General features: G+C 44.9%; 2 protein-coding genes across 4 annotated transcripts; one reads left to right on the forward strand and one right to left on the reverse strand.

Moving 5' to 3' along the window:
- Positions 1 to 23,989: 23,989 nt before the first annotated feature.
- LOC109756138 (BTB/POZ domain-containing protein POB1) lies at positions 23,990 to 30,789 on the forward strand. Of its 3 annotated transcripts, none has more exons than XM_040403536.3 (5): positions 23,990 to 24,121; positions 28,520 to 28,635; positions 28,707 to 28,770; positions 29,336 to 29,615; positions 29,730 to 30,789. In XM_040403536.3, exons 2-5 carry the CDS (start codon positions 28,552 to 28,554, stop codon positions 30,559 to 30,561), a joined length of 1,260 nt encoding a protein of 419 aa, XP_040259470.1. In that variant the 5' UTR covers positions 23,990 to 24,121; positions 28,520 to 28,551; the 3' UTR covers positions 30,562 to 30,789. The 3 variants fall into 3 exon arrangements, with proteins under 3 accessions (XP_040259470.1, XP_020170596.1, XP_020170598.1); XM_020315007.4 differs by lacking the exon at positions 23,990 to 24,121 and adding an exon at positions 27,363 to 28,048; XM_020315009.4 differs by lacking the exon at positions 23,990 to 24,121 and adding an exon at positions 27,401 to 28,129.
- Positions 30,790 to 49,146: 18,357 nt separating this feature from the next.
- LOC141042727 (uncharacterized) lies at positions 49,147 to 49,731 on the reverse strand. The gene has a single exon (XM_073511605.1). It carries the CDS (start codon positions 49,729 to 49,731, stop codon positions 49,147 to 49,149), a length of 585 nt encoding a protein of 194 aa, XP_073367706.1.
- Between the last annotated feature and the right edge of the window lie 22,358 nt (positions 49,732 to 72,089).

Raw genomic sequence — 72,089 nt, forward strand, 5'->3', positions numbered from 1 at the left:
GCTTGAGTATGCTTAATGACGGTTGAACTATGTACTTATGGTTGAACTATGCTTATGTACATGTACGCTTATTATCTATGTCTGAGTATGTTAAATATTTCTCCAAATTTTTGTAAAAATTACAACGGGGGACCAATAAACCAGGACGGAGGTAGTACGTCAATCACACATGGTTCCCAAAATTGGAACCATGTGCAATGACTTTCATTTTGCCTGCTACGTCAATCACACATGGTTCGCTCTAGCAAACCGTTGCCCTGCAAATTCTTTGTGGGACAGAAAACCCTCACCACCCAATTCAAAAAAGAAAAAAGAAAACCCTCACCATCCCCACGTCACAAAAACCCTCACCCCGCCCGCCACCCCCTCGGCCCCTCCGGTACGTTCCCCATTCACACCTGCACAAGCTCCTCCGCGTCTATGCCATGGCACCGCCTATCGCAGCGGTAAACACTTAGCTCGACGCCTACCGCCGCCGCCAGGCTGCCGGCAAAGCCCACCGCATTTCGCCACTTCCGCTTGCCGCCGCCTATCGCCATCGACTTTCTCGACGCAGCTCGCGGTCGACCCAGCTCCGCTCGGTTGGGGAATCTGCCGTACTGAGGGTTCTTTCTCATGGACGATAAGGTAACTAATTTAACGAGATATTATCTCATCTCTTATCCCAGTTCATCTTCCTCCTTTAATCACCCGGCGGAAATCGCCATGAATTCATTTTTATTCGAGCTGATTTGAGGGTTTTCTTTCTTTCATAGAATGTACAGTGCGCCGACACTTCAGGACTTGGCGACCGCCGCCAGAGATTCCATCTCATCGTACCAGATAACTTGAGGACGCGCGCAGTATGTTCAATCTCACCCTAAATCGGTTGGCATGGCCTACTTTCCTGAATATATTCTAAATATTGCTACATTTGGATAAAAGGTGCCACATGCACCATATACAACAAAGGGGATTTCCCCCCTCTTTTTTCTATATTAGGCAAATTAATGATGTGTTGTTCTTTCGATTACTCTCATATTTCCATGACATCATGTTTACCCTATCTGTTTAATTATAGACTTTTGCCCTTCGATTTCAACTGTTGTGCAGTTCTTTCAATTTGGGCCCATATTTGCATGTTACCATATTTTCTTTAACAATCCTACCATTTTCTGCAGGACATCCCTCGCTATGCAACAGATTATGTAGTGCACAATTTTTTCCTTTACATACATGAAGGCTCCACGAATGTCATACTGCACACAAACCATGGATTTACAATTGTTGCTACTGTAAGACTTGATGAACGTGGTGACTCCTATTTTGGCACTGGCTTTTGGAATGAAATTGCAAAGTTTTATGTACTGAAAGCTGGCACTAAAATTGCACTACACATAGAAGGGCCTGGTCATGAGATATATGCTAACTTCCCCGACAAAATCATCCGTCCAGACTTTGTTTGAAGTAGTTTTCTTTTCAAATATCTGCATATGTTGACTTACCCAGCAATGTCAAATGAATTGTGTAGTATTTAAGCAACGAATTGTTATTCCCTTTTCTTACTATATTCCTACCTAATAACTTCTAGTTACCAATACACTTTTCTATTGCCCTGTTTTAACTAAATATTCCCTGTACTCCCATTTCTATCAGAATGCGCCGCTGACAAGGAGACTCCGGAGGTGGAGAACGGGGCTACCAACAAGCGGAGGCGGGGCGAGCTAGAACCGCAAGCGACTCTAGCAGGCCTAGACTTAATCAGCAGCCTCCCCGATGATATGTTGAGAGTCATCATCTCCCTCCTCCCAATCAAATATGCGGCACGGACAACCGTCCTTTCTCAACGGGGGTGCCCCTATGAACTCTAGCCCTCTCGACCTCATCGACACCCACGAGCGCTGCCATGGCTATTGCAAAAGCTTGGATGCGTTTTCCAAGATCCTCGGCAGTCACCTTGGCCCAACCAAAGGCCTTAGAATGGGCAAGTTCCGTTCCAACGGCAAGGACTGAGCCAAGCTTGACGACTGGTTCCGATCCCCTGCCCTAGGTCAGCTCGAGGAGCTCACTTTTGATGATGGGCATAAGCGATCACTGCCAACGTCCGCACTCCGCCTTGCGCCCACGCTGCACGTCGCCAAATTCAGGAACTGCCATTTCCCGCCCCTTAATGACGCGCCCGCTCTTATTCTACTACGACTGAAGCACCACGAGCTCGTCGTCGTCTGCCTCTCAAAGGGTGACATGGAGCGCCTGCTCCGTGGCTGTACTGCACTCGAGTACCTTCGCCTTCAGGCGATCAATGGGTTGAGTACCTTCCACATCACCTCCATGACTCTCCGGACTATTTATGTGTGTTGCTGGTGCGGCAGGAAGACATCACAAAAGGTGGACCACGGTATGGTCATCCAGGACACACCTGCACTTGAGAGATTACTTGTAGTTGATCAAGAAGGTCCAAAAAGAATCAATGTCATTTCTGCACCGAAATTGATAGTGGTGGGCTACTTGTTTGACAAATACTCCGAACTTGTTATTGGATCCACACCCGTTCAGGTACAATAGCCGCCTTCTACCTCTCCTTCTACAAATTAACATTATTTCTAATTTTGAAGATGTTTGTTCGTCTCTCATTCAGAAAATGATTCCGACAATCTTGACCCCGAAACTGCGCACAGTGAAGGTATTGGCACTAGAATCTATCGGGCCCGACCTGGAGCAAGTTGTCAGTTTCCTGAGATGCTTTCCGTGCCTAGAGAAGCTATATATCGAGGTGATGTTCCTTTCCTGTTAAATGTTAACCATAAGGGAGTTCAATTTGTGACACCTTTTTCCAAGTTTACAATGACAATGTACTACAATTTCCGAAGGTTCTTTTGGAGGATTTCAGTACATACATGCCCCCCCCCATATTGGTTGCTTGATCCATATGGTTACATTCAATAAGGATTTCTCCTTTGGATTCATCTGTGCTAGTTTTCTTAGGGAACTTTTCATCCACTCCAACCTCTTGTGAAGAAGGCTACATTTTTCTAGAATGTAATCAAATGCCCATGTTAATCATGTCAAATCGAAGATGGCATGTTAGTGCATTTTACAAATCCTGCAAACCAAATAGCTAGGCCTGTAGTAATGTTCAAAACTGCATGTAGGCACTAACACGTTTTCTTCTTTTGCAGATAAGATTAGGCCTAGTGCTGGATAATGTGATACATATAACAATCACGTCGAATGCCTAGATCTGCATCTCTCAGAAATTACTTTGAACTCCTACCGAGGGACCTTACCGGAGATTATATTCGCCAGGTTCTTTGTTCTCAGAGGAAGGGTGCTGAAGGAAATGAGGTTTGCCCTACATTTATTTCGCAAAAATGAATGGTCTGTTGATCAACCCCGGCGCCTGCGGCAGAATGGAGTAGGCTCCAAAAATGCCGAATTTCATTTTGGAACTTCAGATGATAGAGTAATCGGAAGTCATCGGGTCAACCCCATACACGACTTCTCAGTGGCTGACCCCTTTGCAAAAAATTTGAGGTTTCGAAGCCAAACTTAGAAGCGGTGATATTAGTTTGAACCTCTCTGATATCCATGTTCAGCGCATCAGCACGAGCGTTTGCAGCTGATGAGCTGAATTTCATTTCTAAGATCAGTTTGAACCTTGTAATCTTCGAATTTGAGCCATATAACTCTGGAATTTGAACCTTGTAACATTTTGAGCTTTTGTGGTACAATCGTTGAAATGGCATCGTATGAGACTCGTATATTGCTAGCACTATTTTTACCTTAATATGCAATGGTCTTAGATTTTATTAACCATTCTCGAATCAGTTTACCTTGTCGATCTCACAGCACATGATCTGTATAGCTAACTCGATTGCGATCTTTGACATTGTTGCACACAGTTGGTTTCTTCTACTGTGTGCACTGTAGAGCGCAGAATTAATTATCGCACTCGAGTGTCCATCATCACCCTTCTGTGTAACTTTGACCTCATCACCCATGGGTAAACTTATGACCGAAGTAATTCCACACACTTCGTTTTTACAAAGCTTTTTGCCAATAAACACCCATGATTTGTCCCTCTTCTAGCCGACGTGTGGCCAAACTAGCTGGGCGGGAAGCTTGCGCGGTAAACAGCGCGGTAGCGCGGGAACAGGCTCACCGACGATACATTAGGCGCCTCTTCGAGCCCACGCCTGGGGTGCGGTGTTTTCAAGTGTGCACTGGATTCTGGAATCCTCCGCTATGAATGCCGTGACAAGACGTGACGATTACAGGCCGGCCGGCCCCCATTTATTACAGCGGCCATTTAACCTACCCTTGTGCCTCTTCAACCTTTCGATCGCGCCCCACCATTGCAAGAAGCACACCCACCACGAGAAATTCTTAGAGGGTATCCTGCACGGCTCCAATGGTGCTCCGAGCAGCTGCCGACGACGAGCAGTAGTTCACCGTGCGTGCCGTGGTGGACACCCATAGAAGGTTCATGGACCTCTCGGTGGTGTACACCAATGACCTAGTCTGGGCAGAGCACTCCATCCACATCATGGAGTTGTTGCTTGCCGAGGAGAAGTACAAGGTGGTCAGGCTCATGCCGGGTCTCGTCCCAAGGTCGCCGTTGCCAAGATGTGTGTGCGCCACCATGTCCTCGTCTACCACTACTGCCTGGCCACAAGGCTTTGCGAGCGTTTCACCAGGTTTTTCAACAGCCCCCACTACATGTTCGCTACGGTGGATATCACCAACGATGTAAAGGCGCTCGAGAATTCGGGCATCGCCCGCCAGAATCTTGTCGATATCCAGGGCTAATACAAGATGAGGGGCAGCAAGGAGCATGAGAAAGACTCACTAGTTCACCTCGCCAATGCCATCATCGACCCCTACTACAGAGACATGAAGGATTCATGCAACAAGGACAAGTGTGCCTAGCACTCGGGCTGGATGGAGAAACTCGACAAAGCTAACGCCGTGTACGCGGCCAAGGAGGCGTACACGAGCTACGACATGTACAGGTGGATCGTTGACATGAGGAAGTCCCTCCTTCCCCAAAATGGCCAGGGATCCAGCCGGAAGCAGTGCAATGGCAAGCGTCATCACAACAATAAGTAGATGATTAGATCCTCGTTTCTTCTACTTTAGTATGCATGTAATTGCTTTCTTTGGTGCGTGGAAATGTTATGTGTGTAGTCACTTGTGTAATTGTATGCTTAATTTGGTTATGCAATGTTGTGTTTTTAAGTATATATGTTGATGCTCTGTAGAAAGATCGTAGATGTTGTGCGGACAAAAAAATTCACATCGCACACGGACTAAACAATGGACCCATCGGTGATGATTTCATCAATCACTCACAATTGTATACCAGCAATCGTTTGCTCACAACACATACGTCTTACTAGACCATGCTGGCGCGGTTGCCGCGCCCACCCATTTTATAGATCTATGGAAGAGCGAACATGTGTTTCTTATAGCTATGCAAGGAAAGATTTTAGGTTGCACTTCAAGATCTTTGTCATCTAACTTGTTAAAACTGTCAGAAGTAATTTCTTCACAAAGAAATTTCATATGATGACCCTACTGAATAAATGAGAAAAAATTAGTAAGGTCAGAGGTCAAACCTGCAGGTTTCATGAAGATAGAAAAAAGGAGATCCACGCCAAGATTTTGACTCTGAGAATCCGACTAAACAAAATATCCTGCATGTTTATTTACAAAAGCGTTATATTATATACATCACACGATAACAGAAAAAAATCACAGGCAAAAAAATAGATGGAGAAATACATGTAGAGCAATGTGAAAAGTACGATTCTAATCTGGATATTAGTATGACTTAATTTTTCTGCATTCCATAGTTGCCAAAACAATAGCTTGACCTCTATTTACTGTTACCTTGCGAAGTTTTTTTAGAGGAAAAGGGCTCTCGAAAGCCCCAGCTCCATTTGCATTACACAAAAGAAACCACCAGACAGCGTAACGGTTCTGTTACAAGCACGCGGGGAAAACAGCCAACATGCTGCCCCAGCAACCTTGCAAAGTTTCTGGATAGCGTATAGTCATCGGCAAAATGTATATTTTGCATCCGATGAGTGCAAGAGAAACCTGACCTTTTAGATCCTGGTTTGGTGTGTCAAAGCAAGCCAGATCATAACTAGAGTTGCGCTCCTACATTGGCGAGTAGCACAGGTGCTTTCGATTCACTCCATGATGGATGCAGATCGAGGCAGACCGGGGAGAGCAACGAAAATGCCCCAAAAAAGGAGGAAAGTGGAGAGGATGCTCACTGTTTTGCCGTCGTCCCGCCGTCTGCTTCGTCCCAAGGATACATTCATGATGGCGGATGAACCCCAATCACCCACGACGCAACCCTTCGAATCACTTTCCTTGATCGGCCGCCGGCAGGCGAACAAACCATTCTCCTGCATGGGTGCCCTCGTCGCTGCCAGAGCTAAAATGAGGCACGGTTAATGAAAGGTCTGGGCTGAACATTTCACAGCACGTTGGCCCGATTAACCAGAAGAAGCACAGGTCGGTCTCCAGAGCAGTAGCCCGAAGACATTGGGCCCACGAGAGCAAGCGGGCTTACACGGTAAAATGGGCTGAACGACGTGCCGTGAGGCGATCAGTGTAATCCAGAGGGTTGAGACAACAGATCGAACAGTTTAGGGCATGAAATCGATGTGGGAGCTCATAGCTAGCTCAGTTTTACTGTTTAGTAATTAGAAGCAATCGTCTGCGTTATTATCGGTCTTCGCACACATTTTTGATTACATACCTGTTTGCCGCGTATCACACACATCTTGTTATATTGAACCGTTTCTGTTCTCATGTCTCAGTGCAAACAGTTCATCCGAGTAAACCGCATGCCGTATATCGCACACACCTTGATCTGGCTGACCGTTTCTTTTGTGTTGCCTAATCACAAACAGTTCATCCGAGTGAACCGTATGCTATGTATCGCACACGCCTTCATCTGGCTGCCCGTTTCTTTTGTTCCTCCTCATCGCAAACAGTTAATTGAACTGAGCCGTATGCTCTTCATCGCATACGCAACTAAAACCTGAACCGTGTTTGATGCATCCGTCATCGCAAACGTTTTATACATTTCTGACAGTTTTCATACAGCACCGTTTGTGAATATTGCATCACACACAGTTTCTCGAAGGGTCTCTGATCGTAGTGTCGCGTTAGCAGCATCCTGCAGTAGTGTTATGCTTCCATTAACTTGAGAATTTGTTTCGGTGGTGACTAAAAATTGCTTTGGTTTAATATAAATTTATGTCCCACATAAAGAGATATTTTGTCTTGGAAGTATTGATATCTTGTTTCCATTGACTAGAATTGTATCCAACCTAATATTATTTTCATCAAATATAAAAATAATTCTACTTATTTCTAATCCATAAACTTCTTCTTTCCATTGACTATAAAATTGCTTTCAGCCAAATAGTAATCTACTTCCATTAAATTATTAATAACCCCACTTGTTCCGGGAGCAGCTCTTTTAATTTAATAGACTAGAGAGTTGCTTCCAACCAAATAGTAATTTGCTTCCATCAAAAGAGAATTATAGTTGCACTTATAGAAGGATCGATACAGCCGACTAGAGGGGGGATTGGTGAATAAAGGACTACAAGTTTTAAGCTTAATTGCCATTATTTTAGGGAAATATGAATAAAGTAGGTTCTCTAGGTATACAACTAGATGGACAAAAACTAATTAGCAAGTCCACAAACATATAAAGCAAAGTAAAGTTATGGGAAAGGATGAACCACAAGTGAGTTCCGGACATGAATTTTATACCCAATTTTACACTCCTTTGGGGAGTGCTAATCTTCGTTAGAGTGGTGCCAAAACCAAAGCTCGACAACGCGGCCAAATGGCTCACCGTATTATCCTTTCGAGTCACCCTGAATAGATGAACCTCGATTCAATTAGGGTTGGTCTTGAAGGCGACCACCACATGTTTACATATGTCTCTAGAGCACACCACACGCAAGGAAGTCTCTGTAGGAACCTCCGGCCGCCAAGGAGCCCAAGCACCAAGAGTAATAAGTGTTGATGTAGAAATATAGCGGGGAATATGAATCGGTTGGATCAAGGTGTAGATCTGTCCTTTCTCTCTCTATCCCCAAAGGATCAAAGTGTTTGAATGGAGGAATCACTGGTACAGCGAGGTGCTATACAAATGGTTTTTAACCCCTTTTCGCGATGGCATTTGGAACCATCGCCAAGTGAGTGTGGGCGATAGGGGGTCCTTCCCACATGATCCAGAAACTGTCGGGGATAGGGATCCAAGATGCATATACAGTACTCCTACTCGTTTGTGCTCGCATTGCCATCGCAGTCGGTATACTGTGGTGCTACATTTACTATGCACGGCCCATCACAAACGGTTCACTATTATAGAACGTGTATGATAAGCAGACAATCACACATTCGCTTTTCCCAAACCATATGCGATAACTAATTAAGAAGATTAGCTAATCGTCGTACGAGTGTCGGACAGGATTACGAAACGTCGGACCGTCATAACATCATCGTACACGACAACTATCGCACATGCTATTATGTGGTGCAACGTTTACGATGCATGCTTCATTAGAAACAATTCATGGTTGCAAATCGTGTATGATAAGGCAACTATCACAAATGTTTAGTTTGCCCGCACAGTTTGTGATATTGTCTGACATCGCACACGCTTTGCAAACGGCAACTGTGTGCATGCTTGCACACGTTTCCTCTCTGTAAACCGTGTCGGATTATGGTGTATATCGCAAACGTTTGTGTTTTACCAACCGTGTGTGTCGTAACGACCTGGAGAGCATAATTTCACTATAATTTAATTGCTGTTATTTCAAATTGTACCGGATTTGAATTTGAATGTATGTCATAGCTTTATTCATATCCATCAGGTTCAAACAACCAATGCATTATTCGATTCATAGGTACATATGTTCAAGAATTAGATAAGAACCAAATAAAGAATGATGAACCACAGTTGTATACTTGTACTATTAAAGACGGTAAAGAAAGAGGTGAAATACATTCTGGTTGCTGAACAAGGTGAAGCGGAATGCCCATATTGTGCCTGCTACCTCTTGAGCACTACGTTGGTTTTCCCTTGAAGAGGAAAGGGTGATGCAGTAAAGCAGCGTAAGTATTTCCCTCAGTTTTTGAGAACCAAGCTATCAATCCAGTAGGAGGCCACGCACGAGTCCCTCGCACCTACACAAACAAATAAAATCCTCGCAACCAACGCGATAAAGGGGTTGTCAATCCCTTCACGGTCACTTACGAAAGCGAGATCTGACAGATATGATAAGATAATTTTTTTGGTATTTTTACGATAAAGATGCAAAGTAAAGGAAGTAAAATAAAAACGGCGCCAGAAATAGCTAAGTGTTGGAAGATTAATATGATGGAAAATAGACCCGGGGGCCATAGGTTTCACTAGTGGCTTCTCTCGAGAGCATAAGTATTACGGTGGGTAAACAAATTATTGTTGAGCAATTGACAGAATTGAGCATAGTTATGAGAGTATCTAGGTATGATCATGTATATAGGCATCATGTCTGTGACAAGTAGACCGACTCCTGCTTGCATCTACTACTATTACTCCACACATCGACCGCTATCCAGCATGCATCTAGAGTATTAAGTTCAAAAGAACAGAGTAACGCTTTAAGTAAGATGACATGATGTAGAGGGATAAACTCATGCAATATGATATAAACCCCATCTTGTTATCCTCGATGGCAACAATACAATACGTGCCTTGCTGCCCCTACTGTCACTGGGAAAGGACACCGCAAGATTGAACCCAAATTTATTAGCCCTCGAAGCAAAGTACTACTACGCATGCTCCTAGGGGAAGGGTTGGTATGAGTTAACCATCGCGCGATCCCGACCGCCACACAAAGGATGACAATCAATAAATACCTCATGCTCCGACTTTGTTACATAAAGGTTCACCATACGTGCATGCTACGGGAATCACAAACTCCAACACAAGTATTTTTCAATTCCACAATTACTCAACTAGCACAACTATGATATTACCACCTTTATATCTCAAAACAATTATCAAGCATCAAATTTCTCATGAAATTATAATTAAAGAAAATTGCCATGCTGTTTTAAGACTCTCAAAATAATATAAGTGAAGCATGAGAGATCAATAATTTCTATAAAACAAATCCACTGCCGTGCTCTAAAAGATATAAGTGAAGCACTAGAGCAAAACTATATAGCTCAAAAAATATAAGTGAAGCACATAGAGTATTCTAATAATTTCCGAATCATGTGTGTCTCTCTCAAAAGGTGTGTACAGCAAGGATGATTGCGGTAAACTAAAAAAAGACTCAAATAATACAAGACGCTCCAAGCAAAACACATATCATGTGGTGAATAAAAATATAGCTCCAAGTAAAGTTGCTGATGGAAGTAGACGAAAGAGGGGATGCCTTCCGGGGCATCCCCAAGCTTTGGCTTTTAGGTGTCCTTATATTATCTTGGGGTGCCATGGGCATCCCCAAGCTTAGGCTCTTGCCACTCCTTGTTCCATAATCCATCAAATCTTTTACCCAAAACTTGAAAACTTCACAACACAAAACTTAACAGAAAATCTCGTGAGCTCCGTTAGCGAAAGAAAACAAAACACCACTTCAAGGTACTATAATGAACTCATTCTTTATTTATATTGGTGTTAAACCTACTGTATTCCAACTTCTCTATGGTTTATAAACTATTTTATTAGTCATAGATTCATCAAAATAAGCAAACAACACACGAAAAACGGAATCTGTCAAAAACAGAACAGTCTGTAGTAATCTGTAACTAACGCAAACTTCTGGAACTCCAAAAATTCAGCCAAAATAGGACGACCTAGACAATTTGTTTATTTATCAGCAGCAATCGGAATAAATATTTTATCACGTTCTGGTGACTTTGAACAATTATTTTCGTGAACAGAAAGATTCTGGAATTTTTCAGCAAGATCAAATAACTATCATCCAAGAAGATCATATAGGTTAAACTAGGCACAAACACTAATTAAAACATAAAAACACATCTAACCAGAGGCTAGATCAAATATTTATTCCTAAACAGAAGCAAAAAGCAAAAAACTAAAACATAAAATTGGGTTGCCTCCCAACAAGCGCTATCGTTTAACGCCCCTAGCTAGGCATAATAGCAAGGATAGATCTAGGTATTGTCATCTTTGGTAGGCAATCCATAAGTGGCTCTCATAATAGATTCATAAGGTAATTTTATTTTCTTCCTAGGGAAGTGTTCCATGCCTTTCCTTAACGGAAATTGGAATCTAATATTCCCTTCCTTCATATCAATAATTGCACCAATCGTTCTAAGGAAAGGTCTACCAAGAATAATAGGACATGAAGGATTGCAATCTATATCAAGAACAATAAAATCTACGGGCACATAATTCCTATTTGCAACAATAAGAACATCATTAATTCTTCCCATAGGTTTATTAATGGTGGAATCCGCAAGGTGCAAGTTTAAAGAGCAATCATCAAAATCACGGAAACCTAGCAAATCACACAAAGTCTTTGGAATCATGGAAACACTAGCACCCAAATCACACAAAGCATAGCATTCATGATCTTTAATTTTAATTTTAATAGTAGGTTCCCACTCATCATAAAGTTTTCTAGGGATAGAAACTTCCAACTCAAGTTTTTCTTCATAAGATTGCATTAAAGCATCTACGATATGTTTGGTAAAGGCTTTATTTTGACTATAAGCATGTGGAGAATTTAGCATGGATTGCAACAAGGAAATACAATCTATCAAAGAGAAATTATCATAATTAAAATCCTTGAAATCCAAAATAGTGGGTTCATTAATATCTAGAGTTTTGATCTCTTCAATCCCGCTTTTACCAATTTTTGTATCAAGATCTAAAAACTCTGAATTTTTGGAACGCCTTCTAGGTAAAGGTGGATCATATTCAGTCCCATCATTATCAAGATTCATATTGCAAAACAAATATTTAATAGGGGACACATCAATAACTTTTAGGTCTTCATCTTTATTTTCATAGAAACTGAAGAACACGCTTTCACAAAACAATCTTTCTTAGCACGCATCCTAGCGGTTCTTTCTTTGCACTCATCAATGGAAATTCTCATGGAATTGAGAGACTCATTGATATCATGCTTAGGTGGAATAGATCTAAGTTTCAAAGAATCAACATCAAGAGAAATTCTATCAACGTTCCTAGCTAATTCATCAACTTTAAGCAATTTTTCTTCAAGCAAAGCATTGAAATTCTTTTGCGAATTCATAAACTCCTTAACACTAGTCTCAAATTCAGCGGGCATCTTATTAAAATTTCCATAAGAATTGTTGTAGGAATTACCATAATTATTAGAGGAATTACTAGGATACGGCCTAGGATTAAAGTTTCCTCTATACGCATTGTTACCAAAATTATTCCTACCAACAAAATTCACATCCATAGATTCATTATTATTCTCAATCAAAGTAGACAAAGGCATATCATTAGGATCAGAAGAAACACTTTTATTAGCAAATAATTTCATAAGTTCATCCATCTTTCAACTCAAAACATTAATTTCCTCTATCGCATGCACGTTCTCATTAGTAGATCTTTCAGTGTGCCATTGAGAATAATTAACCATAATATTATCTAGGAGTTTAGTAGCTTCTCCTAAATTGATTTCCATAAAAGTGCCTCCCGCGGCCGAATCTAAAAGATTTCTAGAAGCAAAATTCAATCCGGCATAAAAAATTTGTATAATCATCCACAAATTCAAACCATGTGTAGGGCAATTACGTATCATTAATTTCTTCCTCTCCCAAGCTTGTGCAACATGTTCATGATCAAGTTGCTTAAAATTCATGATATCGTTTCTAAGAGAGATGATCTTAGCGGGAGGAAAATACTTAGAGATAAAAGCATCTTTGCACTTATTCCAATAATCAATACTATTTTTAGGCAAAGACGAAAACCAAGCTTTAGCACGATCTCTAAGAGAAAAAGGAAATAGCTTCAATTTAACAATATCATTGTCCACATCTTTCTTCTTTTGCATATCACACAAATCAATGAAGCTATTTAGATGGGTAGCAGCATCTTCACTAGGAAGGCCAGCGAATTGATCTTTCATGACAAGATTCAACAAAGCAGCATTAATTTCACAAGATCCAGTATCGGTAAGAGGAGCAATCGGAGTGCTAAGGAAATCATTGTTGTTGGTATTGGTAAAATCACACAATTTGGTATTATCTTGAGCCATCGTGACAAGCAAGCAATCCAACACACGAGCAAACAAGAAGCACGCGAAAAAAAGGCGAACGGAAAAGAGAGGGCGAATAAAACGGCAAGGGTGAAGTGGGGGAGAGGAAAGTGAGAGGCAAATGGCAAATAATGTAATGCGGGACATAAGGGTTTGTGATGGGTACTTGGTATGTTGACTTTTGCGTAGACTCCCCGGCAACGGTGCTAGAAATGGCTCGTTGTCACGAGTCCAAATCTTGACTTGACCTTGCGTAAGCCTCCCCGGCAACGGCGCCAGAAATCCTTCTTGCTACCTCTTGAGCACTGCGTTGGTTTTCCCTTGAAGAGGAAAGGGTGATGAAGTAAAGCAGCGTAAGTATTTCCCTCAGTTTTTGAGAACCAAGCTATCAATCCAGTAGGAGGCCACGCACGAGTCCCTCACACCTACACAAACAAATAAAATCCTCGCAACCAACGCGATAAAGGGTTTGTCAATCCCTTCACGGTAACTTACGAAAGTGAGATCTGATAGATATGATAAGATAATATTTTTGGTATTTTTATGATAAAGATGCAAAGTAAAGAAAGCAAAATAAAAACAGTGCCAGAAATAGCTAAGTGTTGGAAGATTAGTATGATGGAAAATAGACCCGGGGGCCATAGGTTTCACTAGTGGCTTCTCTCGAGAGCATAAGTATTACGGTGGGTAAACAAATTATTGTTGAGCAATTGACAGAATTGAGCATAGTTATGAGAGTATCTAGGTATGATCATGTATATAGGCATCACGTCTGTGACAAGTAGACCGACTCCTGCCTGCATCTACTACTATTACTCCACACATCGACCGCTATCCAGCATGCACCTGGAGTATTAAGTTCAAAAGAACAGAGTAACGCTTTAAGTAAGATGACATGATGTAGAGGGATAAACTCATGCAATATGATATAAACCCCATCTTGTTATCCTCGATGGCAACAATACAATACGTGCCTTGCTGCCCCTACTGTCACTGGGAAAGGACACCGCAAGATTGAACCCAAAGCTAAGCACTTCTCCCATTGCAAGAAAGATCAATCTAGTAGGCCAAACCAAACTAAAAATTCAAAGAATTCAGAGAAGATTCAAATATTGTTCATAGATAAACTTGATCATAAACCCACAATTCATCGATCTCAACAAACACACCGCAAAAGAGGATTACATCAAATAGATCTCCACAAGAGAGGGGGAGAACATTGTATTGAGATCCAAAAAGAGAGAAGAAGCCATCTAGCTAATAACTATGGACCCGAAGGTCTGAGGTAAACTACTCACACATCATCGGAGAGGCTATGGTGTTGATGTAGAAGCCCTCCGTGATCGATGCCCCCTCCGGCGGAGCTCCGAAAAAGGCCCCAAGATGGGATCTCACGGGTACAGAAGGTTGCGGTGGTGGAATTAGGTTTTTGGCTCCGTATCTGGTAGTTTGGGGATACGTAGGTATATATAGGAGGAAGAAGTACGTCGGTGGAGCAACGTGGGGCCCACGAGGGTGGAGGGCGTGCCTGGGGGGGTAGGCGCGCCCCCTACCTCGTGCCTTCCTGGTTGGTTTCTTGATGTAGGGTCCAAGTCCTCTGGATCACGTTCGTTCCAAAAATCACGTTCCCGAAGGTTTCATTCCGTTTGGACACCGTTTGATATTCTTTTTCTGCGAAACTCTGAAATAGGCAAAAAACAGCAATTCTGGGCTGGGCCTCCGGTTAATAGGTTAGTCCCAAAAATAATATAAAAGTGTATAATAAAGCCCAATAATGTCCAAAACAGAATATAATATAGCATGGAACAGTCAAAAATTATAGATACATTGGAGACGTATCAGTGCCCTCCTCCATGCAGAAGGCACGCACGACTCTAGTCCAACCCCTTGTGATGGCCGACCGCCCATCATTCACGGTCTTCATGAAAACATCTAGATAATCATCGTGTTCTGGTAGAAATACTTTAACCTTTGCATGCCCACCAATCATGTAGTTTGAGAGATAATCTTGAGTAAACTGCTTTGGGAGCCACTTCAAAGGAAAAAAGATTCAGACATTGTCATCTAACACAACTCATTATGGGCAGTAAAAAGAAGGCTGCAGAGTTCTTACTTACCATCTTGTAGTTCGCTGTTGTCTTGGATAAAGTGTAAACAAATAGTTTAATTGCCATCTTTTGACCCATTTTACTAACAATCTTTATCAGCTTCCTCACTTGATGCTGGTTCATCGATATCTCATTGCCCCATACGCAGAAAGGGTCGAAGCGCAGATCTTTACCAATGACATATGTACCTAAAAGCACCAAGTTAATATTAGAAGCTAAACAGCAATTGCACAATGATGTAGTACAACACTCTTTTATAATATCCAATAACATCCAATATACTCACATATTAGATGAATTAACATCTTATATTATGGGCCGGAAGGAGTTTATTGCATTCTTACAAATTATTGGCTGATTAACTGCTGCTGTATCCATGGGTTAGAGTTAGTTTGAGCTAGTTCGGGCTCAAATAGCCCTAAAGTATATCCAAACATGAGGGCTAGCTTGAGCTAGTTGTACCTAACCCACCCAAAAAAATATCCAACCCAAGAGGTACTGATTGGAGCTAGTTCTCCTAGTGCATTTATTGTCAATCTAACCATGTCATCCAAACACCTCTTTGGATGGTGTTAGTTCAGGGTTAGTCATGAGCTAGAAACTAACTCTAACCTCTAGCTAAGTTGAGTATCCAAACAGGGTTGTTGTTGTTGTTCTACGTATATCTGGACATCATCAGAACATTAAGGTAACACTCTTCCTTGTTGCTATGTAGCCTAGGATTGCATATTTAGACATTAAGTACAGTGCATGTTGCTATGTAGCCTCAGATATATTACATATGGCCCTAGTTAACCTAACGATAAATGGGTTACAGATATATTCAGTTAAAAGTCCGATTCACCGATTAGTCCCTTATCAGTCCCCGGCCTATATGGTACCAGCTACCGATATCCTGAACAGTGAGTATATCTAAGCCATGGGATGAAACTAACCTCGATGGAAAACAGCAGTCGTTCCCAAAATTGTCCTGTGTAGGTACATCGAGAGGCATGTTAAGCACAACAGGCTAAACATCAACCAAAATTATCCATGGCAGACAAAATAATCTCCAAAAGATAGCTTCAGTGTGCAGGTTTAAGCATGCTAGTAAAGGAAAACAAGTGGAAGGTGTGTTAACTGCAACAGGCCTAGCATTTAACAACAAGCAAACATAGTCATTCAAACTTGTATTGTGCCGGTCTAAGTACACTGGTTATTGTTAACTAAAAATGGAAAGGCGTGTTAACTACAAGATGCAGCCATCAAATGTAGTCATTCATAGTGGTATTGTTGAAACTGGTATTGATGAAATTGAACTGCACAGTTCATACTAGCACATATAGAACATCACGTTGTAAATAATTGGAATAAACAAGGCATACTACGAACAACCAAAGATAGCATTTGAAACTGGACATATGCTAACTACAAACAATCGAACAATCAAAAAACTTTAAAAGAGGCATATGCTAGCTATAATAGGCTTAACAGCAAGAAAATATATGCATTCCTATTGGTATGTTTAAAACTGGATTGATGAAATGTACTGCACAGTAAATAATTGCACATATAGAGCATCACATTGTGAACAACTGAAATAAACAAGGCATACTACAAACAACCAAATATATATAGCAATTAAAACTGGACATATTCTCACTACACTACAAAAGGGACTCGACAAAACAAATCATGGGTTCCCCCTGTGAAGAGGCATGGCAAAACAAATCATGGGTTTCCTCACTTGTCACAGATGGGCTCATTCTCGTGGGAAGAGCACGGACCCTGGATGCGCTCCATGTTGTCGCAAATGGGCTCCTTCCCCTTGGAAGAGCACGACCGTAGGGTGCCCTCCCTGATGTCACAGACGGACTCTTTCCGCTTGGAAGAGCAGATGGGCTCTTTCCCCTTGGAAGAGCTGGAGAGGGTGCCCTCCTTGTGGTAGTCGTCGATGAGGACTGACTTGGGAGCTGTGGATCCCAAGCCAGCGTCGCAGAACGTGTCCTTGAGAAATGACAAAAGGGGCTCGATGGCGATGTAGGATGGCAAATTCTTGACATCGAGCCAGAGGAGATCGGCGGCGGGGCCATGGATGAGACCGGCGGCGGTTGAACCCGAGGGGTCAAGGGTGGGCCACCTAACCTGTGACATAGCCCGCATCAAGCCATCACTGTCGAGGACCTCGATGTCATAGCCGACGTCCGCGACATACCCGCATACTCTAGCCCGCTGATTGAGTGCCTGCGGCCAGTAATGGTCGTCAGCTTCCTCGGCGACGTCGAGCGAAGAGACCGTGATACACTTCTTTTGGGCCAGTCGCTCCTCGAGCTCCATGGGAAGCATAGCCGGGCTTAGTCTGCGACGCTCTGGAGTGGGGAATGGGGATCTATGGGAAAGGGGGCGTTTGGCAGGCGTCATCTAAGAAACTCAGGGCGGCCTGGGTATGGAGATCGATGGGTAAGCTGCACGGGCACACCGGCAGATGTTGACAATGGAGGCCTTGCCGGGGCGGCGGCAGGGACCTTGCTTGGGTTTCGAGCGAGAGAGGGAGTGTGTGTGTGTGTGTGTGTGTGTGCGTGTGTGTGTGTGTGCGCGTGCGTGTGTGTGCGCGCGCCCGAGGAGGTTTTGGTGTGTGTGTGTGTGGAGGGGGTTGGCGGGGGGGTGTTTGAGGAAATGACGCGGCTACTGAAAATTTTACTACGCGGGAGTGAAATGCCGGGGCTATTGAAAATTTGGATGATGGTGCATCACACATGGTCCGGAGATAACTACCGTGTGTTATGAAACAGAAAAACCCTCGAGGCGGGCGGATATTTTTTAGGGATGCAGGCGGGATTGGGAACAAGAAACATCACACACGGTCGAAACATAATAACTGTGTGTCATCAAACAGAAAAAGGTGCAGCCGGATAGATATTTTTGGGAGGGGAAGCCTCGTGGAGCCCAATGTACTGTGCGGATGTGCTCCACAGGGGCACCGGCGTGGCACATGGTTAGTGTGAGTGAACCGTGTCTGTCGCGTCATCCGACTTGTCTAATGTTCATAAATTTGGCAAAAATGACGCGGGAGAGGGTCAGAACACGAACACACTTCCATGTGGACCAAATTTATGTATGAAAAGGGTGGTTTGATGTTCAAATACCAAATGCAACTTCGATGTGGCACCTATCTCGCAAAGCGCACGATATTGCTTGCCCCCCCCTCATGTCGGCACGAAGGGAATCCTAAGCTATCAATGCATGTCCCCCCAACCAAGGTTCACCTAGCAAAGTGCGAAGTACCAGCCCCCCCCACACACCTACTTTCAGTCGGCGGGCCAGAGAGGCATCTCACCAAGATGGATCGTAAAACGGACCAAGAATAATCCACCTTGGTCGTACAACCTCTCTCTTGTTGTTGGTCAAAGTGATGGACGTTCATGCGACCCCGAAGATGGGCTAGCTCGCCAATAATCACGCAAGTAGCTAGTCCCCGAAGACAACCACTGCAAGCGTGTGGCCCAAACATATGTATGGAGAGGTGTGTTTTGAATACACAATGGAACAACTTTGATGTGGCACCGTGCTTTCGAATCACAAATCCCCACACTGAGTGAGGGTTAGGTTGATGATGAATATGTATGTCACACCACACTTCAAGCCGATGACGGGGATTCATGCATGCACGTGTGCATAGTATGCGCTAAAACTTAATTAGGTCTGAACCTTACCATGACCCATACTACGATAACACGAACCAAAGGAAGAATCCGCCATGGTAACCTATCTTGTTGTCGGTCAAGGTGATCATGGATGTCCACGCGGGCCCACGAATATATAGGCTTGTCGCTGATAACCACGCGAGGGAGTGTACCGTTCAGGACCCACCCCGGTTCGGGTACAATTATTGGATCCACACCCGTTCAAGTACAACAGCCGCCTTCTACATCTCCTTCTAAAAATTAAAATTATTTCTAATTTTGAAGATGTATGTTCGTCTGTCATCCAGAAAATGATTCCGATAAGCTTGACCCCGAAACTGCGCACTGTGAAGGTCTTGGCACTAGAATCTATCGGCCCCAACCTGGAGCAAGTTGTCAGTTTCCTAAGATGCTTTCCGTGCCTGGAGAAGCTATATATCGAGGTGATGTTCCTTTCCTGTTAAATGTTAACCATAAGGGAGTTCAATTTGTGACACCTTTTTCCAAGTTTACAATGACAATGTACTACGATTTCTGAAGGATTCTTTTGGAGGATTTCAATACATACATGCCCCCCCATATTGGTTGCTTGATCCATATGGTTACAATCCATAAGAATTTCTCCTTTGGATTCATCTGTACTAGTTTTCTTAGGGAACTTTTCATCCACTCCAACCTCTTGTGAAGAGGGCTACATTTTTCTAGATTGTAATCAAATGCCCATGTTAATCATGTCAGATCGAAGATGGCATGTTAGTGCATTTTACAAATCATGCAAACCAAATAGGCATGTAGTAGTGTTCAAAACTGCATGTAGGCACTAACACGTTTTCTTCTTTTGCAGATAAGATTAGGCCCAGTGCTGGATAATGTGATACAATATAACAATCACTTTGAATGCCTAGATCTGCATCTCTCAGAAATTACTTTGAACTCCTACCGAAGGACCTTACCGGAGATTATATTCGCCAGGTTCTTTATTGTCAGAGCAAGGGTGCTGAAGGTAATGAGGTTTGCCCTAAATTTATTTCGCAAAAATGAATGGTTTGTTGATCAGCGCTAGAGGCTGTGGCAGAATGGAATAGGCTCCGAAAATGCTGAATTTCATTTTGGAACTTCAGATGACAGAGTAATCGGAAGTCATCGTGTCAACCCCATACATGACTTCTCAGTGGCTGACCCCTTTGCAAAAATTATGAGGTTTTGAAACCAGACTTAGAAGTGGTAATATTAGTTTGAACCTCTCTGATATCCATGTTTAGCGGATCAGCGCGAGCATTTGCCACTGATGAGCTGAATTTCATTTCTAATATCAGTTTGAACCTTGTAATCTTCGAATTTGAGCCATATAACTCCGGAATTTGAACCTTATAATATTTCGAGATTTTGTGGTACAATCGTTGAAATTGCATCGTATGAGACTCGTATATTGGTAGCACTTTTTTGACCTTAATATGCAATGGTCTTAGATTTTATTAACCATTCTCGAATCTGTTTACTTTGTCGATCTCATAGCACACGATCTGTATAGCTAACTCGACTATGATCTTCGACATTATTGCACCCAATTGGTTTCTTCAACCATGTGCCCTGTAGAGCGCAGAATTAATTATACTCAAGTGTCCATCATCACCCTTCTGTGTAACTTTGACCTCATCACCCACGGGTAAACTTATGACCGAAGTCATTCCACACACTTCGTTTTTACAAAGCTTTTTGCCAATAAACGCCCATGATTTGTCCCTCTTCTAGCCGACGCATGGCCAAACTAGCCGGGCGGGAAGCTTGCGTGATAAACTGCGTGGTAGCGCGGGAACAGGCTCACCGACGATACATTTGGCGCCTCTTCGAGCCCACGCGTGGTCAAATGAAACACGTGCGGTGCGGTGTTGTCAAGCATGCATTGGAATCCTCCGCTGTGAACGCCGTGACAAGAGGTGACGATTACAGGCCGGCCGGCCCCCCATTTATTACAACAGCCATTTAACCCTTGTGTCTCTTCAACCTTTCGATCGCGCCCCACCATTGCAAGAAGCACACCTACCATGACAAATTCTTAGACGGTATCCTGCGTAGCTCCAATGGCGCTCTGAGCGGCTGCCGACGACAAGCAGTAGTTCACCATGCATGCCGTGGTGGACACCCACAGAAGGTTCACGGAGCTCTCGTTGGTGTACACCAACAACCCGGTTTGGGTGGAGCACTCCATCCACATCATGGAGTTGTTGCTTGCCGAGGAGAAGTACAAGGTGGTCGGGTTCGACCTCGAGTACACCCGCGCTCGTGTCGGGTCTCGTCCCAGGGTCACTATCGGCCAGAAGTGCGTGCGCAACCACGTCCCGTCTACCACTACTACCTGGCCACAAGGCCTTGCGAGCATTTCGCCAGGTTTGTCAACAGCCCCCACTACATGTTCGCTACAGTGGACATCACCAACGATGTAAAGGTGCTCAAGAATTAGGGCATCGCCTGCCAGAATCTTGTCGACATCGAGGGCCAATACAAGATCTAGGGCAGCAAGGAGCATGAGAAGGACTCACTGGTTCAGCTTGCCGAGGCCATCATCGACCCCTACTACGGAGACATGAAGGATTCCTGCAACAAGGACAAGCATGCATGGCACTCGGCCTAGAAGGAGAAACTCGACAAAGCGCACGTCGTGTACGCGGCCAAGGAGGCGTACACGAGCTACGACATGTATAGGCGGATCGTTGACATGAGGAAGTGCCTCCTTTCCTAAAACGGCCAAGGATCTAGCCGGAAGCAGAGTAATGGCAAGCGTCGTCACAACAATAAGTAGATGATTAGATCCTCGTTTCTCCTAGTTTAGTATGCATGTAATTGCTTACTTTGGTGTGTGGACATGTTATGTGTGTAGTCACTTGTGTAATTGTATGCTTAATTTGGTTTTGCAATGCTGTCTTTTTAAGTATATATGTTGATGCTCTGTAGACAGAGCAAATCACATCGCACACGGACTAAACAATGGAACCCGTTGGTGATGATTTCATCAATCACTCATAATTGTATACCAGCAATCGTTTGCTCACAACACACATGGCTTGTTAACAGGAATCGTCTGTGTTGTTATCGGTCTTCCCACACATTTCCGATTACAGACCTATTTGCCGCGTATCACACACATCTTGTTAAGTTGAACCATTTCTGTTCTGTTGGCTCAACGCAAATAGTTCATCCGAGTGAATTGTATGTCGTATATCGCACACACCTTCATCTGGCCGCCCGTTTCTGTTGTTCCGCCTCATCACAAACAGTTTATCCGAGTGAACTGTATGTCGTATATCGCACACGCCTTCATCTGGCTGCCTGTTTCTTTTATTTTGCCTCATCGCAAATAGTTCATTAAACTGAACCGTATGCCCCTCATCGCACACGCAACTAAAATATAAACCGTGTTTGATGTATCTTCATCGCAAACATTTTGCATCTTTTTGACGGTTATTTTACATCACTGTTTGCGATTAATGCATCGCAGACAGTTTCGTCAAAGGGTCTCTAATCGTAGTGTCGCGTTAGCAGCATCCTACAGTAGTGAATATAAAGTGTTGAGAAAAAGAGGCTTGGGAATGGTGGCTGCTAACAAGGCTTGAAGGTTGCTCGACCCCTCTTGATAGCGCGGTTTTTCTATGATCGAATAAATTGAAACCAAAGCTTCGACTCGCCAGAAGACCACGCCTTTAACTATTCCATAGTGTGTGTGGGGGGTGTCAACCATCTCCTCAATCAATCTCCGAGGAACCAATGACCTGAGGTACACCTTAAACCATCATTAGTTCCATTAATCACATTTCCATCACACCAAAAGTACTATTTAAATATAAAACTTCCAACTTACAACGCTTCAAATGAGCTATATGCAAGAAATACTATTTAAATATAAATCCACTTTCAACTTTCAACCATCATTAGTAGAAGTGTGAAGAAGTGTAAGATATGCGAAAAATACTACTCCCTCCGTCCCAAAATATAAAATGTTTTTGCAAGCTAAAACAGCTTGCAAAAAGGTCTTATATTATGGGGTGGAGGGAGTATTTTTGAAGTAGTGTAATCCACTTTATAAATATGCAAGAAATACTACAATCTTTAGAAATACTATTTCACTATAAATATAAATCCACTTTCAACTTTTTTTCACTTAACAAAAAAATTAGTGATGAGTTGGCTACTAGATCATGGTGGATGATTTGGCCCGTCTCTAACAACCAGGGATGAAATCTCTGCCCTGCATTACTTTTTCTTAAGAAGGAATTTTATTGTTTGTCATATAGCTTTTGCGTACAAATAAAGTTGTAGTTCAATTTTTTTTACCAACGGTGGTGCTAGCCCAGATGGCTAGTGCTGCTAATCTCAATGGCAGAGTCATGAGATCGACTCCAACAGTTGCATCATTTTTGGCAAAAGAAATAGTAAGACGTCCATTGGACCGACCACGTCATATGAAAAAACAGATCACGCGAGAAAGCAAAACGCGTTCAACGCCCACCTACCTCGCACGAACCGCAAATCGCGTGGAAACGGAAACCTGCCGATTAAATAGCTAATTATTGCCCATGACTCTACGCAACCGCGTGATTGTGATCGAAGGGCTCATGGGTCATTTGCCCCATCCCTGAACACGGAGTTCATTTGGCGTTACTTGTGCTCTCGCCTATAGCAATTAATAGCAACCACAATTATAAAAACCATTATGATTATAAGAGATAAGTGTGACAAGCAAACCCATCCGTGATCCCTCAAATAAAGTCAAATCATCCCGGTCGACCTCGTTCTCTTGTCTTCTCGAAGAATCCTCTGCGAGTCGGGATCAACCTCCACGGTCCCATACGCGTGCTTCCTCTTTTAGAGGTGCGGAGTGCATGGCCGGCGGCGAAAACATGACGACTGTGTTGGTGTCGGCGGAGGCGGACATGGACCTAGAGTTATCGTCTCGCGTCGGGGTGCCCAACTTTGAGTTCGCCTTCAATTCGGAGGTCTTCTCCAACATGGTGATGCAGATAGAGGTTGCCACCGGCGGCGACGTCGGTGGAGGGTCCTCTCCTCTCAGGCGATGATAATAAGAAAGGTGCGTGGAGCCCACCCCCTGGGTTCGATATGTTTGGCAATTTGGAATTGCATGCATATTTAATTTGATGCATATGTTAATTTGTGTGGGCATATGGGGTTGTTGCGCTTGATTTGATTTGGGATGGTTGGGTAATTTTGTTTCAGCTCAGGCTGACCCTTCGTTAAGGCCGTTTACCGTGTTAGTGTAACATGGGGGCAATAGAGGGAATCCATAAGTTATGTGCTTGTGCGTGTGTTGATGTGGTGTACACCTATGTTAGTGCGATATTTCCTTTGTTCACCTATGTTATTTTGTTTTGTGTGCATTGAAACATTTAGGCTTTGTTTGGCCGTAGGGGATATAGGACCCGGGGGAGACAATCCACGCTAGGGATTTTTTCCATCACACATGAATCCGTGGTAGAAAACCACGGCCCCGCTTACCACCATTTGGTTCACTCGCGATGGGGGAAAGACGGCGAAAAGTTCGTCTTCAAGCACAGACCGGCGTCAGGGTCACGGGCAGGAGTGCGCTGACTTGTCCAGAGACAACGTGTAAGAGACGAGGAACTCCATCCACGAGTGGAAAGGTGTTTTTTCCTCCCAGGGAATTCACGAGAAAGCGGACGAATTTTCCCGTTCCACCTCTCGACCAAATGGTATGGCGGAAAAAAGGGGAAGGTCTATCACCGGGTGGGAGTTTCCAAGGAATGGATCGGGATCCCATCCCCTGCTGCCAAATGAGGCCTTGAGGTCATTGTTAGCCTGCTTGATAACTACTTTTGTTCAAGTAGTCCAAATACTTGTTGCATAGAGATAAATTTGGCACTAGCACATATGCGATTACATGGCAGATCCATTTGTCAGGGGTTAGTGATTGAGGCAACAGTGAAACACCACACTGCTAGTATAAGTTTTGCACGTGAGATCTTATGTCGATGGGTGATCGTCAAGATTGGAGATTGTGGGGATCCCCTTTTAGAGATTCAGTCGGAGGTCAAACACTTCAGATCACTTGAGAGATTCAACCTTTGTTTATCTAGGTTTGTGTCACCAAGAAGGTGTAACACTCTACATCCTACGTGCTAGTTCTTGCTTCTGAAGACAAGTGTGGTGTGTGTGTGTGTGTGATAACAAGGTTTTCCTCCCCCCTTGGGGCTCCAGTTTGCCCCTTATTTAACATGGGAGCAGCCATAGTATACACTCTTTGGCGCATGTGGTGTGATCGGGGTCAAATGCCCCCTCCTCTCGACCTGCCCGGGCCTAGCCAGCCTAGGCCCGTGTATTTCATTGGAGTTGGTGGTGTTGCCCTTTAGCGATGCAATGCCATCTCTTTGACTGCGTCGCTGAATCCATCCGTCATCAAGGATGGGCTGGAAACATCATATTGTCCTTAATAGAGGAAGTAGTCAGAAGGACTTACCATGCTCGTCTCGCTCGTCAAAAGGCCAATGACGAGGCGAGCGGGGCCAGTGGTGCTGCCTCTCTCGCCTCCTCCCTTTCCACCACGAGGGTTGCTCTTGCAACCTAGGGGATTGCAACGATATACATCAACAAGGGCTCCCTTGGCCTTGGCGCCACCAGGATCGTCTGAGAGGACAAACACGGTTTGAAGTCCCGCAATGCCTTCTCAACCTATGGTATCCACTTGAATGGGTCCGGCCTCTTGAGGAGTTTGAACAAAGGGAGGCCCAACTCCCCGGACTTGGTCGCCATGCAACTTGATAAGTGTTGCATGTGTTTGGGACGCGTCAGAGGGCGGATTTGGTTGATGGCAGTAATCTTCTCAGGGTTAGACTTGATGCTCCTGCTGGACATGAGGAAACTGTGAAGCTTTCAAAGGGTACCTCGAAGACACATTTCTCCGGGTTCAGCTTCATGCACATGCGGCGCAGGTTATCAAAAGTTTCTGATAGGTCGTCGAGTGGCGTGGCCCGGTCCTTTGTCTTCATGATGAGATCGTCAATGTAGGCTCGGCGTTGCGGACGATCTGGGGCTCCAAAGCGATGCGAGCGGCCCGCTGATATGTTGGACGTTCATTCTTCAGACCAAAAGGTATATATAACAAAAAGTACATGCGGGGGTGATGAAAGTTGTCGTTTCGCCGTCCTCCTTAGTCATGCGTATCTAGTGGTAACTAGAATACCCGTCCAGGAATCACAGGAGATCACACCACGCAGTGGAGTCCATGATCTGGTCGATGCGAGGCGATTGAAAGTGATCCTTAGGACACGTTTCTTTTAGCTCGGTGAAGTCCACCCACATCCTCGACTTTCTGTTAACCTTTGGGACGACAACGGGATTGACGAGCCACTCAAGGTGATTCATCTGGCGGATGAAATGGGCCCCTTGGAGATTACTCACCTTGGCACAGATAAATCTTGTTGCTCGGGTGCTTGTCGACGCCCCTTCCATCATACGTGGCGTGCACCTGGGTACACAGATAAGTGGTGATCAATCATCTCCACGGAAACCCCGAGCATATCCGACCAACTAAGCGGTCGGGAGGCTGAAGAAGGTCAATGGGTCTCCGACCACCTAATGGCAACTCCAACGCGCTGACGCATTTTGTCTGTGCATGTCAGTTTAGATCGAAATGGACAGAAAAAAGGGCCCAACGTGCCGACACAAACAAACGTCCGTCCGTTTTTGTCTGCCCGAGACCCATTTCTAGCCCGAATTTAGGTTGGGTTTCCGTCGACACGGGCATGATACGGACGCGCACCACGTCCGCCTTTGTCCTCCTCCTGGCCCGCCCGTCGGTGATGACGCCCGTTCTGATCTGACGCTGCTTCGGTGCCTTAAGGCACCTGCCTTTGGGCCTATGACAGGTGGGCCTAACAGGTGGCTGGCCCACCTGTCATAGACCCAAAGGTAGGTGCCTTTAAGGCACCGAAGCTCAATCCGTTCTGATCAGGTTCGCACCGCGGCATGTTGGGATCCGGCTTGCCTGCTCCCTCCCCGTGCTCCCATCCGTGCTCCCACCTCATCCTACAGCTGTCTTTTTTTCCTTTTTCTTTCTAATCTAATCATCTCTACTCTGATTTTAAGAGGGTGGGGCCGGGTCTTATTTTGTTCCAATCAAATCAAGCCACCTATGCAGAGCACAGAGGGGCGCACGCGCGGGGAGCAGGCAAGTCTCGTCTGGCATGTTGGGGTCGCACGTTGGAGTTGCCGTTCGAGGTCGGTGATGACGCCCGTTCTGGTCAGGTCCCGCCCCGCGACGTCTTCCCAGGTGGGCCCGACGCCTACTGTTGACGAGGGCCTCAACTTCCCGGCAGTCCTCGAGGTCGTTCCTGGTGGAAAGATCCACCGGGCACCACCTGCCGGTGCCGGTGCCCCCCTCGAAAGCGTTGGCTCCCCTCTTACGGTCCAGGACGTCGCGAAGGTCGTCGATGCGGGCGGTCTCGGAGAGACTGGGCCCTGCCCGATGCCCACCCGTTCCGCCAGACGCGGGGCTCCCTTGGGAAGCGCGGGCGCCCCCCGGTGTTGGGCGTTGGCGAGCAATTTCCACCTGCCCCGCGATTTCCTGGATCCACGGGCGCATGGGGGACGACTCCTCCAACGGCACCGGCGGGTGTGGGAGGAGGACGCACATGGTCTGGAGCGCGGCCACCTTGGTGGCCTCGCCAGCGCCCGGCCGACGGCGCGCTGGTTGACGCTCGACGCGCAGGCACGGCTGGGGGGACGCTGAGCCCCCTGCCGCTAGAAGACTGGCTGAGCCGCAACTATGTCCCATGCCGAGTGGTTCCCAGCGTGCTGGCGGCGAAGGCCGCTGCCGCCGCTGTGCCTGCGATCCACGGGAGGGCATGGTTGATGATGATGCAGCAAATATTTGGTCAAGCATTTGGATTTAGCTGTGGTGTTCAAACATATCAATCCCCTGTCCCTGCAGAAGTAGGATACAATCAATCCACTGCAGCTGAGACTAGCCACTGGACAATGGGTGCGAATCACGCGACTCATAAAACTTGAAAAGATGCTATTCCAGCTGACAGTTCTACTACTTGATGTCCTTAAAGGAATTGTAGGTTTTGAAATTCTAATATTCATGTTACAATTCCTGGTCAAGTTTGCAGTAAAGCTTTACAAAAGGCATTGCGTAAGTTCGGTTTGTGTCAAATACTTATCTGACGAAGTTATACGAAATTCCAGTAGGATCCTTGGGATAACATCTATGATCTCTTTCCTCACCGAGCTACAAGCATGTTTGGGTTGCTTGCTGCAGCTAAATTGCCGTTCAACTTTTCAGATATTATTTTTACCATTTACGATATAACTGAAGAGTGATTAAATGAATCTGCACCGTTGAACAGAGTGTTTCAAGTATTTTCACAGAAGAAAATATGTCCAATGGTTTAATTGCGTACCTTTTGCCCTAGTTGTCTTATATTTCACTGATCTTGTTATTTTGCAGCTGATAATGGAGAGATAGACTGTTTCTCAACCATGGCAAGTACACCAATTTTAACAGTGAAGACCCTTCATATCAATTCAGCGATTCTTGCTGCAAGAAGTCGTTTCTTTCTAAAGGTAATTTTATAACCATGTGAAATACATTTGTATAACCAGTTCAAGTTTCTAATAAGCTTCATGTTTCTTAGCTTTTCTCAAATGGCATGAATGAATCTGATCAGACGCATCCAAGAATCAGGATTGCTGATTCAGGTAATGTGATAGCTTAACTGTAACATTCTTCCTCTTATATTTTATCCTTATTTTCAACTGTGGTTGTGTTACTATTTTTAGTCATAAAATTATTTATGGTAAATAAAAGATTATCTTTTATAGTCTCTGCACTTAAATTTACTGGTAGTTCAGCATGCACACTGTATATATTGCATGTACCATGCACTATCTAAATATCCACTGATATGTGTCATCTCTTTTAGTCATCGATTTGGAAATTTGTGGATTAATTAACTCACTCTTAAGCAGGGAATTCTCTCTTAAGTTTATTTTTCATATGCAATTATCAGCGATTGGATCTGATTGTATGGAATGATTGAAATCACTTGGATTCCTCCCAACTCGTATGTTTTCTGTAGTAGTATACATATAAATTTTCTGTGATTGGAAAAAAGGTTAATCTCCCATGGAGCGTTTGTCAATACTGTAAGTCAGTAGTCAACTTCGAAAATTATTTAGGGTGCAAAAAGACTGTCCTTTTTTTTTTGCTTATTTACTGAACTGCTCTCTTATGATTTTTCTGTTTTCATTCTACTTGGAACAGAGGAAAAAGCCTTTATGGAGCTTTTAAGCTTCATGTACAGTGGAAAGTTGACAACAATTGAGCCCACTCTTCTGCTCGACATCTTAATGGCTGCCGACAAATTTGAGGTTCTTTCTTGCATGAGGTACTGCAGTCAGTTGCTCAGAAGCCTGCCTATGACCACAGAATCTGCACTGCTATACCTCGATCATCCATGCTCCCTTTCAATGGCTGCTGAAGTTCAGAGTGTGGTAGGTGCAGCCAAGGAATTCCTTGCCGAGAAATACAAGATTTTAGACAAGTGAGTGATCCACATTTGATGGAGCAATTTTTTTTTCATTTCGGAGAAAAATGTAGGCATTGGCCATTGTAATGTGCATGAAGTGTACTCATGGCATGGTTTGTCCCATTTCAGGTTTGAAGAAGTGATGAACATCTCTCTTTCTGGAATCGAGGCGATCTTTTCGAGCACTGACATACAAGTAGCATCTGAAGATGCGGTATATAACTTCTTGCTCGAGTGGGCCCGTGCGCGATACCTGGAACCGGAGGAAAGACGCGGGATCTTGAGCAGCCGTTTGCTTCCGCTGGTACGCTTCAGTCATATGACATGTGCCGCTCTTCAGGAGATCCTAGCATGCACTGATGATGATATAGACCGTGAGCAAGTAACCAAGCGCATCAATGAGGTCCTCCTCCACAAAGCTTACCCAACCCAGATGGAAGGTGCTCTTGCAGCAGATGTATCAACTCTCGATTGGCAATCTGCTGAGCGAACTTACGGGTCCAAACATGTGAAAGCGGTTGTGTTTGATCGACCTTGCCCACAGGTTATAGTTTACATGGATCTAACCCGCGACGAGTGCTCCCGATTCTTCCCATCAGGAGTTATATTGTCGGACTGGTTCCATCTCGCAGGTCAGAAATTCTATCTCATGGCAGACTGTGTACTGGATGAGCAGACAGAGTTGTACAGCTTTGGCCTCTGGCTAGGGATATATGGAAATTCTGTTTCAGGCTCGTCGTGTTTCGATGTTGAGTTTGCTGCAAGGACAAGATCGTCAGGAAAATTCTTGAGCAAGTACGTCGGTAGGCACACATTCAGCGGGTCTTTGCTGGAGGGATGTGATGATCTTTTTGGAGTTCCATGGTCGACGTTCATTGCGGACGACAGCCTCTTCATCGACGGCGTGCTGCATCTGAGAGTTGATCTGACTGCGGTGGAGCAGCCTGAATTACAGACCTGATGGTATTTCACTCAGCAAAGTTAGGGTGTGTCTTGAGCCCTGCATGTGATACTGTGAGCTGCTGCAGCAGCCAGGAAGTTTAATCCCCGGGCATTGTCCGGGGTAACCTGAATCATGTGTTATTGTTGTTGATCGGTTGCTACTGCAAGTCAGTAGTAACATGTGTGTGTGTGTGCGCTGACTGCTGACTTTTGTATGTTGGTATCATACTTTAGAATTTCATTTATGCCTGTGCGAATGGTCTCTGTGCTGGGAAAGTGAGTTTGTTGGCTGAATGATGCAAGGAGATTCCGACTTGGTGCTTCGACTGCTTTCATCTGACTTACTATAGTGTTTTTCTTTTCTAAATGTTAGTCCACACACTTGCTGAATCTTGAATCTTCGATGACAGTCAGCGGTTCAGGGCCTGCATTGCTACAAGCTCATCCGTCCCAATGATCACACGGATCGCCCCTCTTCTTTTTCGTTCGTCCTTCAAATGTCGACCGATTTGTGAAGTGCTTAAGCGTGGATGCTGATTGGTGCGCTCCCCCCCCCCCCCCCCACCCACCACGAGCGCCAGGGGAGGGGGAGGGGGAGGGGGGCAGTGGAACGCTAGCCACCGGTCCAAGCCACCCTCCTTGCCCCCTCATGTCCTCGTTGCCGCCTCGGTGCGCTGACGGGCAAAGCCTGGCCAGCATCGGCGGCGGAGGGGTGCTCTTCCTTCGCCCTTCCGGCGCTTGGTGGCGCAGCGTGTGGACGGGATGTGGCGGCACCATGGCAGCAGCCGGCGGCGGTGGCGCAGGTTGTGCGCGGCGGTATGAAAGGGTTGTGGGTTGCGGGGGTGCGCGCTGTGTCATTGGCAGGGACGAGACGGGTGCGTATCGGATCTGCCTTTCCGGGGATACGGACAGCTCGGCTAGTTGTGGTGACGGAGCTCGGCTTGTCGCTGGTGGTGGCGCGCTTGCCGGCCTCCGGTCAGGCCTAGTCTCGGACTCCGACAAGGGTGTGCGGGCTGCGGTCGGCATGGGTTGGTGACCTTTTTGCGTACCTGCAGTGGTGGTTGACAGCGATGGTGGTTTGGTAGGGGTCGCGTTCCGGCGGTGGTGGGTGCACCAATGATGGGCGAGGTTGCGGCAGCTCTGGCGACAGTGATTGGCGTGCGGGTGGTGGTGCTCCTTTCTTCTCATGGGTTCAGGCCGGCATGGGATGTCCGCGCGGTGGATGATAACCCACAAGTATAGGGGATCGCAACAGTTTTTGAGGGTAGAGTATTCAACTCAAATTTATTGATTCGACACAAGGGGAGCCAAAGAATATTCTCAAGTATTAGCAGTTGAGTTGTCAATTCAACCACACCTGTAAGACTTAATATCTGCATCAAAGTATTTAGTAGCAAAGTAGTATGGAAATAATGGTAACGGTGGCAAAAGTAACAGTAGCAGTTTTGTAGTAACTGTAACAGTGACAACGGTAAAGTAACTAAGCAAAGATCAATATGTGAAAAGCTCGTAGGCATTGGATCAGTGATGGATAATTATGCCGGATGCGATTCCTCATGCAACAGTTATAACATAGGGTGACACAGAACTAGCTCCAGTTCATCAATGTAACGTAGGCATGTATTCCGAATATAGTCATACGTGCTTATGGAAAAGAACTTGCATGACATCTTTTGTCCTACCCTCCCGTGGCAGCGGGGTCCTATTGGAAACTAAGGGATATTAAGGCCTCCTTTTAATAGAGTACCGGACCAAAGCATTAACACTTAGTGAATACACGAACTCCTCAAACTACGGTCATCACCGGTAAGTATCCCGATTATTGTCACTTCGGGGTTAACGGATCATAACACATAATAGGTGACTAATGACTTGCAAGATAGGATCAAGAACTCACATATATTCATGAAAACATAATAGGTTCAGATCTGAAATCATGGCACTCGGGCCCTAGTGACAAGCATTAAGCATAGCAAAGTCATAGCAACATCAATCTCAGAACATAATGGATACTAGGGATCAAACCCTAACAAAACTAACTCGATTACATGATAAATCTCATCCAACCCATCACCGTCCAGCAAGCCTACGATGAAATTACTCACGCACGGCGGTGAGCATCATGAAATTGGTGATGGAGGAAGGTTGATGATGACGACGGCGACGGATTCCCCTCTCTGGAGCCCCGAACGGACTCCAGATCAGCCCTCCCGAGAGAGATTAGGGCTTGGCGGCAGCTCCGTATCATAAAACACGATGAATCCTTCTCTCTGATTTTTTTCTCCCCGAACGTGAATATATAGAGTTGGAGTTGAGGTCGGTGGAGCACCATGGGGCCCACGAGGCAGGGGGCGCCCCCCCCCCACCCTCGTGGACAGGGTGTGGGCCCCCTGGCCTTGCTTCTTTCGCAAGTATTTTTTATTTATTCCAAAAATATTCTCCGTGAAGTTTCAAGTCATTCCGAGAAATTTTATTTTTGCACAAAAATAACACCATAGCAATTCTGCTGAAAACAGCGTCAGTCCGGGTTAGTTCCATTCCAATCATGCAAGTTAGAGTCCAAAACAAGGGCAAAAGTGTTTGGAAAAGTAGATACAATGGAGACGTATCAACTCCCCAAGCTTAAACCTTTGCTTGTCCTCAAGCAATTAAGTTGATAAACTGAAAGTGATAAAGAAAAACATTTACAAACTCTGTTTGCTCTTGTTGTTGTAAATATGTAAAGCCAGCATTCTAGTTTTCAGCAAAGATTATGAACTAACCATATTCACAATAACACTTAGGTCTCATATTTACTCATATCAATGGCATAATAACCTAGTGAGCAATAATAATAAATCTCGGATGACAACACTTTCTCAAAACAATCATAATATGATGTAACAAGATGGTATCTCGCTAGCCCTTTCTGAGACCGCAAAACATAAATGTAGAGCACCATTTGAAGATCAAGGACTGACTAAACATTGTAATTCATGGTAAAAGAGATCCAGTCACAGTCATACTCAATATAAACTAATAGTAATGCATGCAAATGACAGCGGTGCTCTCCAACTGGTGCTTTTTAATAAGAGGAGGATGACTCAACATAAAAGTAAATAGATAGGCCCTTCGCAGAGGGAAGCAGGGATTTGTAGAGGTGCCAGAGCTCGATTTTGAAATAGAGATAAATAGTATTTTGAGTTGTATACTTTCATTGTCAACATAACAACCGAGAGATCTCGATATCTTCCATGCTACACACATTATAGGAGGTTCCCAAACGGAATGGTAAAGTTTATACTCCCCTCCACCAACAAGCATCAATCCATGGCTTGCCCGAAACAACGGGTGCCTCCAACTAACAACAATCCTGGGGGAGTTTTGTTTGTAATTATTTTGATTTGATTTGAGCATGGGACTGGGCATCCCGGTGACCAGCCATTTTCTCGTGAGTGAGGAGCGGAGTCCACTCCTCTTGAGAATAACCCGCCTAGCATGGAAGATACAGACAACCCTAGTTGATACATGAGCTATTCGAGCATACAAAACAGAATTTCATTTGAAGGTTTAGAGTTTGGCACATACAAATTTACTTGGAACGGCAGGTAGATACCGCATATAGGAAGGTATGGTGGACTCATATGGAATAACTTTGGGGTTTATGGAAGTGGATGCATAAGCAGTATTCCCGCTTAGTACAAGTGAAGGCTAGAAAAAGACTGGGAAGCGACCAGCTAGAGAGCGACAACAGTCATGAACATGCATTAAAATTAATAAACATTGAGTGCAAGCATGAGTAGGATATAATCCACCATGAACATAAATATCGTGGAGGCTATGTTGATTTTATTTCAACTACATGTGTAAACATGTGCCAAGTCAAGCCACTTGAATCATTCAAAGGAGGATACCACCCTATCATACCACATCACAACCATTTTAATAGCATGTTGGCACGCAAGGTAAACCATTATAAACTCCTAGCTAATTAAGCATGGCATAAGCAACTATAATCTCTAATTGTCATTGCAAAAATGTTTCATTCATAATAGGCCGAATCAGGAACGATGAACGAGGTCGAGTTCATACCAGCTTCTCTCATCTCAATCAGTCCATCATATATCGTCATTATTGCCTTTCACTTGCACGACCGAACGGTGTGGATAATAATAATAGTGCACGTGTGAAAGATCGTGGATGTCGCCTAGAGGGGGGGGTGAATAGGCGCTTTAAAATAATTACGGTTTAGGCTTGAACAAATGCGGAATAAACCTAGCGGTTAATTTGACAAGCACAAAACCTACAACAACTAGGCTCACCTATGTGCACCAACAACTAATGCTAAGCAAGATAAACAACTAAGTGATAGCAAGATATATGACAAGAAACAATATGGCTATCACAAAGTAAAGTGCATAAGTAAAAGGTTCGGGTAAGAGATAACCGAGGCACGCGGAGACGACGATGTATCCCGAAGTTCACACCCTTGCGGATGCTAATCTCCGTTTGGAGCGGTGTGGAGGCACAATGCTCCCCAAGAAGCCACTAGGGCCACCATAATCTCCTCACGCCCTCGCACAATGCAAGATGCCGTGATTCCACTAAGGGACCCTTGAGGGCGGTCATCGAACCCGTACAAATGGCAACCCTTGGGGGCGGTCACCGAACCCGTACACTTTGGCAACCCTTGGGGGCAGTCACCGGTACCCGTCAAATTGCTCGGGGCGATCTCCACAACCTAATTGGAGACCTCGACGCTTGCCCGGAGCTTTACACCACAATGATTGAGCTCCGAACACCACCAACCGTCTAGGGCGCCCAAGCACCCAAGAGGAACAAGCTCAAGGGCACCAAGCACCCAAGAGTAATAAGCTTCTCAACTTGTAACTTCCACGTATCACCGTGGAGAACTCAAACCGATGCACCAAATGCAATGGCAAGGGCACACGGAGTGCCCAAGTCCTTCTCTCTCAAATCCCACGAAGCAACTAATGCTAGGGAGGAAAAAGAGAGGAAGAACAAGAAGGAGAACACCAAGAACTCCAAGATCTAGATCCAAGGGGTTCCCCTCACATAGAGGAGAAAGTGATTGGTGGAAATGTGGATCTAGATCTCCTCTCTCTTTTCCCTCAAAAACTAGCAAGAATCCATGGAGGGATTGAGAGTTAGCAAGCTCGAAGAAGGTCAACAATGGGGGAAGAACACGAGCTCAACGGATAAGGTTCATTGGGGAAGAAGACCTCCTTATATAGTGGGGGGAACAATCCAACCGTTACCCCCACTTCAGCCCCGCAGAGAGCGGTACTACCGCTTGGCCAGCGGTACTACCGCTTGCCCCTATAAGCGGTACTACCGCTCCCCCTCGCGGTACTGCCGCTGGGCCCAGAGCGGTACTACCGCGGTGGCAGGGCGGTACTACCGCAAACGAGCGGTACTACGGCCCCCCACTGCCGCGGCTAGTACCGTAGAACCCAACACGAAAAAGACCCCTCGAATCGAGGCGGTACTAGAACGAGACCGCAGCGGTATTACGGCTGGGGGCTACCAGCGGTACTACCGCTCTGGAGCGGTACTACCGCTTGTAGCACCCAAGCGGTACTACCGCTCCGGCCCGCGGTACTACCGCTGGGACCAAAACTGCCATAACTTCTGCATATGAGCTCCGAATTGAGCAAACTCAAGCTTGTTGGAAAGAGGAAGACGAGTAGCATCAAAACAGGCAACAAATAGAGGAGTGAAACCTCCAACCGAGAAGAACCGGCATAACCTCCAACATCAAAAACATCATAGAATATGCAAGTGAACTCCGTTTTCGATGAACTCGAGCTTGTCATCAAGATGACCATAAGCTCCAAAACTCACAAAGAAAAGAACCAAACAAGAACCAATAAGGATGATGCAAGGATGCAATGGTTTGAGCTCTCTACGAATGATACGATCAAGCTACTCATCGAGAGCACCCCTTGATAGTACGGCAATCGATCCTATAACCCGGTCTCCCAACTACCATCATGAGACCGGTAAAATAGAAAACCTATCAAGGGCAAACCTTTGCCTTGCACATGGTCCACTTGAGCTAGATGATGAAAATCTTGACTCCCGCAAGTTGGACCACCTTTCTTGGTTGCGTTGGCTCGATGAAGACTAGTTGATTGCTCCCCCATGCTCCACTATGGGTGAGCCACTCTTCCGCACATCTTCACAAGTCCATTGTCACCACAATGGACGACAAGCTTCAAGCATTTGATCTCTTCATGATGCTTCACTTGAACTTGCACACCGCAACCTAACCCCACAAAGAACTCTCACGAAGATCATGGGTTAGTACACAAAGAGTAATTGACAATGCTTACCACACCATGGGATCGCTTGATCCCTCTCGGTACATCTTCTACGCTTTGTGAGTTGATCAAGTTGATTCACTCTTGACTTAGTCTTGATCAACCATGAATCTTTTCAACTCTCTTCATTTGGATGATGTCTTGAAGATATACATGAATGATCACACAATCTTCTTCTCCAAGACATGCTTGCAATAAGCTCAACTCTCACATGACCAATCTTTCGATAATTCCTTAATAACACCTTGGTCACCACATAAACTCCTTGAAACCAACACATGAACTTCAATAAATGCCTATGGACAAATCCTTCAAATATAACTCAAGGCAACCATTAGTCCATAGAGATTGTCATCAATTACCAAAACCAAACATGGGGGCACCGCATGTTCTTTCAACGTGCATTGGACTAAGCTGGAATCTGCAAGCATTTAATACAAGGGAGAAGACAAGGTAATATGGGCTCTTGGTTAAATCAACAATAATTCATATAAGAGCCACTTCAACATTTTCATTATGGTCTTCTCCTCTCGACCCCCAAAGAAAAGAAATAAAACTATTTACACGGGAAAGCTCCCAACAAGCAAAAGAAGAACAAGAAATCTTTCTGGGTTTTCTTTTAATTACTACTACTACAGGCATGGAAAGTAAACTAACTAAAAGCTACAACTAATTTTTTTTGGTTTTTCTTAAGGTTTTTCAAACACACAAGAAGAAAGCGAGAAAAAGGAAAATAAACTAGCATGGATATTACAATGAAAAAGTATGAGCACCGACAACTGGAATGAGTGTGTGAACATGAATGTAATATCGGTGAGAAATGCGTACTCCCCCAAGCTTAGGCTTTTGGCCTAAGTTGGTCTATGGCCATGGCTGGCCTGGTGGATATCCAAAGTTGTAACTAGGGTCGTACTAAGATGCAGCGGCTATTGCTTGATGAGCTGCAGCTTGGAGGCGAGCTGCCTCCGTCCTCCTCTCATACTCGTTCGCCTCCTCCCTGGTTATAACATATCTCCCTTTTGCCTGAAAGTCAAAGAAAGTAGGAGTAGGGAGAGCAATATGGACAGTGCGGCGTCTGTCAAAGATTAGTCGGTACTGGGGAGGCTGTTCATTCCTCTCAATAAACTGATGGCGAACCATAGCATTATAATCTAAATAAGCAGGAGGCAACTCCATATCATTTTCATGTACGGGTACCTCAAGGAAATTAGCTAAATGGGTTGCATAAATTCCACCGAACAAATCTCCACTAATACTGTTATGATGCAACCTACGTGCAACAATAGCCCCCCAAGTTGTATTGTTTATCTCCTAATACAGCACTCTTGAGAACACTAAGATCGGGAACACACATGTTACATGCCTCGTCCTTGCCGTTAATGCATCTACCTATAAAGAGAGCAAAATAATGTATAGCAGGAAAATGGATGCTCCCTGTGGTAGCTTACGTGATTTCTCTAGATTCCCCCACAGTTATACTAGCAAGAAAGTCTTTAAATTCAGATTTGCGAGGTTCACTAGCACTACCCCATTGCGGGAGTTTACAAGCAATATTAAAATCTTCTAAGTCCATGGTATAAGATTTATCATAGAGATCAAATAGGACAGTGTGAGAATTGTGTGATGATGTAAATTTAAACCTTCTCACAAAGCAATCGGTTAGGTGGTAATATTGGGGGCACTTATCTAACATGAAGCCCTCGAGTTCAGCATTACGCACATATGCGTCAAATTCCTCCTTAATTCCTGCTTGGACCATGAAATTTTCTGACGGCCATTCACAAGGCCGCACTTGAGCTTCTCTTGGTAGTTCATAGTCCGGCTCACGTATTGCGGGCCTGGGTCTTTGCTTCCTTGAAGAACCATCTTGGTACATTTTCCTAAACATATTTCCTCCTCTGAAAAGTTTCTGAAATTTTTAGTGACTCAAAATAAAAGTGAACCAAACTCAACAATATTGATAGCAACTACTCCCACAAGTGCCTAGAGACTATATCATGCATTAGAACTACTTGGGACCAAATAAATTTGACATGCAAGCTCAATAACAGGGTCACCTAAGAAGCAAAAATTTGCAATGAATAAAGTACTAGAACAAAAACTAACTGGACCATTGGAGGAGTCACATATCGAAGAACAATCCCCCAAAGCAGTTTTGTGAGTGGAGCTTTGAGCAAGGAGATCGAAAATGGTAGCAAGATGAGCTAGAACTCGTGCTTGAGCTGGTGGGTGATTTTTTTTGGAGGAAGAAGGAGTGTGTGGGTGCTGGAGTAAGTGGAGGGGGGCCATGTGGGGCCCACGAGGCAGGGGGCGCGCCCTGGACCCTCGTGGCTAGGTGGCTGCTCCCCCTGATGTGTTCTCAGTGCCAGATATTCTTAAATATTCTAGAAAAAATCATATCCATTTTCGGGGTATTTGCAGAACTTTTATTTTCGAGGTATTTTTTATTGCAAGGATAATTCAGAATACAGACAGAAAATACTATTTTTGCTTTATTTATTCTAAATAACAGGAAGTAAAAGGAGGGTACAGAAGGTTGTGCTTTCTAACTTCATCCATCTCATGCTCATCAAAAGGAATCCACTAACAAGGTTGATCAATTCTTGTTAACAAACTCATTCCGAATCGCATGAAACTAGAGAATTTTCGAATAGCACTAGGTTACCTCAACGGGGATATGCACGTCCCCAACAATAAGAATATCATATTTCTTTTTGACAGTAGGAAGAGGAAATTCAAAACCTCCAATAGTAATCGTTGGAATTTTTCCAATAGAATTGATACTATGGACTTGAGGTTGTTTCCTCGGAAAGTGTACCGTATGCTCATTACCATTAACATGAAAAGTGACATTGCCTTTGTTGCAATCAATAACAGCCCCTGCAGTATTCAAAAAAGGTCTACCAAGGATAATCGACATACTATCGTCCTTGGGAATATCAAGAATAACAAAGTCCGTTAAAATAGTAACGTTTGCAACTACAACAGGCACATCCTCACAAATACCGACAAGTATAGCAGTTGATTTATCGGCCATTTGCAAAGATATTTCAGTAGGTGTCAGCTTATTCAAATCAAGTCTACGATATAAAGAGAGAGGCATAACACTAACACCGGCTCCAAGATCACATAAAGCAGTTTTAACATAGTTTCTTTTAATGGAGCATGGTATAGTTGGTACTCCTGGATCTCCTAGTTTCTTAGGTATTCCACCTTTAAAAGTATAATTAGCAAGCATGGTGGAAATTTTAGCTTCCGGTATCTTTCTCTTATTTGTAACAATATCTTTCATATACTTAGCATAAGGGTTCATTTTAAGCATATCAGTCAAACGCATACGCAAAAAGATAGGTCTAATCATTTCAGCAAAGTGCTCAAAATCCTCATCATCCTTTTTCTTGGATGGTTTAGGAGGAAAAGGCATGGGTTTTGTGAACCCATGCTTATCTTTCTTTACCGTGCTTCCTAGCAATGAAGTCTCTCTTATCATAATGTTGATTCTTTGATTGTGGGTTATCAAGATCAACAGGAGGTTCAATTTCTACATCATTATTATTGCTAGGTTGAGCATCAACTTGAACATTCATCACTAACATTATCACTAGGTTCATGTTCATTACCAGATTGTGTTTCCGCATCAGAGATAAAATATCATCGGGATTCTCAGGTGTTTCTACAACAGGTTCACTAGAAGCATGCATAATCCTATTATTTTTCCTTTTCTTCTTTTTAGAAGGACTAGGTGCATCAACATTAGTTCTTTGAGAATCTTGCTCAATTCTCTCGGGGTGGCCCTCGGGATACAAAGGTTCCTGAGTCATTTTACCCCCTCTAGTCATAACTCTAACAGCATTACCATTTTTCTTGTTATTCAATTCATTGAGCAAATCATTTTGAGCTTTAAGCACTTGTTCTACTTGAGTGGTAACCATAGAAGCATGTTTACTAATGAGTTTAAGTTCACCTTTAACTCTAGACATACAATCACTCAAGTGTTCAATCATATAAGCATTACGTTTCAATTGTCTACCAACATAAGCATTGAAGTTTTCTTGTTTAATAATAAAATTATCAAACTCATCTAAGCATTGGCTAGCAGACTTATAACGAGGAATATCACCTTCATCAAATCTATAGAGAGAATTTACCTTTACTACCTGTGTCGGGTTATCAAGACCATGTATTTCTTCAATAGGTGGTAAATTCTTAACATCTTCAGCTTTAATACCCTTTTCTTTCATATATTTCTTTGCCTCTTGCATATCTTCAGGACTGAGAAATAGAATACCCCTTTTCTTTGGAGTTGGCTTACGAGTTGGTTCAGGAAGTGTCCAGTTATCATTAGTCAACATATTATTCAATAGCAATTCAACTTGATCAACTGTTCTTTCCCTGAAAACACAACCAGCACAACTATCCAGGTGGTCTTTGGAAGCATCGGTTAGTCCATTATAAAAGATATCAAGTATTTCATTCTTCTTGAGAGGATGATCAGGCAAAGCATTAAGTAATTGGAGAAGCCTCCCCCAAGCTTGTGGGAGACTCTCTTCTTCAATTTGCACAAAATTATATATTTCCCTTAAAGCAGCTTGTTTCTTATGAGCGGGGAAATATTTAGTAGAGAAGTAATAAATCATATCCTGGGGACTACGCACACAACTAGGATCAAGAGAATTAAACCATGTTTTAGCATCACCCTTTAATGAGAACGGAAATAACTTAAGGATATAGTAATAACGAGTTTTCTCATCATTAGTGAATAGGGTGGCTATATCATTTAATTTAGTAAGGTGTGCCACAACAGTTTCAGATTCATAGCCATAAAAAGGATCAGATTCAATCAAAGTAATTATTTCAGGGTCGACAGAGAAATCATAATCCTGATCGGAAACACAGATTGGTGAAGTAGCAAAAGCAGGGTCATGTTTCATTATTCAAAGATTTTTCCTTCAGCTTAGCTAATAATTTCTTAAGATCATATCTATCATTACAAGCAAGAAAATCTCTAGCAGTTTCTTCATCCATAACATAACTGTCAGGCACAACAGGCAATTCATATCTAGGGGGAGAATCTTCATCATCACTTTCATCAATATTATCAGTTTCAATAATTTCATTCTCTCTAGCCCTAGCAAGTTGTTCATCAAGAAATTCACCTAGTGGCACAGTATTATCAAGCATAGAAGTAGTTTCATCATAAGTATCATTCATAGCAGAAGTGGCATCATCAATAACATGTGACATATCAGAATTAATAGCAGAAGCAGGTTTAGGTGTCGCAAGTTTACTCAAAACAAAAGGAGAATCAAGTGCAGAGCTAGATGGCAGTTCCTTACCTCCCCTCGTAGTTGAGGGATAAATCTTGGTTTTCTCGTCTTTCAAGTTCCTCATAGTGATCAGCAGATATAAATCCCAAGTGACTCAAAGAATAGAGCTCTCCCCGGCAACGGCGCCAGAAAATAGTCTTGATAACCCACAAGTATAGGGGATCGCAATAGTTTTTTAGGGTAGAGTATTCAACCCAAATTTATTGATTCGACACAAGGGGAGCCAAAGAATATTCTCAAGTATTAGCAGTTGAGTTGTCAATTCAACCACACCTGTAAGACTTAATATCTGCATCAAAGTATTTAGTAGCAAAGTAGTATGGAAATAATGGCAACGGTGGCAAAAGTAACAGTAGCAGCTTTGTAGTAACTGTAACAGTGACAACGGTAAAGTAACTAAGCAAAGATCAATATGTGAAAAGCTCGTAGGCATTGGATCAGTGATGGATAATTATGCCGGATGCAATTCCTCATGCAACAGTTATAACATAGGGTGACACAGAACTAGCTCCAGTTCATCAATGTAATGTAGGCATGTATTCCGAATATAGTCATACGTGCTTATGGAAAAGAACTTGCATGACATCTTTTGTCCTACCCTCCCGTGGCAGCGGGGTCCTATTGGAAACTAAGGGATATTAAGGCCTCCTTTTAATAGAGTACCGGACCAAAGCATTAACACTTAGTGAATACACGAACTCCTCAAACTACGGTCATCACCGGTAAGTATCCCGATTATTGTCACTTCGGGGTTAACGGATCATAACACATAATAGGTGACTAATGACTTGCAAGATAGGATCAAGAACTCACATATATTCATGAAAACATAATAGGTTCAGATCTGAAATCATGGCACTCGGGCCCTAGTGACAACCATTAAGCATAGCAACATCAATCTCAGAACATAATGGATATTAGGGATCAAACCCTAACAAAACTAACTCGATTACATGATAAATCTCATCCAACCCATCACCGTCCAGCAAGCCTACGATGGAATTACTCACGCACGGCGGTGAGCATCATGAAATTGGTGATGGAGGAAGGTTGATGATGACGACGGCGACGAATTCCCCTCTCCGGAGCCCCGAACGGACTCCAGATCAGCCCTCCTGAGAGAGATTAGGGCTTGGCGGCGGCTCCATATCGTAAAACGTGATGAATCCTTCTCTCTGATTTTTTTCTCCCCGGACGTGAATATATAGAGTTGGAGTTGAGGTCGGTGGAGCACCAGGGGGCCCACGAGGCAGGGGGCGCACCCAGGGGGTAGGCACGCCTCCCACCCTCGTGGAGAGGGTGTGGGCCCCCTGGCCTTGATTCTTTTGCCAGTATTTTTATTTATTCCAAAAATATTCTCCGTGAAGTTTCAGGTCAGTCCGAGAAGTTTTATTTCTGCACAAAAATAACACCATGGCAATTCTGCTGAAAACAGCGTCAGTCCGGGTTAGTTCCATTCAAATCATGCAAGTTAGAGTCCAAAAGAAGGGCAAAAGTGTTTGGAAAAGTAGATACGATGGAGACGTATTAGTGGAGATGTCCAGGACCCTGGGCTCGTGCTCGGGCAGACCAGATTGGGGCCCGGGGCGAGTCGGAGCTCCTACTTTGGGTAGGCGATGGTGGTCTCAGTCCGAGAGATGCCCACAGGTGATTAGTTCTCTCTCCTTGTGGGTGTAGCTATTCTATCGGACAGATTGGTGGCGAGAACCACGGACATGGCATCATGCGACCGTGCTTGAAGGCTGCCGCTGGTTGTCACAGGTTGGTGTCTCCCTCAATCCACCGGGATTGGGTGGATACGCAGGAGCGTGCGCCTCTTATCGCGGAGGCATTGACCCAAATCTGTGGGTGATGTCGGGCTAGGAATAAAAGAACACGCATTTTTACTCTTCCTACCGTGGTGGATACATTGTGATGTGGACGGTTGGTGGTTTGTCTGACTTGGATGCCGAGGCGGCGGCCACGGAGTGTGGTCCACATGGTTGGCTCTCCAGCAGGCACGATGGTGGCGCTTTCCGTCTTAGCCACTGGCAGTGACGGCGCCTCCGAATTTGGAGCTCTGAACTTGCCACACTTTGTCCTAGAGACCCCGTGGTGGCACGGGGGAGATGCCGACTAAAAGCTCTGCACTTTGTAGCGGACGACGGCAACGCTCACGGGTGCTGCTTTCTTCGTGAAGACGTCATCGTGGTACCCCAGGATGCCACATGGTTTTCTATCAGTCCTATCTCCACGCTTAATAGCACAAACAGTTGGCTCAAGAAGACATGGAGAAATTTCTTCATAATTTTTTTGCATAAGGAGTGTAAGGAAGAATATTGACTGGATAACTAGGGTCACACAACCCAAAAGAGGGCTTGCATCCGAAGGAACATGACAAAATTTCTTTACCTGCATCCTTACCTTCGGTACACCCTTTGAGACAAGAGTGGTGTCTCCATCTAGATAGACTTCTTTATTCACCACTGATATGGGTGTAGCAAGTTCTTTCAGAATATCAACATAAGGTGGCATCCCACACTGTTCCCTCTTGATGCTCTTTTTACCCTTAGCTAAAAGTGATCCTTCTAGCTTTTTACCTTCTATTTACGGTAAGCTTATTTTCAGTTCCGAGGTGGAGTTGTCTTTTCTTCGTAATTGCTTCTACCATGCAAATAGCCTTAGATTCCCTGGCATGCCTTACGAACTTTTTGTCTGGTAAATGCAGAAACTCAGAAAAATCTTTCAAGATATGCAATATGGGGTCAGTTCCAATATTTAGCTCATGATGAAGGTCTTTCATCTCCTTTGTTCGAAGGGAAGACTTAATACTATCATAAACAGGATCAACCTTAGTCTTCTCCTTTGAACGCAAGTACCAACTCTCAGCATTATGCTGAATTGTATCAAGCAAATTCCAGGCGTCTCAGATCTCGGTTCCTATAAAAGAACCATTGGAAGCAAGGTCTAATACCTATTTATTTTGAGAGTCAAGTCTGCCATAAAAGAAGTTCACAATTAAGCAATCATGATAATGGTGTCCAGGGCATGCAGAGAGACACCTCAATACCTTATATAAGCATCTACTAGTTTCTCACTTGACCATTGTCCAAAGTTGTTGATCTTCCTTCTTATTGTATATAACTTTCCTTGAGGGTAATAACAAGCATAAAATGCATATAATAATCTTGGCCAATTACTCGAGGTACTTACGGGTTGATGTGATAGCCACTCAGCAGCTCCTCTTTCAAGTGAATATGGGAATATTTGGCTTTTATCTCCTCATTAGTTAAATCCTACAACTAAAAAGTTCCACAAGCAGTGTTAAAGCTTTCAATATGTTTATAAGGACATTCAGTTGCATCACCTCGGAATGTATTCTCTTTCACCATATCAATTAACCGAGGGTTTATCTCAAATACTTTACTAGATAGGTCAGGACCAACAGATATGAAGTTCTCTCCTCGAACCGGTCCTGCTACTAATTCCACACCTACCTGACAATTTTTTTCTTGAAGTACCATGGTTGCTTGCAATCTGCAAAAACCGTTATAACACAAATAATCCAAAACTCAAGACAAAGCCCAAAAGCGCTCAACTCCCCGGCAACGGCGTCAGAAAAAGCTTGGTGGCATGCAAGTGCATAAGGTTTAGTTGTAGCCTTTTTGAAGTAAGAGTATCGATCCCACAGGGAGCACATGAATCAGACTTTTGCCTCTTATAGTGAATTATGTGTTTGTGTGCCTGCAGATAATTGTAGACTTAAAGCAAAGTGAGGGCGGATATAAATTGTAATTGGGTAGTGGAGTGAATTTTGAAGTAAATAACATAAAAGTAAATAAAGACTTGTCTAGAATGACTGATGAAACAACAGAGGAGTATGGCGTTCTCGGGGAGTCCAGAATCCCCATTGATATGTTTCTAGCTAACCTATTCTTAGGCATAGTATGGGGTGGATACTTGATCCACTATTGACGATTACGCTGGGCGGAGCCGGGTACAACACACGTTCTACTTGAGGTAGACTTTGTGCCACGCACGCCACCATCATAGTCTCCAACTAAGGGTTACAACTCATGATAATTAAGGGTTATCCCTTGGACGCAGCCTCTCTAAGGGTTCTGTGTAATTCCTCGATCAATTGCAAAAGTTGGGAGCAATAGGCTTTTACCGTCACCTCGAATTACCTTCGCATCTTAGCCTTCCACAACAATAGTGATATACTCTGTTGCCATAAGGCACAAATGCTAAGTGGGGCCCCTTCACAACATTCATGAAGTTATTAAACTAAGCATTCAATAGAGGATCTCATATCCATAATAAAGTTTTGGATCCTACACATACCAAGGTTCATCCATGTTCCCAAGAACTAGGGGTGTACTCACACATGGAGACAACAAACATCATGGCAAGTGTAATGGCATACATGGATGAATGATTCGAATAACACACACGATGGTCGACTAGGGTTCTTGATGTTACAAATGATAAGGATGTGGATGATGATGATGATAAATACATGGATGATGATGATGATGATGATAGTTGTGATGATGTTGTAGTCCCCTTGGGCATGGCGAGGAAGATATCCCTCTTCTCCTTGCCAATCCCTCCCCCGGATGAACTCCGAAGGCTAGGGTTCTGCCTTCTGGATGAGTTTCTGCTGTCTTTATCTCTCTCTCTCTCTCTCTCTCTCTCTCTCTCTCTCTCTCTGCGTCTGATCCATGATCCTATTAAACAAGGTGAAAATAGTTGATCTAGCGGCGACGACGACACTCCATACGACCACTCATACGATCGGGCGCGGTCATATGGAACACCGTCTTTTGCTCTGGAAGCGCAGTGATGCTTTCTTCTTTGGGCTTCTTGCTCCAATCTTTTATGGTAGGTGATTATCACTTTAAATACATGATTCCACTACCATTTCTAAGGATTTCTCCATTATATGATAAATGGTCCAAAAAATGTTACCTGGGGGATTATCCCATCCGTCCGTCTCCTGGCAGGGACCAGCAGATCGCCATCGCTAGTTATGTATGCGCGACCAGGCTCTTGTCTACCAGTACTGTATGGCCATGAGGCCTTGTGGAGAGTTTTCCACTTTCCTCTGCATTGATGGCCGCGCCTTCGCTACTGTGGGGAGTAGGAAGAATGCGAGGGTGCTTCACAATTCGGCCATCTTGTGCAACAAGCTCGTCGACATCCAGGAGCTCATTTGCAACGGCAAGAGAAGGACTCCATGGTTGATCTCGCCGCGGCCCTCATCCACCCCTGCTTCGCCAACATGAAATAGGACGTCAATACAAAGGACATGAAGATGTGGGAGGTACCTCTGAATCCAGCCTACATTGCCTATGCGGCCAAGGATGCATACACATGCTGTCGGTGTCAGAACCGGCGGATCTTGGGTAGGGGGTCCCGAGCTGTGGATCTTGTATCAATGGGGAACAAGGGACCAGGGACATGATGTTTACCCAGGTTCGGGCCCTCTCTAAGAGGTAAAACCCTACGTCCTGCTTGATTATATTGCTTGCGTATATGAGGCTTACAGAGTCAATCTACCACGAGATCAGATGAGCTAAACCCTAACTAGTAGGACGATGGTTTTTCTTCTAGCCTCTACGGATCAAACCCTCTAGTTTATATAGACACCAGGGGTACTAGGGTTACACATGGTAGGTCACAAGGAAATGATAAACATGCCGATTCTTCTCAAGGTGACTTGGAGGACACACCAAGGCACCAAAAATCCTCCTGTCCGGATACGGGGTCTCCACTTATGTTCGGCCACCAAACATTGGCAACACAGCCCAACAATCCGGCCCTAAGAGATAGGCCGGTAGGCCAAAGACCCACTAATCCAACTTCCTCGGTAGCCCCCGAACTTGCCTCCAACACCGGTGCTTTATCGTGTCTTAAGATCTTGATATACCCAGTGCCTCCGGCTTGCGGGGTGAGCGCGGGCGTTGCTGGAGCCGGGTCTCAGGAGCCACGATGGTCGCGTGGCCGCTTTGCTTCTTTATTTTTCCTGCATCAAAAGTAGAAAGCCCTGTCGGGGTGTGTAATGAACTATGGTGCTTGCGCCGTTATATTATCGTTTTTATATTGCGTCCTGACATCTGTGTTACTATTGATTGACGGGTTCTTGCCGATCGTGATTGGGATGACTTAGCTTAGTGTGCTTGCGGTAGATTCCCGCGCCACGAGAGCATGCTTCTTTGGAGCTTGGACCTCCTGCGCGCCCCTCGTTCCGGAGAGGTCCTACCACGGGTTTCCTTCTTGGGGATTCGAAAGTCCTCAGGCCTCGGGAGGCACCCTGTGGCTGCGGGGTTACGGGACCTCCGGAGATACCGTGCCTCGCGCGAGCCCCCGAGCGTGGGCCGGTCGCCGCTGGTACGCCGCGTCATGATGCCTGGAGGCATGGACTCAGGAGGGCGTGTGTGCTCGTTGGCTCGTTTAAGAGCATCACACAAGGATTATGACGCCGAAGGCTAGGGCACCGAGGCTTTGGCGAGGTGTGTTTGTGGGCGGGCCCAAGCGCACACATCATGCCCAGCCCCCACGCGCGAGACGCACGAGGGAGAGGGACGGGCAACTGCCACTCTCCCTAAAGCGAGACCTGAAAGAGCGAATGCTGCGAGGAGAAAAAATTCCCAACCCTTTCAAATAAAGACGCGAGAACTTCAAATTTCATTCCAAGAAGTGGCAAATCAGCTACAGAAAGAAAGCAAAAGAACAGCCGCGTCCGGCACCTACACTAGTCTTCTGATCTTCCTGCCAGAGCGGAGCATGGGGCTTCCACTAGGACGTGGGTGGGAGCCCCCGTGAGGCCCAGGGGCGGCACTCAGGAGACTCCGGGGCGTGTACAGCCCCACTCATTATTACGTGAGAGTGTCACGGGCGGAGACTTGAGAGGTGCATGGCGCTTGCTCATCACAGATAGAACTTCCGGAGATGCTGGATGTTCCACGCATTCTAGATGGGGACCCCGTCCTGCGTCTCCAGGCGTGCGGTGCCAAGCCTGGATACACGGGCGATCCTGAACGGGCCCTCCCACATAGGCGAGAGCTTGTGAAGCCCCTCCCTGTAGAGCACCCGTCTCAGGATGAGGTCACCCACCTCGAGGGTCCTGGAGCGGACACTATGGTAGTGATACCGCCGCAGCACCTGCTGGTACCTCGCGGCACGGAGCGAGGCTTGGCGGCGGCCCTCCTCTCTGAGCACGAGGTCCATCCCCCACGAGGCATCCTGGCTTGCCTCGTCAAACGCCAAGACCCGCGGTGAGTGAGGTTTGACCTCATGAGGGAGGACCGCCTCAGCTGGGGTCTCATCAGCGGGCTTAGTCACGGTGGTGCGGATGGACCATAACGCGGACTGAAGCTCATCGAGCCAACCCCTGCTGCAAGCGTCGAGTTTCTTCTTGAAGCTCCTTGCCTTGAGGCCCCTCAGGACCTCCGCGTTGGCGCAAGCGGCCGGGCCGTTACTCCGTGGGTGCACCACCGAAGCATAGCATATCTGTGTTCCAAGGTTAGCACAATATGTTTTGAAGATGTTGCTCATGAATTGAGAGCCATTGTTCGTGATGATACGTGATGCGGCTTGAACTACGTCGGTATTTCCCCAAAGAGGAAGGGATGATGCAGCACAGCTACGGTAGGTATTTCCCTTAGTGATGAGACCAAGGTTATCGAACAAGTAGGAGAACAACGCCACACCACGTAAACAGCTCCTTACACAAAGAACAAAAAGACTGGCCTAATCATTTCAGCAAAGCGTTCAAATTCTTCATCATCTTTCTTCTTAGTTGATTTAGGTGGAAAGGGCATAGCTTTTTCAACCCATGGTTTATCCTTACCATGTTTTCTAGCAACAAAGTCTCTTTTATCGTATCTTTTATTCTTGGGTTGTGGGTTATCAAGATCAACAGCTGGTTCTATTTCAACATCATTATCTGGTTCTTTATTATTAGTTTGAGTGTCTTCATGTGTCGGTGCAACAAACCCTGGGTCCGTTGCCCAGACTATGCAGAGGCCCAAGAACAAGATTACAGCATGAAGATCAGATCAAAGCACAAGGGATCAAGTTCTTCGAAGGGCCAACGTGCACATCAAGAGGACCAAGACTAGCCAGAGAGACACGATACTACTACGAGAAGAACCTCCCTTGCCGGGCAGGCGAGCCCGGCGAGGTTGGGGTTACCCCGAAAGCAAGCCCCCAAGGTCGCCCCGGCAGGCCTGCCGGGGCTCACGGAGGCAAACCACTCCACCGCACCACCTCACAGTGACGCACGTCGTCGATCAGTGCGGTGTCAGGCTCCTAAGTGACTAAGTGGCTGCTCCCTGCCACATGGCAGCCACAATTCCTACAAAAAATGCCTCCAAGCGACACCCGTCCTGAGACGTGTCAAGCAAGCAGGCGCGAAGCTGGCAAAGCAGCCCGACAAGGCCTACCAGGCAAGCTGTGATGTGTACACTGAGCGGCGCATTTAATGCGCTCTGTCAGCCTGCGCTATGTTATAACTGTTGCATGACGAATGCCATCCGACATAATTATCCATCATTGATCCATTTCCTACGAGCTCGTTTCATATTGATCTTTGCTAAATTACTTTACCGTTGCCACTGTTACGATTGCTACGAAGCTGCTACTGTTACTTTTGCCACTGTTACCGTTACTTCCATACAACTTTGCTACTAAATATTTTGCTGCAGATATTAATTCTTTCAGGTGTGCTTGAATTGACAACTCAGCTGCTAATACTTGAGAATATTCTTTGGCTCCCCTTGTATCGAATCAATAAATTTAGGTTGAATACTCCACCCTCGAAAACTGTTGCGATCGCTTATACTTGTGGGTTATCAGTGCATCACGTCGATTGCAGAGCGGACCTCTAGTTCTTTCCAATAGGGTAGGTTCCAAAATATAGATTTCTTCTTCAACACGGGTGCGTGTCCGTCAGTGTCATTCGGAACAGATTGTCCGCCAGGACCCTTTCCAAAGATTACTTTTAAATCCTTGACCATATCAAGTATATCATCACCAGTACGGTGGCGAGGCTTCTTCCGGTGATCTGCCTCACCTTTGAAATGCTTGCCTTTCTTTCTTAAGAGATGCTTGATCGGAAGAAATCGACGATATCCCAGGTACACATTCTTCTTACATTTATCCAAATATATACTTTCGGTATCATCTAAATAGTGCATGCATGCATGGTATCCCTTGTTTGTCTGTCCTGAAAGGTTACTAAGAGCAGGCCAGTCATTGATGGTTAGAAACAACAATTCTCGTAGGTCAAATTCCTGCTGTTTGTGCTCATCCCACACACATACACCTTTTTTGTTCCACAGCTGTAAAAGTTCTTCAACTAATGGCCTTAGGTACACATCAATGTTGTTGCCGGGTTGCTTGGGGCCTTGGATGAGCACTCGCATCATAATGAACTTCCGCTTCATGCACAACCAAGGGGGGAGGTTATAGATACATAGAGTCACAGGCCAGGTGCTATGATTGCTGCTCTGCTCCCCAAAAGGACTAATGCTATCTGCACTTAAAGCAAACCATACGTTCCTTGTGTCATCTACAAAGTCCCCCCCACTCTCTATCGATTTTTCTCCACTGCGACCCGTCAGCGGGTACTCTCAACTTCCTGTCTTTCATATGGTCCTCTTTGTGCCATCGCATCAACTTGGCATGCTCTTTGTTTTGGAACAAACGTTTCAACCATGGTATTATAGGAGCATACCACATCACCTTGGCAGGAATCCTCTTCCTGGGACGCTCGCCCTCAACATCACCAGGGTCATCGCGGCTGATCTTATAGCGCAATGCACCGCATACCGGGCATGCATTCAAATTCTTGTACTCACAGCGGTAGAGGATGCATTCATTAGGGCAAGCATGTATCTTCTGCACCTCTAATCCTAGAGGGCAGACGACCTTCTTTGCTTCGTACGTGCTGTTGGGCAATTCATTGTCCTTTGGAAGCATCTTCTTCAATATTATCAACAACTTTTCAAATCCCTTGTCAGATACACCATTCTCCGCCTTCCATTGCAGCAATTACAGTGTGGTACCCAACTTTTTCTTGTCACCTTCGCAATTTGGGTACAACAATTTCTTGTGATCCTCTAACATGCGCTGCAACTTCAACTTCTCCTTTTCACTTGTGCAGTTTCTCTTTGCATCAACAATGGCCCGACCAAGATCATCAGCGGGCTCATCTGATGCCTCTTCTTTAGCTTCTTCCCCCATTGTGGTACCATTGTATTCGGGGAACCCATGGCCAGGATAGCTATCATCATCATCTTCTTCTTCATTCTCTTCCATTAGAACCCCTCTTTCTCCGTGCTTGGTCCAACAGTTATAGCCGGACATGAAACCAGATGTAAATAGGTGGACGTGAATGGTTCTTGAGTTAGAGTAATTGTGATCATTCTTACAGACACCACATGGACAACACATAAAACCATCTGGCCGCTTGTTTGCCTCAGCCGCAAGTAGAAAAGTACACACGCCATCAATGAACTGGGGAGAGTGGCGGTCATCATACATCCATTGCCGGCTCATCTTTGTGTGCATCTAGTGCCACCCCTAGTTGGTTTTGGAGTATTGACGACAAACTTGGTTGAGGGACTAATGTGTTTGTGAGAATTGCAGGATAACACAGGTAGTAGTCCCTCATTGATTCAGTTTACCTACCGGTGATGACCCCTAAAAATGTATGAAGACATTGAAGACAATGGTGGTATGTGAAGATATTCACATTGAAGACTGATACGTCTCCAACGTATCTATAATTTATGAAGTATTCATGCTATTATATTATCCATCTTGGATGTTTAATGGGCTTTACTATGCACTTTTATATTATTTTTTAGACTAACTTATTAACTAGAGCCCAGTGCCAGTTTCTGTTTTTTCCCTTGTTTCAGTGTTTCGCAGAAAAGGAATATCAAACGGAGTCCAAACGAAATGAAACCTTCGGGAGAGTTATTTTTGGAACGGAAGCAATCCAGGGGACTTGGAGTGCATGTTGTTGGGGAACGTAGTAATTTCAAAAAATTCCTACGCACACGCAAGATCATGGTGATGCATAGCAACGAGAGGGGAGAGTGTGTCCACGTACCCTCGTAGACCGAAAGCGGAAGCGTTATCACAACGCGGTTGATGTAGTCGTACGTCTTCACGATCCGACCGATCAAGTACCGAACGTACGACACCTCCGAGTTCTACACACGTTCAGCTCGATGACGTCCCTCGAACTCCGATCCAGCCGAGTGTTGAGGGAGAGTTTCGTCAGCACGACGGCGTGGTGACGATGATGATGTTCCACCGACGTAGGGCTTCGCCTAAGCTCCGCAACGGTATTATCGAGGTGTAATATGGTGGAGGGGGGCACCGCACACGGCTAAGAGATCTCAAGGATCAATTGTTGTGTCTCTGGGGTGCCCCCTGCCCCCGTATATAAAGGAGCAAGGGGGAGGCAGCCGGCCAAGGGGAGAGGCGCGCCATAGGGGGGAGTCCTACTCCCACCGGGAGTAGGACTCCTCCTTTCCTTGTGGGAGTAGGAGAAGGGAAGGGGGAAGGAGAAAGAAGGAAGGGTGCGCCCCCTTTCCCTAGTCCAATTCGGACCAGACCATGGGGAGGGGTGCGGCCACCTTTTGAGGCCTTTCTCTCCTTTCCCATATGGCCCATTAAGGCCCAATACGAATTCCCGTAACACTCCGGTACTCCGAAAAATACCCGAATCACTCGGAACCTTTCCGAAGTCCGAATATAGTCGTCCAATATATCGATCTTTACGTCTCGACCATTTCGAGACTCCTCGTCATATCCCCGATCTCATCCGGGACTCCGAACTCCTTCGGTACATCAAAAATCAATAAAACTGTCATCGTAACGTTAAGCGTGCGGACCCTACGGGTTCGAGAACTATGTAGACATGACCGAGACACGTCTCCGGTCAATAAACAATAGCGGGACCTGGATGCCCATATTGGCTCCCACATATTCTACGAAGATCTTTATCGGCCAGACCGCATAACAACATACGTTGTTCCCTTTGTCACCGGTATGTTACTTGCCCGAGATTTGATCGTCGGTATCTCGATACCTAGTTCAATCTCGTTACCGGCAAGTCTCTTTACTCGTTTCGTAACACATCATCCCGCAACTAACTCATTAGTCACAATGCTTGCAAGGCTTATAGTGATGTGCATTACCGAGTGGGCCCAGAGATACCTCTCCGACAATTGGAGTGACAAATCATAATCTCGAAATACGCCAACCCAACAAGTACCTTTGGAGACACCTGTAGAGCACCTTTATAATCACCCATTTACGTTGTGACGTTTGGTAGCACACAAAGTGTTCCTCCGGTAAACGGGAGTTGCATAATCTCATAGTCATAGGAACATATATAAGTCATGAAGAAAGCAATAGCAACATACTAAACGATCGAGTGCTAAGCTAACGGAATGGGTCAAGTCAATCACGTCATTCTCCTAATGAGGTGATCTCGTTAATCAAATGACAACTTATGTCTATGGCTAGGAAACATAACCATCTTTGATTAACGAGCTAGTCAAGTAGAGGCATACTAGTGACACTCTGTTTGTCTATATATTCACACATGTATTATGTTTCCGGTTAATACAATTCTAGCATGAATAATAAACATTTATCATGATACAAGGAAACAAATAATACTTTACTATTGCCTCTAGGGCATATTTCCTTCACACATAAGGGAAGCAACGAGGAAGGCACAAGGCAGGGGGCGCGCCCACCCCCCTGGGCGCGCCCTCCACCCTCGTGGGCCCCTCGTGGCTCCCCTTGCCGACTTCTTTCTCCTATATATATCCATATACCCTAAAAACTTCGGGGAACAGAATAGATCGGGAGTTCCGCCGCCGCAAGCCTCTGTAGCCACCGAAAACCAATCGGGACCCTGTTCCGGTACCCTGCCGGAGGGGGGATACCTCACCGGTGGCCATCTTCATCATCCCGGCGCTCTCCATGACGAGGAGGGAGTAGTTCACCCTCGGGGCTGAGGGTATGTACCAGTAGCTATGTGTTTGATCTCTCTCTCTCTCTTGTGTTCTTGAGGTGGTACGATCTTGATGTATCGCGAGCTTTGCTATTATAGTTGGATCTTATGATGTTTCTCCCCCTCTACTCTCTTGTAATGGATTGAGTTTTCCCTTTGAAGTTATCTTATCGGATTGAGTCTTTAAGGATTTGAGAACACTTGATGTATGTCTTGCCGTGCTTATCTGTGGTGACAATGGGATATCACGTGATCCACTTGATGTAAGTTTTGGCGATCAACTTGCGGGTTCCGCCCATGAACCTATGCATAGGGGTTGGCACATGTTTTCGTCTTGACTCTCCGGTAGAAACTTTGGGGCACTCTTTGAAGTACTTTGTGTTGGTTTGAATAGATGAATCTGAGATTGCGTGATGCATATCGTATAATCATACCCACGGATACTTGAGGTGACATTGGAGTATCTAGTGACATTAGGGTTTTTGGTTGATTTGTGTCTTAAGGTGTTATTCTAGTACGAACTCTATGATAGATCGAACGGAAAGAATAGCTTCGTGTTATTTTACTACGGACTCTTGAATAGATCGATCAGAAAGGATAACTTTGAGGTGGTTTCGTACCCTACCATAATCTCTTCGTTTGTTCTCCGCTATTAGTGACTTTGGAGTGACTCTTTGTTGCATGTTGAGGGATAGTTATATGATCCAATTATGTTATTATTGTTGAGAGAACTTGCACTGGTGAAAGTATGAACCCTAGGCCTTGTTTCCTAGCATTGCAATACCGTTTACGCTCACTTTTACCACTTGCTACCTTGCTGTTTTTTTTTATATTTTCAGATTACAAAAACCTATATCTATCATCCATATTGCACTTGTATCACCATCTCTTCGCCGAACTAGTGCACCTATACAATTTACCATTGTATTGGGTGTGTTGGGGACACAAGAGACTCTTTGTTATTTGGTTGCAGGGTTGCTTGAGAGAGACCATCTTCATTCTACGCCTCCCACGGATTGATAAACCTTAGGTCATCCACTTGAGGGAAACTTGCTACTGTCCTACAAACCCCTGCACTTGGAGGCCCAACAAAGTCTACAAGAAGAAGGTTGCATAGTAGACATCAAAGACTATGACAAGAGAAGACATCGCGTGAAGACTATGGAGCGCGAAGACTTAGTTGTTTCGTTGTTTCCTTTTTCTTCTATGTTGAGTCATAGGAACCACCACACTGTTAAGTGGGGTCCCAGTGAACAAAGTTAGAGTGACTGAAGTGATGCTCAACCAAATCCTATGTCTTCGAGCGAAGACAATGAGAGCAAATCTTATCCAGAGCTGGATGAGTCAGCTTTACTTGTAGCCCAAGTCAAGCTGCCGCGTGTGTTTGAAATCTGACCGTTGGAACACGTGTCAGTTCCTTAGTGACCCGGGGTCATTTCGGACAAATCAGGTCGGGTTGCCTAGTGGCTATAAATAGCCCACCCCCTACACCATAAATTGGTGGCTCCTCAGAGTTAGTGCACGGCTTTTGTCGTTTGAGAGCAACCCACCTCCGAAGCTTTTGAGAGAGGGAAATCCTTGCGAGGACAAAGCCCAAAATACCCAGAGCCAAAGAGTGTTAGGCATCACTGAAGTCTTTCTATCCGCGTGACCTGAAGACTTGTTACACTTGAGGACTGTGAATCCTCCAGCCGGTTAGGCGTCGCGTTCTGAGCATCCAAGAGTCATTGTGGATCGCCGGTGAACGAAGTCTATGAAGGTTTGGAAGTCTACCTTGAAGACTTACCAGAGTGATTGGGCGAGGACTGGGTGTCCTTAGCTCAAGGGGAATAAGGTGAAGACACGGTCTTTTGAGTTAAATCTCAGCCTCCCTAACCAGACGTACAGTTGTCACAACAACTGGAACTGGTCCAACAAATCCTTGTCCTCATCAAGCGACTGGTTCTATCTTCTCCCTCTCTTTATTTACAGTTTTTCTTCGTGAAGTCATTGCCTGCTTGTGTTACCTATTTGACTTCACTGTGTGACTTCTATTGTTGTTTGGCTTCACACTATCTTCCATCCTGATCTTTACTACCTAGCTGCTATTAGTCTTCGTGCTTTCACTTCATTGAATACTTGACTATGGCCTGCCTAGTGTAGTCTACCTTCCGTTGCATGTTAATAGGTTCATTTCTATCGTTTGTCTTCGAAACTCCCATGTTTTGAAGACTTCCATAAAAATCGCCTATTCACCCCCCCTCTAGTCGATAACTAGCACTTTCAATTGGTATCAGAGCAAGGTACTCCCTTGTTCTGTGTGATTCGGTTTAACCACCTGGATAATCAAAGTCTCCGCTGCGTGCCCCGTCTTCGATGGAACTGAATATCCCTACTGGAAGAATAAGATGCGCATGCATATTGAAGCCATTGATGTCGACCTCTGGTATGTCGTCAAGAATGGTGTTCCCAAGACTAGTGAAGGTGTCACCCCTGCTGATGTCAAGAAGTTCATTCAACTAGATTCTACTGCCAAAAACATCATCTGTGGTCATCTGACCAAAGGATAGTATGGCCGTGTGAGTGCTCTGGAAACGTCGAAGCTAGTCTGGGACTGGCTCTCCAAGGTCAACGAAGGCGTCTCAACCCAGAAAGATCAAAGGATCAGTGTTCTTCGCAACCTCTTCAACCACTTCAAGAGAAACGACAATGAGAATGTCCAGCTCACGTTTGATCACCTCACTGACATCACAAATGAGCTTCGTGCTCTCGGCGCCACTGAGATCACCAAGCATGAAATCGTCAAGACACTCCTGAGATCACTTGACAGCTCGTTCGACACCCTTGCCCTAATGATACAGAACACCCTGACTTCAAGACACTCGATCTGTCTGACATACTTGAGAGGCTCAACACACATGAGTTCTAGCTATCTGAGAAAAGAGATATCTATGGTCCAAACTATGGCCGAACTCGCGATTTGAAGGCAAAAGCTATTTCCTCATCTGAAGAAGAATCTGACTGTAGTTCTGGTGATCCTGAAGACATTGGAAAGGAGCTTGCTATGCTTGTGAAGAAGTTCCAGAAGTTCACTAAGAAGAAGGGCTTAAGTCTTCACGATCCATCTCAAGAAGTGATGAAGCTTCCACTCATGATTACAAGAAGAGAACATGTCACAAGTGCAAGAAACCTGGACACTACATCTCTGAGTGTCCACAGTGGGACAATGAGAACAAGAAGAAGAAGAAGAAGAGCAAGGAATATGATTCTGATGACAAGAAGGAGAAGAAATCCTCAAAGTCTTCTTCCAAGTCTTCATCACATAAGAATAGCTCATATGGCAAGGCTCATGCTTTTGTTGGCAAGGAGATGGATTCAGAGGAGGAGTCTGCTTCTGAGGAGGCAGAGGTGGAGTCTGAGGAGGAGTCCAACTCTGGCGTTGCAAGTCTGGCTCTAGCTACAGCCTACGTTGCCAAGTCTATCTTCAACACTGAAGACAATGACCCCGTCACCAACGCTGATGCTAATGGCAAGGATGACTCTGCTCCCACCTACTGCTTCATGGCACGTGGTGCCAAGGTAAAATCACGCGATGCTTACTTTCAAACATCAAGTGAATATGACTCTGATTGTGAATCCAAACCCAGCTACAAAACACTTGCTAAAATTGCAACCGAACAACAGAAAGCTATGGAACATACTCAAAAACTGTTAGACAAAAGTGATGACCTCTTGGACGCAGAAATGACCCGATCTCAGTCCTTAATTGAAGACATAAAAAATCTTCATGTTAAGTACCAGGAACTTGAAAGTCGTCATGAAACGCCCTCAATGACTCATGAAAAGCTTTCCTATGATTATCTTCGAAGGAAGCAAGAACTTGAGAAATTGAGAGCGGCTCATGAAGATCTTCAAAAGGAGAATGGGTCACTTCGCGCTCAACAGATCAATCCCGCTCAGGAAGGATTTGAACCACCATGTCTAAAATGCCTTGAGCGTGATAACGCTACTTGTGTTGCTGAATGTTCTACTACTGCTACTGTTGCAATATCTTCAACTGTTGATGTGGTAACTAACCCCTCTGCGGAGGATACCACTACTATTGCTGATGAAAATGCTAGGTTGAAGACATTGCTTGAAACAGGGATGTACAAAAGTCTCAAAGGGCATCAGACACTGTGCGATGTCGTCAAAAAGCAGATTCTGAACCGAAACCCTAGGAAAGAGGGTGTTGGGTTCGAGAGGAAAATGAATGTTGATGGTTCCTACTGGAAGCCTGAGCAGTACCCCAAAACTACATGGGTTGCTGCAAAGGGACCTTCAGTGGATCCATCCACTTTATCTGGCTTCACCTGTGCTAACCCAGTTATCATTGTGAATCCTTTGATGCAAACTATAAACTATTTAAGAATCAGAATGGTGAAGTGTTCGCTAGGTATATTGGTACTAACTGCAGGAATGGGCCACCTATGAAGAAGATCTGGGTTCCCAAAAGTTGTCTTGAGAATCTTCCTGACCGCCTGGGAAGAAGACAAATCCCAGACCAAAAGCTTCATATGGTCCAAAGGCTTCATACGGATACAGGACTCAACTGAGTCACCCTAACGCCAATGTTTTGCAGGGAAATCATACTCAAACGTATGAATATGAGCGTGTTTCTTCAAACCGCTATGTTCATAAGACCAAGAACTTTTCTGCTTATTCATATGAGTATTATTCTCCTCCTGCAAGGCTATTTGCTAGGGCTCCAAAGCCGAAGTTCTCAGATGCTGCACTTAGACTCATTGCTTCTAAGCCACCCCTGAAGATGTGGGTGGTTAAGAAGAATTAACTTTCTTTTGCAGGGAAAGGTCTCCAGCCGGAAATCAAAGGCGACCGATGCTATTGCTGGGGACCTAAAACATCTTGTAGGGCGCAAGATAAAATGCCCAAATGGTCTTACTATGTATTTTGTTCCTGAATCACTTGCCAAACATCCTATAAGTCCTAACCTTGATCTGAGCTTTGATAATCCTCTTGCCTGTCAAATGTTTATGCTTCACAATACTCTTGGTGAAGCCTATCCCCCTAATTGTACTGTAGGGTATGACACCAAAGTATTCAGAATGGATTGTCAGAAAGATGATTTGTACATGGTAGATTTCTCAGCAGGACCACAGCTTGCCGTATGTCTTCTAGCAAAAGCTTCAGAGTGCTGGCTCTGGCATCGGAGGCTAGGGCATGCTGGGATGAGGAACTTGCATACGCTTGCAAAGAAGAAACACGTCATAGGCATCGAGGGTGTCAAGTTCAAGAAGGATCACTTATGCGGTGCCTGCGAAGCTGGAAAGATGACAAGGGCCAAGCATCCCTCGAAGACAATCATGACGACATCTCAACCCTTCGAGCTGCTACACATGGACTTATTTGGCCCTACTCACTACTCTACTCTCACTACTACTGCTTGTCTATATGGTTTCGTCATTGTTGATGATTATTCAAGATATACTTGGGTGCACATAATCCTCTACAAGACTGAAGTGCAGGATGTATTCAGACGCTTCGCCAACCGTGCCATGAACAACTATGGCGTCAAGATCAAGCATATCAGAAGTGACAACGGCACAAAGTTCAAGAACACCGGCCTCGACCTTTACTTGGATACATTGGGAATCACTCATGAGTTCTCAGCTCCGTACACACCTCAGCAAAATGGCATCGTGGAGCGCAAGAACAGAACACTCATTGAGATGGCTCGGACGATGCTTGATGAATACAAGACTCCAAGAAAGTTCTGGCCTGAAGCTATTGATACTGCATGCCATGTCATCAACCGTGTTTATCTTCACAAGCTTCCGAAGAAGACATCCTATGAGCTCCTAACTGGTAAAAAGCCAAATGTAAGTTACTTCAGAGTATCTGGTGCTAGGTGCTGGATCAAGGATCCACATCACAGTTAAAAATTTGCACCGAAAGCACATGAAGGTTTTATGCTTGGTTACAGAAAGGATTCGCACTCCTACAGAGTCTTCAACCTCTTTCACTATAAAGTGGTTGAAACTGTAGATGTGCGGTTCTATGAAACTAACGGCTCGCAAAGAGAGCACCTGCCAAATGTGATAGATGAAGTTCCACCTAGTGAATCCATCAAGCTTATGGGAACTGGAGAAATCATACTATCTGAAGCACAGCCTGAAGAGGAACTTATCATTTCTGCACCTAATCAACCTGAATACAATGCTCAGCCTGAAGACAATCCTCCTAGCGATGACAATGATCAGCAAGAGCAAAATCTTCGTCCAGTTCATCCTCGTGTTGCAAATGAAGTACAGATTGAGAAGATAATTGATAGCATCGATGCGCCTGGTCCACTCACTCGTTCAAGAGCAACACAGCTAGCAAATTTCTGTGGGCACTTTGCATTTGTCTCAATATCAGAACCCAAGAAAGTTGCTGAAGCCTTCATGGAACCTGAATGGATTCAAACTATGCAAGAAGAGCTTCAACAGTTCAAGCTGAACAATGTATGGGAACTTGTCAAGCGTCCTGACCCTCGCAAGCACAACATAATAGGCACAAAATGGATATATCGCAACAAGCAAGATGAGCATGGTCAAGTTGTCAGAAACAAGGCTCGTCTCGTTGCTCAAGGATACACTCAAGTTGAAGGGATTGACTTCGATGAAACATTTGCTCCCGTGGCTAGGCTTGAAGCCATCCGCATATTGCTAGCCTACGCAACTCATCACAACATCCTTCTGTATCAAATGGGTGTGAAGAGTGCCTTTCTCAATGGAAAGATTGAAGAAGAAGTGTATGTTGCACAACCTCCTGGCTTTGAAGATCCAAAACATCCTGATATGGTATACAAGCTTAACAAGGCATTGTATGGCCTCAAACAAGCCCCTCGCGCTTGGTATGACACACTCAAAGACTTCCTGAAGAGCAAAGGCTTCAAACCTGGTTCCTTGGATCCCACACTCTTCACGAAGACATATGATGGTGAACTGTTTGTGTGCCAAATATATGTGGATGACATCATCTTCGGCTGCACCAACCAGAAATACAGTGATGAGTTTGGACACATGATGCAAGAGCAATATCAGATGTCCATGATGGGTGAGCTGAAGTTCTTCCTTGGTCTTTAAATTCGTCAGCAAAGCAATGGCATCTTCATATCTCAAGAGAAATATCTCAAAGATTGCCTGAAGAAGTTTGGAATGCAAGACTGCAAAGGTTACACGACGCCAATGCCAACCAAGAGTCATCTGGGTCCTGACGCCAATGGTAAAGAGTTCGATCAAAAGGTATACCACTCCATGATTGGTTCTTTACTTTATTTATGTGCATCTAGGCCAGATATCATGCTTAGTGTTTGCATGTGTGCTCGATTCCAAGCGGCACCAAAGGAATCACATCACTTAGCTATGAAGCGAATTCTTCGATATTTGGCTTACACCCCAACATTAGGATTATGGTATCCAAAGGGCTCAGAGTTTGATCTAGTTGGATTCTCGGATGCTGATTATGCTGGTGACAAGGTGGATCGCAAGTCTACATCAGGCACATGTCACTTTCTGGGACGATCATTTGTCTGTTGGTCTTCAAAGAAGCAGAACTGTGTATCACTCTCCACTGCTGAATCTGAATACATTGCTGCTGGATCTTGCCGCGCTCAGCTTCTATGGATGAAGCAAACACTCAAGGACTATGGCATCCATCTGAAGCAAGTACCACTCTACTGTGACAATGAAAGCGCCATCTAGATTGCCAACAACCCAGTTCAGCACTCGAAGACAAAGCACATTGAAATTCATCATCACTTTCTCAGATATCATGTTATGAACGAAGATATTGATATCATTCACGTCAACACTAAAGAGCAATTGGCAGATATCTTCACAAAGCCCTTGGATGAGAAAAGGTTTTGCAAGTTACGGTGTGAGCTAAATATCTTGGAATCCTCGAATGTCCTGTGATCAGGCACACATCCTAACACTTATGCATGTTGATGACTTAGATGTGCAACACACGAAGTAATGTATATCTTCAATCAATGAAGACTTACACTCCGAGTGTGCATACATTAATGCGGAATTTGACTTCGGAGCGCCACGATAATTGTGCGTCGTGTCTGGGTCTAATACTTCCTATACGATGGGTAACACCACCACCAAACTTTTGTTTGAAGTGTTTCCTGTTGGCGTTACTTCTGCAAAGTCTTCGCATTTGGTTTGTCTTCAATATTGACATGACTTCATGTTTATCTTCACAATGTTGATTTGGTCTTATTCTGATGTATACATATATTAGTGTTCTGTCCTCTACAGCATTCACTCATAGCTATGTCTTCTCGTTTGAATCTTTTGAACTAAGTGAATGTGATCGGACCCTAATCTCCCTATGCTTCCTTCTCAAATCTATCTATCCAAATCATATGCATTCTATTTAAACGGTCGAATGTCTTCTCTGCGTCCTTGTCAGCAGAAGATACAGAGACAAACATTAAATCTATTTTAAATGCTCAATCCTTATTGCCTAAAACCTGGAGAAGCCGGAACGACCACCAGACAGTTCAGGCGTGCGTGGGAACATGGAACAACTCCCAATGTGTTGCATGTTCGCCACGTGTCCCTCAGATGTGAACCGCCAGGGGCACCTGCGTAATTGCGCTGTGCCGTCCCTCTCCTTATAAATACACATCACATCGCGGTCAAAATACGTTTTCCACCTCTCCACCTCAGACAAACCCTAGCACCACCGCTAGCTCTAGACGACGCCGGCGACGAAGCGCTTAGCTGCCGCGACCTCACCGACGCCGTCCTCACGCCGGCCGTGGACATCGGCTTCTCCGCCGCCGCCGTAGGTGTCCTCCATCGCCAAGTTAGGGCACGGAAGATCGAACTGCTCGGCCTCATCTTCTACTCCGTCTAGCAGTTCATCATGTCGTAAATTAAAACTCTCTTTTTACTGTCTTTTTGATCCAATGGATTCATCTTTCTTTACCAAAAGTAGTTTCTGCCTCCACGAGTTGGATCTATCCTGTTCTGCATCTCATAATATGCCTAGTATATTCACTTATGATTCATACATAGTTAGATTCCTCACTTGTACCTATTCTTGGATTCATACAAATCTGGAACCAACTCTCAACATATAAGTGAATGTCTTCGCGCTATGAGGTCAATGTCTTCTAAACTGATTTATCTTCAAAATCTTCTGAGAATGCATATGACCTCTTCCCCTTCCCTCGCATCTCTAATGCTGTCACAGGTACATGTCCGTGGGAGAATCCCTTGGTTCTCATAGTCTGCATTCATTTGCAGAATTCTTACAGCATCATATCAATTCTCCCGAAGCTAGTTCTTGTCTTACCAGCAGACGGAAGACTTTGACAGCCTTGAAGCCATTCAGTCTGAACTAAATCAGCAAGGAAGGGAGGCAAACAGCGCCGCGGGGGCACATCAATGGATCTGCCCGAAGATCTCTATGAGCTATACAAAACTGATCCTGAAGAGAGCTATGGCCAACGCAAAACTCGAATGCAATGGATTCGAAGATATTGGGCCGAGCAATGGTTCAAGTACAGATTCGTCACCAAGGAATATGCTGAAAAGAATGCCATCAAGCGGCCTTGGGGAGATATCTCTACAAAAATCTTCAACCCAAGTCCAGATCTGAAGCTATTGCTCAGGGTTTCTACCCTTGCATGGTCCGTGGACCACAACCTGCTGATGCCGACCCATCCTCTCTGCTATGGTGTCGTGACGACAATCTGTTCAAGCGCAACTACCAGTTTGCCAAGAACTCGACCAAAGAGAACAAGAAGAGTCTCGGATGCTATTTCAACCCAGGGCCTTCTGCTCCGCGGGCTGATGGCACAAGAGATGCCAATCCAAATGTCATCGGCCCCTTTGACAACTTTGATGGTCTCCTCTCCTACATCGCTGCTCAGAGGGCCACGGTAGATCAGTCTGGAGATGAAGCTGATTCTGATGAGGCTCCTGCTCCACCAAAGCCTCAAAAGCAGAAGAAACCCAATGCTTCAAAGCCCTCCTCTGCACCAAGAGCTTCACGAGTGAAGCCTCTGGCCACTGCTCCTCCTGCACCTAGTGTGCATTCTGAAGATCTCTCTCGCATCTCCAAGACAAAGAAGAAGAAGAAGCCCATACAAACTACTGGTCAAGCACTGACCCCAGCTGCCATTCTGAGGAATGAGAACAAAGCCATTGATCTGTCTAGTGACGACGATCTTGGCGATGATGCTCTTGAGCTGCTGATAAAGAGCAAACAAGAGGCGGAAATCTTCAATGATCTTCCCCTGTTTGATGTGGACATTCTGAACAAGTTCATTAATGAATGGTTTGGTAGCCCAAACCTCAGCTTTGATGATATTCAGCTTCCTGTTGGCCTCAGCGTTTCATTCCATGGAGCCATTGCTCCTGAGCTGGCTCTAGCTCAGAAAATTGTTGAACTGAAGCACAAAATTGACTATGAGAAGGCTCAGTTCAAGAAGCATATGGCCAAGCTCAGTGTGACTGATGTTCAGAATTTCAAGCAAATGATGCATGAGCTCAAGGAGGCGTTTCACAAGAAACATGATGAAGCTAAAGGTTCTCAAGAGCGCATGAAACTCCTGGCTGCCAAATGTGTTCAAGCTTACAATGAAGCTGAGAAGCGCAAGGCACTTGGGCGTCCTGGCATCGACCCCAAGATGGCTGCCAAGAAGAAGAAGAAGCCTGCTGTGGACCAAGCTGAAGCATCCAGGCGGGAGGAACCTCGCATTGTCTTCCCCGCCAGTATGACAGGCGTGAAGCCAAAGGTCCCCACAGTGGCTTCAGATCTCAAGAAAACCAGGACAACTGAAGCTGAAGCCAGAAAGCGCAAGTCCAAGAACACCACTGATGAAGCTCCACCAACCAAGAAGAGAAAAACCAAGAAGAAAGATCAGGCTGCTCCCACAGAGCCCCTTGTCGTCGTGCCAATTTCTGTTGCTCGTCCTGCGTCTGCATACCAAGAGCGTCGGTTGATAGTTCATGAGCCTACTACCACAGAGGCTCCTGAAACTGAAGAGATTCCAGCTGTTGACCCCACCGCAGCTAAAGGCATTGGTCACCAAGACAATGTAGAACATGATGAAGTCCTTCCTCAGATCGAGCACAACGTGGTATCATCGCCTGTTCTCACGAACAGTGAACTCATCAGCATTGGTCGTCCTTTGACGCCAATCGCTCAGGATGATTCATGGGCTGATCACCCTCAAGACTCCCCCCGTGAAGAAGAAACACCAACCACTCCCCCAACTCAAGTCACCACTCCGATACTTGAAGATGAAGACTTGGTGGCCCAGACAACTCCATCTCCACAAGCGTCGCCAACGTTTCGCAGGCTTCGCAAAGGACCAAGGCCACAAGTCACACTTTCGAGTGTTCCAGAAGGAGAAGAGCACCACTCTGTATCACGCCAAGTATTTCCTGAAGCCTCTCCAACTGTGAACATCTCCGTGTCTGAAGCCAAAGAGGCTGAAGACATTCCGGTTGCATCAGCCGATGAGCAAGAAGAGCCAAGATTGGAAGAAGAACGTGTTGCTACACCCTCGTCCAACCCTGAAGTTGTTCTCGAGGAGAACGTGTCCGACCCTCCAGCTACTCAAGTGGAGGTTAACAATACTGAGGCGGCCACAAACAACTCAACTGAAGCCAATGACATTGTTATGGCCGAAGCTAATGTGGCGCTTGAAGCTAATGTGGTGCCAGAAGTGAATGCACCTGAAGCCAATGCTGCACCTAATGCAAATCTACAGCCTGAAGTCAATGCCACTGCCACTGCTCCTGTACCACCTCCAAGGCCACACACCATCAAGCAAGCATTTGATCGTGGTCAGCTGGTTACTGTCAGATGGCCCATTCTGGTTCCTCCACCTGCTGCTGGTCCTTAATTTGACTATCATGTCGAGCACAGGCCTCAGGTCCAGAAGCCTAAGCCAAGGTTGCCAATTTTTCCAGGTACTGCAACTTCACCAGATGTCCTTCAATGCAAATGGCTTCATTGCGCACAACACTTTCTTTGATAGTGCCAAGAACCCCTACTCCAAGCCAAGAATTTCATCTGATCGGTTCTGGAGCTATCAGTAGCGCAGTTACTATTCCTGTGTTCTCTATGATCAAGGGCGCATTTTTCCACATATGCGCCTAGACTGTGAAGCTATTGCTGGACTGCCCTGCCTAGAAGAAGCTCTTGACTGTTTTCGTGATGCTGGTCTTCTGAACTTTGTGACTGATAAAGAGCATTGGAATGAAGAGCTTCTCCTACAATTCTATGCTACCCTCCACATTCGCGGCTTCAACAGGGATTTGAAGACATGGATCCTTGAGTGGATGACAGGAAATGTCCATCATGAAGCCAAAGCTGTGGATATCATTGAGCTTACAGGCCTGCCCACTCCAGGTGAACTCTTCGAGCCTGGTTGTCAGCTTCACTGCAATGCTTTGGAGAGCATCTTTCAGAAGCCAGAGCCCAACATGAGCCAAATGCTGAGCATGATGAAGCCTCTGCCACGCGACGCTGAATACCCAAGAGAATTCTTTGTCGAAGACCTAGAGTATCTGCCCCGCACTATTTATCATATCATCAGGCAAACTCTATGGCCTGTCAAAGGACATTCTTCTGCAGCGAAGCTTGAAGGAGCAATGAAGACATTGGTCTTTTATATCTTCAATGGAATCAGCTTCAATGCTCAAGACTTCTTTATCAGGCAATTGGCTGCATCAGGCTCTGATCTCTTTGGTCTGAAATTCTACGCTCCATGGGTTATGCGCCTTATCAAGCTTCATTCAGCTGTCAACTATCAGCCTTTCGCTCGCAACCATCTGATATTTTTGCCAGAGGTTGATATGTGAGTTGAAGCCATATACCCAGAGCCTGCCAAGGAGCTTGTTTATCTTCACAATGCTGATCACCAAAGCTTCACACAGCCCATTGCAGGAGTTCAGGCCGTCACTCGTGTTTATCCTTTGGCTGGCAATACACGCTTACCTCACCGTGCCCATACTGAAGCCACTGAAAGCACTATTGCTCAAAGGCCTCGGAAGCGATCTCGTGTTCTCAATGATCGAGAGCTTCTCGTCGTCCTGCATCAGAAACAGGATAAGCATCACTACTGGCTGAAGCGGCAGATGCAAAGCCTCTTGGTGGACGTTAAATCGCATTCGCAACCTTGCCACCAAGAATGCATTTGTCACTCATGAAACCTGTCGGAGGTCATGGAAGAGTTTGACTTTGCTCAGTGCTGAAGCTGATCTTCAAGACGATGGCTTCACTGAAAGATTCAAGTTTGACTCCACTCCTCCAAGGAATGCTGTCTTGCGTCGGGCTCCCTCTCTTGAAGACTCTGACTATTCCTCCTCATCTGCAACGGTGAATGCCAGAGTCATTGATGACCAAGATGATGCTACTTCACCACCTCCAACTTCGGCGCGTATCGACACTGCACCAAGTTCTTCTGCACCACCTAACCTCAACGATGACCCTGCTGCTTCACCTCCTACTCCTCATGGGAACGAGTAGAGACTCTATGTCTTCAAACCTTTTTGGTCCTTACTGACAAAAGGGGGAGAAGCATATGAGTTGATAGTCTTCAAGCGGGTCCATATGGGTGGTTGCTTTATATTTTTTTACCAAGTGTTTACAACTCTCGCTTTTGATACATTTGGTTCTTTGAGTTGTAACACTTAAACTTGATGGTCGTCCGCTACTTGTTTGCTATTCTGTGATGCGATGATAAATTCCGCATGTGCGATGATAAATCCCGCATGAAGTCATATTGTAGACGTCCATTTTTCATTATGCATGTCATTATCTTCGTTATATCAAATCATGCATGATGAATTGTCTTCATAAGTTGAAGAGGATCTCCACAAGTACAACCTGCTGTGCATTTGCATTCCAAAAGCAAATTACTTATATGCACATCTTCAGGGGGAGCCTTTTGCTACTTATGAATACAATACCTTAATCCTTTACAATTTCACATACTTTTATCCCCGTTGAAAACTTCAACTAGTTTGTCATCAATCACCAAAAAGGGGGAGATTGTAAGTGCATCTAGTGCCACCCCTAGTTGGTTTTGGAGTATTGACGACAAACTTGGTTAAGGGACTAATGTGTTTGTGAGAATTGCAGGATAACACAGGTAGTAGTCCCTCATTGATTCGGTTTACCTACCGGTGATGACCCCTAAATATGTATGAAGACATTGAAGACAATGGTGGTATGTGAAGATATTCACATTGAAGACTATGACAAGAGAAGACATCGCGTGAAGACTATGGAGCGCGAAGACTTAGTTGTTTCGTTGTTTCCTTTTTCTTCTATGTTGAGTCATAGGAACCACCGTACTGTTAAGTGGGGTCCCAGTGAACAAAGTCAGAGTGACTGAAGTGATGCTCAACCAAATCCTATGTCTTCGAGCGAAGACAATGAGAGCAAATCTTATCCAGAGCTGGATGAGTCAGCTTTACTTGTAGCCCAAGTCAAGCTGCCGCGTGTGTTTGAAATCTGACCGTTGGAACACGTGTCAGTTCCTTAGTGACCCAGGGTCATTTCGGACAAATCAGGTCGGGTTGCCTAGTGGCTATAAATAGCCCACCCCCTACACCATAAATTGGTGGCTGCTCAGAGTTAGTGCACGGATTTTGTCGTTTGAGAGCAACCCACCTCCGAAGCTTTTGAGAGAGAGAAATCCTTGCGAGGACAAAGCCCAAAACACCTAGAGCCAAAGAGTGTTAGGCATCACTGAAGTCTTTCTGTCCGCGTGACCTGAAGACTTGTTACACTTGAGGACTGTGAATCCTCCAGCCGGTTAGGCGTCGCGTTCTGAGCATCCAAGAGTCATTGTGGATCGCCGGTGAACGAAGTCTGTGAAGGTTTGGAAGTCTACCTTGAAGACTTACCAGAGTGATTGGGCGAGGACTAGGTGTCCTTAGCTCAAGGGGAATAAGGTGAAGACACGGTATTCTGAGTTAAATCTCAGCCTCCCTAACCAGACGTACAGTTGTCACAGCAACTGGAACTGGTCCAACAAATCCTTGTCCTCGTCAAGCGACTGGTTCTATCTTCTCCCTCTCTTTATTTACAGTTTGTCTTCGTGAAGTCATTGCCTGCTTGTGTTACCTGTTTGACTTCACTATGTGACTTCTATTGTTGTTTGGCTTCACACTATCTTCCATTCGGATCTTTACTACCTAGCTGCTATTAGTCTTCGTGCTTTCACTTCATTGAATACTTGACTATGGCCTGCCTAGTGTAATCTACCTTCCGCTGCATGTTAATAGGTTCATTTCTATCGTTTGTCTTCGAAACTCCCATGTTTCGAAGACTTCCATAAAAATCGCCTATTCACCCCCTCTAGTCAATAACTAGCACCTTCAATCTTCATTACACAACACCTAAAAGACCAAATTAATACAAGTTCATACACACTTATTCTCATAAAACAACATACAAACTATCTAGCTAAAGCATTTAATGCAACAACAAATGCGATCAAGATCGCAACTAAGGTAACAATTGATCCAACAGCATAGTGATACCAAGCCTCTTTATTAACGGCAGGCCCGAGCCCATGGGGGTGCAACCTGTGCACCCGCATAGGGACCATAGTTTTGAGGGGCCCCAGATTTTTTTTGCATGCAGTATAGCTACTAGGCTCAGCCCAATTGGTTGAAACGCTCCTTCATAGATGGGCCTCTGCTCTCTGGGCCGCTATGCGCCTGGCACACTGAAGCAGGCGATCGATTCAGTGCATCGTGCGTCTCCTCGCCTCCAATCCTCCAGCGATTGAGACAAGCGAGGAGTGACTCGTCTCTTTGTTTCTTCCTCCGACGGCCATCGATGCAGATTAGGTCAGGATTCTTCTGTCCAGCGAGGGATAGAGATGAGGGAGCATGACTGGTCCAGGATGGCAGGACCTGCCAGCGAGGGACCGAGACGAGGGATTCTTCTCAACTTTTGTCCACCGGCAGGTAAAGTTTATTCATGTTCAACCATCTCCAATTTCTTAAGCATCATCTTTAGAAGATAACCGACAATCCCGTGAGGGTGCATTCTGATTTCCACCTACTAGTATCTATTTTTGCTCAAATCTAGCTTTTTATTTTTTTTCATCTACTAGGCATTGGTATTGCAAGATCCAAGTTAAGTCTTCACTTATAAAACTTGAATATGATTACCAAAAGCTTAGAAAACATGTATTTGAGAAGATTGATTATGAGGATATTATTGAATATTTTATTACAAAGAACACTGAAACATTGGTGTTGTTTAAGTGAAGTCTATACAACCAAGAATTGGTATGTAAGATTCTATGATCTTTATATTATTATTATTATAGTTCTACTTGTGTAGTTGTTTTAAGCAAGAAAGGGCCCGCTTTAGAGTTTCGCACAGGGCCTCCGATTTTGCCGGCTCGGCCCTGATTAACGGCATATTTTCTAATCTTCAAGCGCATTGCATCCATCTTGATCTTATGATCAGCAACGACATCGGCAACATACAACTCTAGTTTCATCTTCTCTCCTCAATTCTTTTCAATTTTTCTTTAAAATACTCATTTTCTTTTTCAACTAAATTTAACTTCTCGACAAGAGGGTCGGGTTCAATTTCCGGTTCACATACCTCCTAGATAAAAATATCCTTGTCAACTTGATGGGCATAATTGTCATAAACACGAAATGCAACAAATAGTTATAAAAGAGAATATATGTACCACTTCTGAATCATAAATTGGACGAGGGCCGACGGGGACGGATATCAAAACCATGCCACTATTTATAACAAACAACCATACGGGTAAGAAAATTATACAAGTAACTATCTAAATCATACAACCATGATTTCTTTATAAAAATGATAG

This window comes from Aegilops tauschii, chromosome 3, assembly GCF_002575655.3.
Source record: "Aegilops tauschii subsp. strangulata cultivar AL8/78 chromosome 3, Aet v6.0, whole genome shotgun sequence".
In the NCBI taxonomy this organism is placed as follows: Eukaryota; Viridiplantae; Streptophyta; class Magnoliopsida; order Poales; family Poaceae; genus Aegilops; species Aegilops tauschii.

Coding starts and splice junctions, on each gene's coding strand:
- LOC109756138 (XM_020315007.4), top strand. CDS start 27,919: ATGATGATGCAGCAAATATTTGGTCAAGCATTTGGATTTAGCTGTGGT. Junction 28,049..28,519: donor GACTAGCCACTGGACAATGG/GTGCGAATCACG, acceptor GTTATTTTGCAG/CTGATAATGGAGAGATAGAC. Junction 29,616..29,729: donor AAATACAAGATTTTAGACAA/GTGAGTGATCCA, acceptor GTCCCATTTCAG/GTTTGAAGAAGTGATGAACA.
- LOC141042727 (XM_073511605.1), bottom strand. CDS start 49,731: ATGAGCAACATCTTCAAAACATATTGTGCTAACCTTGGAACACAGATA.